The sequence below is a fragment of the Onychomys torridus genome, chromosome 5 (genome assembly GCF_903995425.1).
Source record: "Onychomys torridus chromosome 5, mOncTor1.1, whole genome shotgun sequence".
NCBI lineage: Eukaryota > Metazoa > Chordata > Mammalia > Rodentia > Cricetidae > Onychomys > Onychomys torridus.
This window is the reverse complement of record NC_050447.1, coordinates 119275849-119347937: the sequence shown is the minus strand read 5'-3', so window position 1 is coordinate 119347937 and position 72089 is coordinate 119275849.

Genomic DNA, 72089 nt, shown 5'->3' with positions numbered 1-72089 from the left:
TTAAGAAGACTTCCTTGATTGCATGAGCTCAAGTAGCCTGTGAATGAATGAATACACACACACACACACACACACACACACACACACACACACACACACACACACTGGGGGGAGAGAGAGAGAGAGAGAGAGAGAGAGAGAGAGAGAGAGAGAGAGAGATTGCCTAATGTTTGTTCTGAGTTCCAGGCATTTACCACAGCCTGGTTGGTAGTAAATGAATGTGGAATTCTACTTGAATGTGGAATGAGTCTACTTGCCTTTCTGACAGACAGGCCATAATGATTACATATCCATTAAAAAATGTTTTAGACCAAACCATCTTTTCTGCTGGTTCTCATAGCATGTCAATGTCTATCAACTCATACTTTCTTTTTTCTCTCTCTGAACATTTCTAGTTAATAACTGATATGAGTGCACAGTACTGTGTCTCAGCAAATAAATTACAGTCTTTCTTGCAAGGATATTAGAGGTAACTTTCTGGGTTTTTTTCTTTTAAATTTCAGATTTATTTATTTGGTGTGCATGACTATTTGCCTGCATATATGTATGTGTACCTTGAGCACTCAATGCCCATTGAGGTCAGAAGAAGGCATTGGGATCCCCTGAAACTGTATGGTTGTGAGCCCCAGTGTGGGTGTTGGGAATTGAACCCGGGTCCTCTGCAGGAAAAATGGAGACTCCTAACTGCCAAGCTATCTCTCCAGGCCTACCTACCTTGTAAGACTCTTAATCAAAGCCCAAATGCAGACTAAGAACAAGGTCCAAAGTCTAGCGTCTTTCCTTGTCTATAGCCCTGGTGGCACTGTCATGGACGAAAGGAACTGTGTCTGCTGTGGCTTGTTCTTGCAAACCAGGGCTAGTCCTGCTGCATCACCATTCTTTCCGTGATACTGATGGAGAAAGACCACCACTGGTGTGACACAAAGGAACACAAATGGAGTGAAACTATTTTACCAAGACAATTTTTATTTTTGCAGAGAGGCTCTGTGATGACCCAACCTGGACCAGCAAGCACACTAGGGCTCTAAGTTCATTGACTTTTATCCTAGTGCTGGGTGGTGACTGTCTTACCCCATTGGTGGAACCTTGACCTCACAATATGATGCAATTAGCCAATCCATAATCAGTGTGACTAGGAGAGAGTGGAATAGAGTCTGGTCTTGGGAATGTCTGGCACGCAGCTGTTGGGCAAACAGGCAAGAGACAGATGTCACAAGATGAGAGAGGTTTGGAGGAACTGGCCCTTGGTGGGCTAGCCCTTGTTGATAGGGCCTGAGGAAATGCTGAAGGGAGACCCCAGACCCAAATAGTATGTAAAGTCAAAGAGCATTTATTACACCAGCGTATGCAGGGTTATTCACCTGTACAAACTGTCGACAGCCCTGAGAGGAGCATGTAGGTTCCTTGTAAACATAGCTAAGGGGAGTTTTAGGGACAGTTAGGTCATCTCATTCATAACTGGTTAAGCAAGCAGCAGTTACATTAGTATACTTTTAATTGGCTGAGGTTAGTCTTATCATTGTTGGTCATACTTGCACAAGCTTGGGCAAGTCTGGACGTGACTCAGTAGGGGGTCGCAGGATTTGACCTTGAGAAACTATGAGACTGACCAAGGCCCTACATTTGTTCTCTCCCTCAACCCTAAAATGTAAGGGCCTTGTGGATAAATGGCCCTTTGTTGGGAGATACACCTGTTTTACCTTTCTCAGAAAACTGAAACGTAAATTCACTTGTGAGAGTGGGAGATTTTAGCCTGTTCAATAGAAAAGACTGTCCCTCACAGAAACAATTCATTCTAGCATCTGGATCAGACCTCAATTTCAGTTTTCTATGATAATCAGAATGATACCCCAGTGTTTGGACCTTCCTTATTCTCTACAGATTCCTAACAATGACTCTGCAATGTCTTCCCCAGGATTTCTCCTTTTTTCTCTTTCCTAATAAAGGATGAACCACCCCAATCAAAGTAAATGGGACATCAAGAGGACAGGAACCTACATGAAGTCTCTCAGCAGGAACTCCAGCCTGATTAACAACATTTCAGTGGCATTTGCCTGCATGGAGACAATGTTCTTTTTTTTTTTCTCTTTGAGAATCTCTTTGATTCAAATAAGAATGTTAAAACAGCAGTGAATGCCTAAGCCTAAGCGTGCATGGCCTTAATCTTTGCTCTGCTAGAAACCTGTGATTTCCTGGGAATCTCACAAACAATGCTTCATTTGCAGTCAACGAACTTCATCTAGGAAGGCTGTACCATCAAAAACCTCCCCAAACAGTGCCACTAACTGGAGTCCAAGCGTTCAAATGCTGGAGACTATGGGGGACATTTTTCACTCAAACCACTACAACAAAAAGAAGTTCATAAAAGAACTTCTCTGGCTGCTACAGATGGCAGTATGGAGCTGTGTCTATGGCCTGTACCTCTGCTTCTAGTAAAGCAGAAATCACTGAGCCAGGTGGCCAACACATGCAATTCCAACTCTTTGTGAGGCCAAGGCAGAAGCATGCTAGCTGGATGCCAGCCTGGGTATTCCAGACTTTGTTTCTTAATAAAAAGGGTAGGGGTGTACCTTGGTGGTAGACCCTCAATTCCATCTCCCAGCACCATGGTGGGGCATCTGTGTCTGGTGTGAACCCTCCTCTCTGTAAACCTGATATTTCTGAGGTCCCAGAATTCAGTTTGGCAGCAGTTTTATGATCTTGAAAATTCAATCTACTGTCTTCTTTTGGTCCAAATGATCAGGTATAGCGGAGTCCTAGAGCAAGAAAACTCCACAGCAGCCACCAGTAGACGCATAGACAATGGTATAGATGACAGTTGGAACCTGTTTGAATCCTTCCCAGCATGCATCACGTCACCCATAGGAAAGAAAGGGAACTATATTTATTTTCTGCACTCTGGCTGGATGTCATCAGCAGATCTCTCCTCTGAGAAGGAAGGCGATGTCTGCTGGTCTGGATTAAAACACATTAGCAGGGGAAGCATATGGTCATTTACACAGCGCCTGCTCCCACACTGAGCCAAGGTTAACAAATTAATGAAAAGGAAGAGTGTGGTATAAATGTTGAGCCTTATTAAACATGAGATCATCGCTCCCAGCTATCTTTATTAGAGAAGTTCTCCCTCCTCCTGTGTGTACACACTGAAAATTGTTCTTCTGAGAGCTAATTGTGTTTCTGAGGATGAAGGACAGTGGCTCACTGTGTGACTGTGAGCATGGACTCTGCTCCAGATGGGTTTTATTGAGATGATACGGGAAGAAATAGCGCTATTTATTTAAGGACGGCGCTGCATTTTCTTTTGTTCCTTCAACAGGTTACTAATTACAGGAGTAGTAATTAGCCTTGACAGAGAGTACACAAGAAACGATAAATGGATACTGCACGCACGGAGGGGCCTCTGCGATGCCAGGCTTATTATTTTCAGTCGCGCTAATTATCCTTATTATGCAGCGTGACTCTTTTTTGCTTGAATTATGAGTGAAAAAGTGCTGAATAGAATTATTTTTCCAAAGTGCCCTGAACTATAGAGGGAAATGAAAATCACAAACAATGAAAAGCTTGTTAAACAATGAGAGTGATCGTCTATAAAGGCATCCTGAGGGAACATCCCTTTTCCTGTGCCATAGAAATGTAAAGTGCTTCTCAGAAAATGAACAGGGTTTTGTTTTTTTGTTTTTTGCACAAGAATGATGGTAAGAAAAAACGCTGGTCCCAGCTCAGCCTGCAGGCAGTGATAAAAGCAGTTAGAAGGAAGAAGGAAGTCATGAATTTTTACAAAAGAACTGAAGCTGGGGCCACACTTATTTACTTGGCTTCATTCATTCATTCATTCATTCATTCATTCATTCAGCTTTGCTGGGAAATGGACTCTGGAACCTCCTGACTGTCAGGCAAATACTCTACCAGTGAGCTACATCCCCAGCCAGCCCCAATGCTTAGGTCTAACAAATACGTGATTATGAATCCACGTAATTAAAGCCTGCACGGGGAGACTCTTCTAAGTGAGGGAAGATGGCTGAGTGCCTGCCTGGCTCACACTACCTCCAGACTGACCTGAGTAGGGAGAGGTTTCAGTCTGGAAAGAGTAACAATATGATCCTTTCCTTGTCCACTCCTTCTCTGATGCCTCTTTTCAGTGAGGTCTAGAAACACCCCCTCACTGATGGGGTCTGCTTTTACGAACTCCATCCTGAAATTCGGTTTGAAATTTCTCCACTGTCCTCTATGCTTCTCTCTTTGCACCAGATGTGCTTAAATGTCAGCAATGTCTTTGCCACCTGGACTCCAACACAAGATGAAGAGGGGAGAAATGGTAACCTAATGCCGAGGATCCAAGCTACTGGGGACTGCAGACTATAGCAGGTGGGCCTGGCCTCTGGGCACAAGCCAGCTTCCCTTTCTCATGCAGCTCCAGTGTGTCCCATGAGTTGCAAGGATCATCGGGGAGGCGCTCTGCTTTCTTCAGCCTCCTGGGCTTCTTCCGCCAATACAGACACACACCATTATCAGTTGTCTCGATTTAGCAGCTGTCCAGATTCCAGAGGGACAGGATGGAGATGCTCCCAGGAGTTCAGGAAGAGGCAGATTCTTTTTAAGGACACCCAGGCCCTGAAGAGCAACACCAACTAAGAATACAGCCTTGGTTCCAGGGTAAAGAGTGACTCAGTACTGTCATTTAGTGTGTCAACAGTTACGTACTCAAGGAGTTGAACGGAAACATTCTTAAACTGCAAGTTGTGGGCTCTCTGCATAGGCTTAGAAATGTCAGCCTGGAAAAGCAGTCAACTAATGATTGCTCAGTGTTATCTCCCTCTGACCCTCCATCACACATGAGCTTAGGAAGACAGGTCACTCTCCAAATGAGAAGATGCTGTGGTAAAATCAGAAACATTCCTCAAAATTAGTTGGGAAGCATTTTCACCAGAATGATTGATTTAGTTTTCTGAGACTTTGTCTGCGTCAGCCAGGGCATTACAGAACAAGCTTGGTTGTGGACACTATGAGCCAATTTGTGTAAACAGAGCAAGTGGACATCAAGTTAGTCCCTGGTCAAATAGGTCAATGTCATATTTTGGTACAGTGGCTCCAAGAATTTCACATTCCACTCCAGGAAAATGCTGGGAAGACACTTAGAAACACTGGCACTGGAATGTCTTCATCTTAATGAGACTTGGAAAGAGTGAACCAAAGCTGCATGGGAGAGTGTGAGACACGGGGCACAATAATAATTTTCCAATATGTTTGGGCTGGGGTGGGCTCTAGACCACTGGACCATGGACATATCTCACCTATGTTACAATATCACAAGGAGAAGTGGAATTGTATCCTTGCTAAACAACCAAATTTGCTTCTGAAAGTGGCAAAGGGGCTGCAAGAGAATGGTGATATAGGTGAATTTCTCCATATAGACTGCAACCAGCTCTTTCCCACCAGCTGCTCCCCAAATAACCACACAGAGACTTAATGTTAATTATTAATGATATGCTGATAGCTTAGGCTTGTTTTTTAGCTAGCTCTTATAACTTAAATCAACTCATTTCTATTAATGTTTCTATAATCTATGTACTGCCCTGAGACTCATTTACCTCATGTACATACTTCCCGTATTGCTCGCTGCTCTGTGTCTCATGACATCCTCTCAGGCTCTGCCCTTCTTCTTCCCAGCATTCTTTCTGCCCCCAAAATCCTGTCTAGTCATTGGACAATCAACTTTTTATTAACAATGAGAGAAGCATGTCTTCACAGTATACAAAAGGATTATTCCACAACAGAATGGTCTAGAGAGGCAGTCTTCAGAGGAGGATCTGTGGTACAATGGATCACATATTATGTTTCTGGTGAGGAGAACAGTAGCTAAGACTGCAATTTTGAGACAACTTTTTCCTTCTTACAGGCCCAGGGAGAGTGATTTACACCTTTTGGGTGATGTAGAAATAATTTCAAAGGGGTTATGTTAGATCATTTTCTAAAAGTTTAGATAGTTTCTGGTCTCCAGTAAGTACTCCATTTATGAGTGTTTGTTATTATCATTATCATTTTGTATGTGTTGTAGTCACTTAAAACTGGACAGTATGTGTTGGCATATTAAAAAAATAATGGTATTCCTACAGTGAGAAAGACAGCAACGTACCCATTCAGAGTGGCCATGTTTTGCCAATAGAGGGTAATTCACATCTACTGGAAATTAGCTCCTAGTGTAGAATGGTTTAGAAATCCAGACTTAATCACTCACTGATCTTTTGAAAAAGTATTTCATTAATTCTTTGAGACTGTCTTATGATGTGTGAATACATATTATATTCATTATCAACTCCTCCCCCTGATTCTTCCCAGATCTACCCCATCTCCCTACCCATGCCAACTTTGTGTTCTCTTAAAACACACACACACACACACACACACACACACACACACACACACACACTTTTTTTTTTAAATTTAATAACTCATGGGCTTCAATTTGTGCTGCCCATACCCTTCTGGATGCAGGGTCATCCACTGGGTCAATGTGCAGGGATCCTCACCCTTTAAAGAAAACTGACTTTCCCTCCCCCAGAAGGCATCTACTGTCCAGAGCTCCTCAGTTAGTGATGGGGCTCATGATCCCCCTTCCCACTCCATACTGGAATGCTTACTGGCTTGATCTTATGCAGTGACCACAGCTGCTGTGAGTTCTTGCATACAGCAGTTCTGTCATGTCCAGAAGTCACTGTTCTCCATAGTCCTTCTGGGCCTCTGGCTATCACCATGTCTCTGTCCCTTCTTCTGAGATGGTCCCTGAGGCATGAGGAGCGGGTGTGATACAGATGTCCCATTTGGGACTGAATACCCCACTGTCACTCACTCTTGGCATTTTGACCAGCTGTGGGTCTGTCTTAACCACTGCACACTGTGCAAAGAATCTTCTCTGATGGGGTCTGAGAACTGCATTAACCTAAGGGTGCAGAAACATAAGAGGTCAGTTTAGCAGAATAATAGCAGTAGTTTCACCCTGGGGTCTCTCACTGATCTTGAATCTACACGGCCCTTAATGCTCTTTAGTATAAGGCCAAGTCCTGTGTTCTTGACTTGACTTTACAATGCCCTTTGAAGTTGTGGCTTGTATGACATTAACCTCCAAGTCCACACTTTCCTCTATCTGTTATATTTACCACACACCTAGTTCTCATTGACAGCACCTACACATGCTTCAGGATCTGGCTTCCAGAGGCTTCCCTGGATGTTCTCCCAGTCTCTGTATGCCTGGTACCCTGATATGCCTGACTGTGTCACCCTTGGGTCTGGTACTCTAACTTTATAAGTTCTTGCTTTTGACACAAAACACAGCTCTTGCTCAAAGTGAATAAAAGAGTTTATTCTGAGCCAAATATGAGTAACTGTGCCTGGGGCACACATATTCAGGTTGCCCCATGTGACAGGTTCTCCTGGGAAAGCTGTTACACAAGGTTGACAGTCATGGGACAAACAGAAGTTAGAAACCAAGGTGCTTGGCAGATGTGTTGGTAAGGATATTGAGTAGATGTCCAACAGAGCAGGGAAATTTCTGATGTTGGTTTCAGAAGCAAGCTGTTCCCACTCTGAGATTTGGGTTAGTCAAAGCCAACAGTCTCCTAAGTTAACACATTCCAAATGATGTCGGGTCAGTGGTTAGGTAGGTGATAAATGGCTATTAAGGAGACTGAAGAGAGGCCATGATAATCTTGGCTCTTGATCTGCACCATTCCTACTTCCCATAGTCAGAAAGTTTTAATCAGTCTGCATAATCCTCAATGCAGGTAATAAGGCTTTTTCCAGTAACTTCCCTTAACACTCCCAAATGATGCTTTAGAATTCCTTTCTTCTTCTCCCCTAGTATCATGGGAGCTCCTGGAGGATGAGTATGTGAGTGCTGAATTCACTACAGTTGCTCACAGCTTGTCCACATGCACAATTTGTTTATAGAATAAATTATAATTGAGCCTGTACAAAGGCAATGATGCTACATTCTCCATCATCCCGCATGCAAACTTCACAGCTCAGATGAATTAATCATTTAAAATTAGATTTCACCTCCTACTAATGCAGAGGATATGGCTGGGTATGGCTTATCATGTGGCTGTATGTCATTAGGAAATTCTAAGAGGACGTTAAGGTTTGGGTTATCTGCCAGTAGTTGCATATGTACCAGTCTTTCACCACAGAACACTTTTGTGGGTGGAGCTGTTGAACTGCAGAGCTGGGAAGGAGACCCGGACTCTTTATTAGCATAGCAAGCACATTGCTTGTTCACTCACCTGAGATACAGTGTCTGTGTGGGGGTGGGGGTTCACCCCTGCCCACCAAGCCAGGAAAGATGCTTTGCACATTCACAGGCAATCAGAAACATGCCCCCCACCATGACAGGTTGTGCTGCTACCAGGGCCTCCATGCCAGGCCCTCCAGTTAAATGTGGGAAGAAGTTACACAGAAATTCTAGAACACAGGGACGAGCACTGACATCCATGTCTATACTCTACGAGGCTAGCAGATGGAGTGGCTCCCTACCGAACTTGAACACCTGAAATTCAAATTTCCTGGCAAAGGGAGTAAGGTGCCATGTTATTTGTTGACAGTTATGAGCCATAATTGTGCTTAAATTGCCCTGCAAATTGTATCTGCTCTGCCCAAATAACTGTGCCTGGGTTTACAGCGCTTACCCTGAGAAGTCACTCCAATACTATTAGATTTCTAAACAGCCCAAATGCAGAGCTTAGCAATTTATGCCTGTGGAAATTTATAGATTTTTTTTTTGTTAAACATATCCTTCAACTATAAAAATGAGAGAGCAACCAATTTTGTTTGTGTATCTCGGTGTGTTGTTTGTGTGGCTAAAAGTCAGGTTGCCATCAACAGAGAGAATTAAACATGAGTCAATGGCTAAGAAAACTTTCAAAGATTCAGATACAGCTAGCTACTTTTAGCTTGCTGAGTGGTTGGTGCCTAGTTAAAGTGACAGATGCATTAATATCTCTCCAATGTCACACAAATACTGCCTCAGAAAGCTGACAGATTTCTTTAGAGGGTTGTGTGTGTGTGTGTGTGTGTGTGTGTGTGTGTGTGTGTGTATGAATACCAGAGGTCAACATTGGACATCTTACCTCAGGAGCCTTCCACATTATTATTATTGTTATTATTTATTACTATTATTATTATTATCATTATTTTGAGACCAGATTCCTCATTGGAACCTGGGACTTACTGATTAGGCTAGGGTGGCTGGCCAGGAAACCCCAGTACAAACATGTGCCATTTCATTGGCTGTTTTCTTGTGCATTGGAGATTAAACTCTGGTCCCCAAGCTTGTGAAGTCAGCACTTTACCAAAGGATCCCTGTCACCAGCCTTCCCAGTTCTGATTCAGTTATGACACACACCCCCAACACACACACACACACTGGGAATGCTAAGATTCACTGCCAGCTTTTTCCTACAATTATTTTCTACTGTGGTTGAGGGAGGTAAAGAGGGAGGCCTTCCTTTTTAATCTCAATATGAGGCATCTGTTCATTTCTCCACAAGGACAGCGTATCAACATGACTATGCCAAAGTCGAGATAAAGAAATGGGCAGCAGAAAACATCTTGCCTATGACACTGGAGGGTTCTGCCCTTGAGAGGAAAAGGCCTGATGTCTGTGCTTTTTAAATCTCCAACCATGGCAACGGTGAGGTGATATCAGGATACTAAGATACTGTTCGTGTTTATAAACAAACAGAGGGCATATGTGTACTTCAGAATGTCTCAGTCAAAGGAGATTTAGACAAAGCGAACACTGAGTCAGTATTCCTGTTCTGCAGGAAAGGTCAGAGATACTTTTGTAAAGTAGGAGGGCTACAAGGCTGTGAGCTTCTTGGGAATCCTTTTTGGTCTCTTATTCGTTCTCTAGGAGCATAGCTTGTGCCCCAGCCTGGAGCCACCACATAGAACATGGAGTATGGATGGATCCAGGAGCTGCTACCGTCAAACAGTAAACTCAGATGTCCTTCTTGCCAAGCACTATAGACAACGGCAAGTAGGTATCTCCATTCTGGAGACTCCAGCACTCACCTTGACCTCACTCAGGTGACTCCAGCCCTCTGAATGGAGGTACAAATGTTCAGGCAATTCTACAGTAGTGCAGTGAGTACCCACCTACCCTGTACATCCTTCCATACCTTTGTGATAAGACACATCACTCAATGACTTTCTCTGACATCTTTGCTATTCATGCTGTGTTTATCTTCCATGTGACTCAACAGCAGACTTAAAACCTCAGACCAGGATGGGCAGTAACCAATGGTAAGTTGAGTTCAGCAGACAATAGAGCTGTGATTTGATACCAGGGCTTGGGTTTTCCATGGCACCAGGGCACAAGGACACCACTTGCTGAAACAATTAAGCCTGAAAGCATGCAGATTCTCACTGACCCACAGTTCTGCCATGACTAAAGAATCTTTAGATCTTAAAAACGAGGTCTTCCATGAAATTATTAAAGGCCTCCAAAACTGAAACAGTATCTTTCATTCTTCAAAATTTTCTGCTTTATTAAAGATAAAATAGCTTAGAGATGAATCTCAGTGCTGGATCAAACACCTCTTCCAAGTAAACCAGAGATGCTGTTGACTTGGGGGCTTAGCTGCGTCTTTGAATAATTGGAAGGAGCAGGATAGTTTATGTTAGCTTTGTTTTTTAATGGAGCAAAAGCTTTTTCATGAAGTTCCAGGTTTTCAGGTACATTTTGACATTAAACAGCATAGATGTATGCATAATAAGGGTGGGGTTGCAATCAAGCTCATATTTTTTTGGCCAGTGCTTGCAACCTAAAACATATACGTGTTTCTAGCTATCAGGTGGTACTTCAGTTCATGAATAGGTTATACCGTGTTTAAATCCAGATAAACAGAGTTTTACCTTTGTCATTTTAAGTCACAGTGAATCTTCTTTAATGGCCATGGATAGGATAGCTTCAGGTCCCCATGGCTGTTGGCCTGTGTGTTGTAGGATATGGGTGGGAAGTTGTTTGACTTTTACTCTCTCTGTATCTTACTAAACACACAATAAGTAGCTAGAAACATACTGAAAGACGTGTGTGTGTGTGTGTGTGTGTGTGTGTGTGTGCACATAGAGGTGATGGGTAGTTGTGATCTGCCAGGCATGGATGGTGGGGTGGGATCCAAATTCTAGTCCTTATGATTAAATGCAAGTGCTGGTAACTGCTGATTCATTGCTCCAGCCCCAATGGAGAAACAGTGTTCTGAGAGTTCAAAGGATTTATATGTAAAGCACACATATTACCAAAAAATCAAACTAACTTTTTCTATAATCTGTGCAAACTGTTGACTATTACACGACACTAACTGCTGGAAGAACTAATCAATGCTTAGCATAAGAGGATTTACATAACATTATTTATGTATATTTTAAGCAGTCTAGTCCATAACCATAACAGAAAAGCAATGGAGTCCCTGAGGGAACCGCTACCACCATTTCCTCCTCACTTGGTACACCCTTGGACGTTAGCTTAGGGAACATCTCTAAAGGTCCTTAGAACTGACTAGCCATTTCTACAAAGACATTGGCCTGTGAATTACTTATAAGGGGGTTGAGTATCTCTTAAAAGGGTCCTAGGTGCTCATTAATGGCTCATCCAGAACCTTTGGCCACCTTTTAAAAATACATGTCACACACACACACACACACACACACACACACACACACACACACACACCAAATTGAAAACCACTAGGAACAGTAACAAAATTTTCTGAGAAATGAATGGACATTCCAGAAAATTCACTGTGTAAGTGTATTCATAGCTAAGGAAAAGGACTGAGAGCCAAGAGAAGTATGCTTGGATCTTTGTTCCTCCAGGCATTCTCTGTGTGTGACAAGTGGACCCAACCTTGAAGCCTTGTTTGCTTTACCTGGAATATGAGAGGGCATCTTCTGAGATCATTATAAAGATAAGGTGGGGGAGCTGACAAGAAGCATTTTAAATATGGGACTCATCTCTTATTATAGAAAAAACCTTAAATGTCAAGGTCACTGAAAAATAAATAAAGCTGGGTCTAAAACGGCCAGGTGCCATGTTCTCTGTCTGGACATGTTCTCTTTTTAAACCACTGGTTTCCTACTTACAGTATTGTAATGATTGTGGTGGCGCAGTGGTCTCCTGTTCGCTCCTGAATTTTCTGAGGTGAACTTTAGTCTGGTCTTTAACTTTGTACAGCATATTCATGTAGAGCCCAAACCAACCAACCAACCAAACAACCAAACAATCCTAACCTTTTCCTAGAAGTCCCACTTTATGGGGCACATTCTAATCCCAAAGTGGCTTTCTGGTCCTCTTTCTTTCTAGTTAATTTGCATTCAAATTACCTAAGCAACAAATAATGAGTTTAGAAATTTGAAGAACAGAAAGTCAGATTGAATGTAAAATGACATAATGTCATTATTTTCAACATGTATCTAATCAAAGTGGAAAAGACTCTTATGCCACTGGACAAAATTCTCAGAGACCATTCCTATTTTCTGTGGAGCAGGTGTGTATTCCTTTCTTACTTCTCCATCCTCATCTAGCTCATCCCAGAAAGCCCCATGTATGACTAATCATTACAGCCCATTGCTTAATAATCTTTCAATTTACCAACACATAAAGCCCATATAGCTTTGCACATTTTTTTCCAACTTGATCCATTTGAAGCTATATTTTCACTTATTGCTTATTGACTTGATTTACACCTGTTGTATATGTCAACCAATAGAAAGTGGCCTCGGTGCGTACTTTGGACTAGCTCTACTCTCCCTAGGAGCAGTTACAACAGATAGCCTGCTCCAGCACGTGCAGTTTCCAGACTCCCTCAGCTGACATTTTGTTCCCAACCTGGAGCTTTTCCTGGAAATTCTGATGTGGAGGAAGGAAAGGGACAGGGATAGAAGACATTAAAAAGTATCAAGCCACTGGTTCATTTTTCTTTTGCCATAATAGTTAGCATACTTGTTGATGAAGCCTTTATTGATGTTGTCCCTGCAATACACTCTAGCCTGGAGGGTACTGGGCCAATCACGTTCTAAGTCTGGAACAGACAAGCACTAGCCAGCTGTTGAGGGAACAGGATGAATGAACAGTCCTAGCACCCAGGCCATGTCATTTCAGAGGCATACTTCCTGGTACATGTATGAAAATAGTGTCCTCAGCTGACAATCAGGCGACAATTTAACCCTAAAGAGGACTTCTAAGATGGAGTGTCCTAGTGGAAATTGTGACTCACATTTTAAAAGCAATATACCTTGTATGTAGCTGAGACAAAGCATATTTTGACACATTGATGCAAAGCAGACCCCCTTCCCTATGTGGGATACTTCCCAAGTCCCCAGCTGAAGCCTGAAATAGACAGCTAGGGCTGACTCCTGTATCTACTATGTTTTATCCTATAAATACACAAAAACTCCTGATAAAGCTCAATTTAGAATTAGACACAGTAATAAGTTAACACTAGCTAGCATGTAGTGGGATACTGAACTATAATTATGCCTTCTCATTAAAGTATTCATAAGGCTACTTTAAAATAGCCATAAAGTCCTAAGATAAACAGGTCTCTGGACCAGCCATAAATTCCTGTACAATGTGGCCCTGAGATAAAGATTAACTGCCTGACCATTTAACTGCTGTCTTCCAGCTTCTGTAAACAATGTTATGCTTGCTGTAGATGTCCAGAGCTGCTTTTCTGTATACATCGCAATTGTGGTTTTTTTGCCCTTAAAAACTCAAACCAACTGGAAGTCAAGGCTACTTCCCATTAATCTGCTTGGTACAGTCTTGCCAGTAGTTATTAAGACTTCATTCTACTTATTCATGCATTTCTGAAGTTTTTCTCTTCAGGTACCCCCATAACAAGTAATACAATAGAGCAATGTGATCTCTCTTGCAAAATAGTTAACTGTACTATGTGCATATATAATGTTTTCTTTATTAAGTGTTGTTTTCACCTTCCCCCTAGAGGAAGAACATCAAGGTATCCAGATCATCATCTTTGATACTGGTGCACTTTGGGACCATATTAAACCAGATAAGGGTTAGTTGAATGCCATCATTGTGATACTATGATGGTTTGTCTTGACAGTTGAGGAGGCTACTAAGCAACTCAAAGCTGGCAACATATGCAGGACAAAGACAATGCCTCCTGTCCCAGGTAGGCTACAGCCAATGATGCATAATTTCATCTTGTTACTAAGAATGATTGAAAGTTGAAACATGAATCCTTAATTTCTGAAATTGTCCATATTTTGGATCTAAGATGACCAGGAATCACCAAGGGTATCAAACCAACTCTGTGATCAAACTCACTTTAGTTTGATTCTATATCATCCCCAAATTGTAATTCTGTCTCTGTGAAACAACAGTACAGTAAAGAGCTGAAAGACAGCAAATTTAAGATAAATGAAGATTTGCTTGTGCATCTTAGAGACAGGTGAGAATCTATTTCACTGTGTCTGCCCCCTACAAAGCAAGTTTCCTGGTGTTTACAAAATGGCAGCCAAAATCTGGGAAGACTTCCTGTTGCCAGACTCAAAGTGATGGATATTTTCTCTAGTGTAGATGTTTACATAATATAAAATCCCCTTACAATGAAATCACAAGCATTGCTGAAATACACTCCCTCAGTCACCTATCCTGGTAAGCCATGTCTATAATGTTGCCATTTCATTTCTGAGAGTGTTTCCTAAGAAAATCATCAGGGATATATACAAATAGTTAAAGACAACTACATTTATTCCAGCATTGTGCATATTAGTAGAACTCTGTAAACAATTCTAGCATCCTGTCCTAGGATACTGGACAAGTGCAATGTGGTGTAGCCACTGGACAGTACATTATGACACCATTAAAAAGCAGGTCACAGAAGGACTTCAAATTATGTAGGGAAAGAATCACAGGGAATCTCTCTGCATATTGTTTAACAAAAAAGAATAGTTTGTAAAAGAGTATAGCTGTAGATCTCACCCTCTCTAAAGGAAGATAAGTCTAATAAGACCCCATGGATACCAAAATGGACAGATGCTCAGATGCTTGATTCTCTTATATAAACTGACACAGTGGTTTGTTTGTTTGTTTGTTTGTTTGTTTAATATAGTGTAACCCACATTCATTATCTTGCTCAATACTCTATTGCTGTGAAGAGACATCGTGCCCAAGGCAACTCTTACAAAAGAAAGCATTTACTGGGGTCTTGCTTGCGAGTGTGCTTGTGTGCGTGTGTGTGTGTGTGTGTGTGTGTGTGTGTGTGTGTGTGTGTGTGTGTATGTGTAGTGCTGAGGATCAAACCCAGGGCCTCATGTGTGCTAGATAAGTGCTCTGCCCCTGAACTGTATCCCTAGCCCTTCCATGTATTTTAACTAATCTCTCAGTTTCTCACAACGGCTAATACAATGCAAATGCTATGCAAACACTTGTCATACTGCATTGTTTAGTGATGACAAGGTGGGAGAGGGAGGTCTGTGCATGCTCAGTGTGCAGACACAATTTCTTTCCCAGCATTTCCTTCCAGGGTTGGAAAATCTGTTGATGCTGAACCCACAGATTCTGAAACTGACTGCAGAAAGGGCTCCTGTTGTTTTTACACACATAGGGTGCTCAGAAACCACCTTCTGTGATAAAGAGCAACGGGTTACAGGGTATTGCTGGGTCACATCGAAGTGACATCAACATTCACCTTTGTACCAGTTTCGGCTTCATACTTACAACAATGAACACGTACTTTTTTTAAAGGTGTGTTATTCTAAGACAGCCAACCAAACCAACCAAACAAGCCAGCCAGTGCCTGCTATCAGCATTCTGATCTGGGCTGGGACTGACTGCCAGGTTTTCCACTCATGCCCCGCTCTGTGGAGACTGCCTGGTGCCCTCTCACCGTGCTGGATCATTTGGGTATTACTTGCTCTGCTGCCTGACACAGGCATGGTGTTCTCATGTGCACTCCTTTTTAACTTCCTCATCCCCAGCATGAAAGAGATAAAAGGTCGTGAAGCCATCCTACGTTTACCCAGAGATCTGGGAAAACATCAACCCAGACAGCCTGAAACTTATGCTTTCCCTGAGCACATTCCTTATCCTCCCATCTGGTCATGTATATTAAACAGCCATGATGGTCAAAATATCATAGTAAACCAGATGTGGTAGTACACATCTATAAACCCAGAGCTAAGGAGGCTGAGGCAGGAGGATCAACAGGCCATTCTTGCTATGTAGGGAACTATCTAAAAAACAAACAAACAACAACAATATAACCCCCCCTCCAAAAGTCACATTAAGTTCAATGTGACAGATCTCAAGTGGACCAGCCTGACTGACATACCCTTAGCAAATGTTGTCTTTCTCACTGTGTAAGCATGCCGTCTGGGTTTAAATAATTAGTTACTGGACATTTCAATCAATCATGAGATATGAGTCCTTTGTTAGAAGACTATCCTTAACATTACATTTCATCAAAAGGAAAAATCAAATAAAATGTTTTTCCAGGAAGTTTTCTCAGTTGATAAGTGAAGAAATTTCTCTCAGAAATGGGAAATTCCATCTCCTTCCATCAAAAGAAAGGAGAGTGTGGTCTTCATTTGACCTCTCTTTGAGACCTGGACTGGTCTTGCCTGTGAAGACATCATTGGTACATGCCTTCAGGGGATTTATGCCATCTAATTGGAGTTATGGTGATCGAGGGCGTTCCCTGAATGCCTGCTGCAGCATTAGACACCAGAGCATACAACCGCCTTCAGGTAATTAGGGGACAGTATGGACTAGTCCAGACTTCAGAATCATCTGGTTCCAGCACGCCCAGCCAATCAATAGGCATTAATCATCCCCTGCTTATTGCTAATGTGATTCAGCCTCCATGACTCATCAGCATCACACACAGGGAAGTCTGTTGTGACTGGAGATGGGCAAAAGAATTAGTCAAGAAACGAGCTTTGCCTGAAGGTGCAGAATATTCCAGTGGTGAGTGATGAAGAGAACCAAGGTGGGGTAGGAAACAAATGCAAGCCCATGAGGAGCCCTGAACAGCACATGGAAGGTGCCTACCTAGCATTATCTGCACAGCTGGACAGTGCAGAGCGTGCACTGTTTTGATTTCCAAACATTTTTCATTTATGGAGGCATTAATCCTTCCAACTCCCTCATATGCTCTAGAAGGGTAGGGGCCACGTGGTTTCCTTCTCAGCCCCTGGTGCCTAACTTGAGATAGAGAGAAGTGGCCACCTAGGAGTGGCGTCCTGTGCCGTTTGTCTCCTTGGTGATAGCTTTGCTGTGGCTTCCGGGGGGAAAAAAAAATCTCTTAGGCTGACCCAATAAAGATGAAGATTTCGGAGGTATTGTCAAGCTTGGGTGCCCAATAAAACTTCTTTGGCCTGCTAATCACTGCAAAACAGGCTCTCTCACTCAGAGAGAGTTCCCCTCCTTCCTGTTCTCAGCTAGAAATACCATGAGAACAGACTGTCTCACAGTGTTTTCAGGCTTCCACTCCCAGTCCCTGCCAAAAGCAGGAAGTGCAGAAGTGGGCGATGATTCTTCTTTTTCTTCTTCTTTTTTTCTTTTTAGAACACTTTATTAAAGAGTTTTGGTTGTTACTTGTTTTCCCTCCCCCTGAACCTCATTAGAATGAATCTGAGCAATACTTTCAGTTTATATGACGATTTGTCTAAGAAGGCACAGAAGGGATTTTATTTATCATTGTCACTTGCCTCTAAGGTAAAGTAGAAAGAGGCACCAAGGACTCAGGATGTTAGAGTGGGAGCACTCTGAGGCTTTTCTGAGCCCTACTTTTTAAGCTGATGAAAAACTTGGGATGGAGTGATATTGCATGGGGCATCTATTACTCTACATAGCGGGGTTCTAATCCAGTGGGGCAGATTCCCCACTCCGCCACAGTAGTGGAACACACCATGTCTCTTGTCCTGTAGAAACATGACCCACTGCTCCCTGCCAACACCCCTCCCCAGGTGAGTCTGCCCTCTTTGCTTCCCTGTTCTTAGTCCCTGTGTCAACCCTTTTTATTTGTGAAGATTGAATGGAGACAGTGTATCCAAAGGACCAGGGAAGCGCTGTGTCTAAATATACCATTGAGGTGGAGGGAGGGAAAAGTTTGGGGAGGAGAGGGGAGATGGGGGGGAGGGAGGGAGGGGAGGGGGAGAAGGATAGAGAGAGAAGGGGGAAGGAAATGTATGGAGGGAGGAGTGGGGAGAGGGGAGTGGGGGGTGAGAAAAGCAGGAAAGGAAGCAGAGAAGTAAAGTGGGGCTGAGAAAGGGAAGTAAGGAAAAGCTAGGAAGCAAAGCTGAATCTGAGGCCAAGGAAGCCACAGCCCTGCAGTAAACCTGCTTTCTAAGCCCGAGTGAAACTATCTGAACAGCAGGTCATTTGAATGTAAACCATATGAAATGGGGTCACAGAGTTGTTAGGGCCCTGACCCACCAGGCTGGTGGCCTTAAAAGAAGAGGGACAAAGAGTGACCTTACCCTTGTTGGGCACACAGAATAAAGGGTGCCTGAGGACACCAGGAGAAATTGGCCATAGATCTCAGACTTCCAAGCCTCAAGAATTCTGGGAAATGAGTAAATGTTTTTTAAGTCAGCCAGGCTGTGAAATTTAGTTATCACAGCCTCAGAAGGCTAGTGGATAGATAATCACTGATCAATCTCAGAGTCATAGGAAACTATGGTATGCAGAGTCTCCTGACAGACCTCTCCACACAGCCTGGACATACCTTGTGGGAGCAAGGGCTTCTTGGGGTGTTCAGTATGCCAAGTTGCAGATCTAAGGTACATTAGCATAGGACTCAAAGGACACAGGACTGAACCACAGGCTGAGCTAGTGTGACTCAAGGTCACTGTAAAAGGCAGGTTAATGTTCATTAGAAATGACTCAGGGTCCTGCTTGCTTCCCCAGATAAAGCTGTCTAGTCTAAAGCCCATGAAGTTTGGGCTTCAGGATGCCAATTGCCCCTGCTAAGATCTGTACAGAATTTTGTATTGAATTCTAAGAAAAGTTTACATAGAAACTACAAAATTATGTATGCCTCCTACCCCAAATCTCACTCTTGCACCCATTAAGTATGTATGATATTATCTAGTCTGTGGTAGCCACAAAGACATTAGGAGAAAAAAAGCCAAGACATTAGGACAAGTAATTGACTGACTAAATAGAAGAGGAACCATTCAAGCAAAGCCATCTAAGGGAGATGAGAGAAGAAAGGGTATTTGTGAATCCACAAAGACTCAGTGGACACATACCAAACCTAGTGAACCTCTCCAGTGTTCCCAAAGACTCTGGAAGGTGACATTTTTCACCTGCAGGAAAACCTGATTTGTCTAGGGACCTCTTGATCCTGGGCAGAGTACTCAGGGGCAAGTATGTATCTTCTCAATCATTTCCTGCAAGAGTCATGTGGTGTGAGCATGACGGTCTCTACTTTGTGACAGCATGGAAGTTCAGTGTCATTAATGTGAACTCTGACACCCAAGCCCACTTGAGTCCAAATCCTGAAGGCTGCCAGTTTGTTAGAGCTGCTGATGCTTACTGTGCTCCAGGCTGAGAGCAGCAGCAGGGGATGGCTGGAGAGGGGATGGGGACAGTGGCACTCTGCTGCCTGCAAAATAACTTCAGCGGTTTTCCAAATGGCATTCTGTCCTTGCTGCCTCTCCGCAGGCCCCAGTTTTGTCTTTAGCAGAGTACACAGTGTCCGTGAACGAGTACAGTAGTGCTGTAGGCAACACCAGGCACTTGGGTTCTTGGCTCTCCTGCTTTTCTGGTTCTTTAAAGGTTTTGAGCTCTGTAAAATTGGTAGTTTTGAATGCAAGAGCCATTAGTGATCAAGCCAAGCTTTGGACATGTAATTCCACGAGAGCGAGAAATCGTGAGGATTTTGAAAAACATGGAACTGAATTAATCTTACTTGGCTACAAAATTTTCATCCTGCCTAACTCTTATGTAATATCTTTGTGGCAGCACCAGTGTGTGTATGGTTTTCATATATATGTATATATATGTGTGTGTGTGTGTGTGTGTGTGTATAATATGTGTGTATGTGCATATATATATATATGGGTAAAATATATCATATGGGCAATATATGTAGGAAATATATAATATATCATATATGGGTAATGTATATGATATGATACACACACATATATATATGTAGATATATGTGCATGTCTGTGTTGGGGGCAATGAATGATCACAAGCCACCTTCTCCTTTGGCTGTGAGTGTAACAAGAACAACGATAAGACATGTTGTTTTTCTTCCTTTATCTTCCAAAAAGATCAACCAGAAACTCAATATGAAAAAAGCTAATGCGGTACTAAGTTTGTAAATTTAAATTGAGTCCTGCAGTCAAGGTATGCAACGTTTCCATAGCAACATTAGCTCTCATCTTGAGGATTTTCAGTCCTATTAAAGGCACTAAATTCATACAGATGTATATACCAGTGTGCATATAGTGTGGCTGAACTTAAGGTGGAGGCCTATTTTCCATATTTTAATCATAAGTAATTCCTCCTGCTGTGGGTGGGTATACCTGTGTTGTGGGGTCAGGGGGAGGGGCTTGGATAAATGGATGGTGTAAAGCACCAGGTTGATGTGTTTTGTTCTTGTCTTGATTTTTCTCCCTTTGTGTTACATTTTCTCAGTACCCTGGATTCTGAAAGTGAGAAAGGATAATGATGTGGCTGCTGTAAACCACCCTAGGAAGGTAACTTGCTATAATCCATGGTGCTACCTCCAAGACAATACAAAGTCAATTTCCCCAGGAGGCCATCTGGGAAAGGCAAGGATGGCCATATAGTGACACAGTTGGGTAGCTGGCTCCATACTGGGTTCCTGCATCACTTTTTAAGAAGTCTTGTGTATGTGTTTGATAATATGTATGTGGGGTGTGTGTGTGTGTAAGTATATGCCGACTTATATGCATGCATGCACATGTGATGTGTTTGCGGGTGTGCTCAGATGTCATAGCACGTGTATGGAGATCAAAGACCAACTCTAGGTCATAGTCCCACCTTGTTTGAGGCAGGGTCTCTTTTGCTAGACACCAGGCTAGCGGGCCTATGAGCTTTCAGGGAACCTCTGTCTCTTCCTCCCTTCTCCCCACAGGAGTACTAGGATTAGATTCATGTTACTGCATCTTGTTGTTTGTTTTTTTGTGTGTGTTGTTTGGTTGGTTGGTTTTTAAACAGGGCTTCTGGAGATTCAAACTCAGGTCCTCACATTTTCATGGCTAGTGTTTTAGACACTGAGCCATCTCCTCAGGCCCTGTATCACACTTAGTTGTTGGCATAGAAATAGGAATAGGCACTGGCCTCAAAGAAAGCCAACCCCTAGAGGAAAAAGACGCTGCATTTCTCCTTGGTGAAGTTGGAGTGGAAAATTTAGTAAAACCCCAAGTCAGCTGGAAAGGGGAGTTATGCTTGATTTTTTCAGTTGCCATCCATGAAAAAGAAAGAAAAGGACATGTGTAATGAACATTTCCCTGGTGGAAAAAAGAAGTAATAATTGCAGATCCTTGCTAGCAATGTAGATGATGCTCAAGTGATTGCAGCAGACGGAGATGGCAAAGATGCAGGAAAATTCACAGAGTCTCCCCAGCACACAACACTGTTGGACAGTCAGGAAGAGCTGGAGTGAGTGTTGGGGGAGGCAGGGAAACATGTCTTCCGTGCACTTTTAGTCTGAAATAGTACTAGGGTGTCACAGACATACAGAAACTCTGAATGAAACAGACAAATGGATGCGGCAGAAGGCTCACAGCGAAACCAGCCTGTGAGGATGCGGCTATTTTTAGGCGCCTAATGAAGAAAGCAGCTGTATTCAGAGAGGCTGTCACTCGCAGCTTGTGGGACCAATTTGTTCTGTTCCAGGGTTCCAGCATTGATCAGCAGTCGGCCTCCTCTCCGATGCCCAGGAAGGGGCTCCACATAGTAATTACTGCTGCTTTGGGGTTTTCTTTCAGAGTTTAGAGAAGATGTTTAGTTAATAGACCCATTAGAATCAGGGAATATAAGAGAAACAATGAGCTATTCCGGGGGCCTTCTGGAGCAAGCCTGGCCCCATAGAAACCAGTTTCAAAGCCTTAAGGCGCAAAGGACAAAACTCCAGCATGCTCGCTCTATGACCTAAGTAGCCAGGCTCTGTCTCTTTTGTTCTCTTTGACCTAAGCTGCTAAGCAAGAGTACAGAAGGCAGGCAACATTCTCCGGGAAAGAACTGCACGGCAAGCTGGAGAGTGACCCACTTTTGGAAACAAAAGCAAGCAAGAGAGAATGCCTTCAGGTCCCATGCAGAGCACGGAGGGGGTCTAGGTATGGAACAAAGAAAAGTTGCTCCCTCAGGTTCTGGGGAGGTGGAGTTGCATCATCCTAGGTGGGATAACAGTGTGTCTCCTGTTCTTGTCGCACAATGTGGTGTTGTTTGTGCCTCAACCCTTTCTGGGATTCTACAGAGAGCCACAGACTCCAGATGTCCCCTGCACTAGATTGCTCTGATTTTCAGTGGAGGGGCCCTTTGCACTTGTGGTCTCAGAACTTGGTTTTATTTGCTTATTGTATAGGGGTGGGTGGTGGTGGGCATGCCACTGTGCAAGTGTGGAGTTCCCAGGTCAACTTTATAGCATCAGTTCCTTCCTTCCACCTCTACATGGGCTCTGGGAATTGAACTCTTGTCAGGGGTATGCATCTGGCACCTTGACTGAGTATCTTGCTGACCCATTAGTTTTAAATATTTAACTTTTTGCCAGAAACTATGCATTGTATTGGCAAGAGCATGTGAGAACTCAAGAAAATACAATAGTCCTGCAATGAGGGCCAGAAATCCTGCCTGCAGATCTTAACCTTTCCCTACCTCAAAAAAATGGAAGAAGGGTCTCGAAAGATACTGAAAAGTAGCAATGAAATCAGGGTTGGCAGAGACCAGGACTCCCCATTCCAGGCACACCCTGACTCCTCACAGTGCAGAGTTACCCAGGTAGAGCTTGGGAGTCCTCAGCACCTTCTAAGTTCAACCCAGGTTGAGATATGTTTGCAGATCTCTTCTATGTTAAGAAGAGATGAACCAGAGGGAGTGGAAGCTTGTAGACAAACAGTATATCCCGACACAACAGCACACAGAGTTGCACACATGAGCTCAGTGGCTGGGGCCGAATGCACAAGATCAAGTCATCCAAAGCCCCAGCATGTACTGGGGAAGGGCTCCTGAAGTCCCACCCCACCCCTGTCTGATGGCAGTTGGTGGCTACTAGAGGAGGGTGAGTGAGTTCTCTTCATGTTTGTGGGTCTTGAGAGGCTACCCATGTTCCAGCAGATGGTCCTACACATGCGCACTTGCAGGCAACACTAAGTCACTTGGTGGTTATTAGAGAGGGGGAGAGGGGGGATGGAGGGCGGGAGGGAGGGAGAGAATATAAATAGAGGAAAGGGGAGAGAGGAGGACTGAGGACATAAACAAGAAAACTTTGTCTTCTGTGGTGCCAGGGTCCTCTTGGGAGCCCCCAATCCTGGACTTCCATGATCTATAAGGCAAATTAGATAGAGTCCACGATAAACAACTTTCTGTCTTCTTCTGACACTTGGACACAAGAGATGTCAGGGCCTTCCTAAAGCTTCTGGGGAGCTTCATGAAGACTCCAATGCCCAGGCCCATGCTCAGACGGCCATGGCAGGCTCTCAGGAGATGGGCAAGCCCTCATTGTTTTCTACCAGCCACTGTCACACCTCAACTTTGGTTACTTCTTGTGTCCCCTCCTGGTCCAATGTGAAATGTTCCTTCAGTAGAAAACGCACACGGACTTACTATGATTATAGTATAAATTTACAAATAAGATATGAAAGATTTAGTGTAAATGTAAGTGAAGAAGGAACAAAGGGCCAGGGAGACTATTCACCAGGTGAAGGCGCTTTTCTCCAAAAACGACAACTTAAGTTTGGTGCCTGGAACCCACATAGTAGAAAGAGACAGCTGACTCCCGTAAATTGTCTTCTGATGACCACTTGTACGTTGTCACAATCACAACACACACACACACACACACACACACACACACACACACACACACACTAAAATTGTTATTACAGAAGATGAAGAAAAAATCAGAACAAATGAATGTAAATTCTCATTAAAATCATTTTAGTTGACTTTATATTGAAATAGCATTTCAGAGCTGTTGAGTGAAATAAAATGTGTTGATAGAGTAGTTTTGCCTGTTGTCATGTGCTTGGCTCCTGTGGCTAATTTCTATCCAGATGTGACAATTTCTATTAGATGGATGTTGTACTGGACACGGTTCACACTACTGGAGCTCTTCACTCTCAGGCATTCCTTTCTACAGTCTGGGAGAGCTTGTTACATTTAACCTTTTCTTCTCAACTATATTCCAGTACTGGGGACACTGCTATTCTCTGCACCTCCTCCATGGTGGGGCTTAGAGTAGATCTAAAGTGTCTAGACAGAGAATCTGCTCAACTTAGAGCATAGCTTGGATCTTGGGTGGCCCCAAAAGATCTATACTAAATGCTTGGCCCCAGGATTTGTGATGCTGGAAGATGGTGAAGGCTTTAGGAGGTCAAACCTATTGGGAGACCTTGTAGTCATTAGGAGATCATTCTTGAGGGAAATTGTGGATTCCTAGCCCCCTCAAACACTCCCAGTTTGCTTCACCATGTGATCCCTCTGCCTCATTTATGGGTCTGAAATCTTGGGGCCAACCAGTCATTAGGGAATAGAAACTCCAAAATGGAGATCCCAAATAATCCTTTCCTTTTTATAAGTTCATTGTCTAAGGGTTGTTGTCATAGTAACAGAAAGCACATATGATTTTAAATTCCCCAATAGCTATGTAAGCCAAGTGCAAAGCGAGGCATTAAAGGGGTACCAAAAGTCTCAGAAAATATCTCAAACTAAAATTGCCTCCAACACTCTACTACACGACCAGTGGAAAGATTTTTGGGGGCCTGAAGATATTAGCTGGCCCCCAACCTTTGCCTAATGTTTGTTTTGTAAATTCTCAATCTTCTAAACACTCTTACTACTTGTGCAAAGATTGTGATGTGAGACGTCAGGATTTAGAATGGGAAATTCTTGTTTTTAGTTTGGGGTTTTATGTGCAAGATTTGCACAGACCAGGGTAGTGATGGTATGCCTCAGTTGGGAAACTGTTTACTGTGTACACACAAGGCCTTAGTTTGGATCCATAAAATCTAGACACAGAGGCATTCTCAGCAACCCAGTCCTTGTCAGGGAAGAGGTTGATGATCCCTAACGCTCACTGAGCAGCTCATTTAGCCAGTGGGTTAAGCTCCAGGTTCAAGGAAAGAATCTGGTTCAAAAACTAAGAGTAACTGAGGAAGACTCCAGAAATCAATCTCTAGCCTCTACAAGTGGGTATGCACACATACACCTGCATGCACATATACTCATGGACATGCAACACAACACACACACAAACTCTCTCTCACACACACACACACACACACACACACACACACACACACACACACCCTTAAAACACACACTTACTCATACACTGTGGTGGCTTGAAAGAAAATGGCCACCAAAGGGAGAGGCATTATTGGGAGGTGTGGCTTTGTTAGAGTAGGTGTGGTCTTGTTGGAGTAGATGTGGTCTTGTTGGAGTAGGTGTGGTCTTGTTGGAGTAGATGTGGTCTTGTTGGAGTAGGTGTGGTCTTGTTGTAGGAAGTGTTTCACAGTGGAAGCAGACTTTGAGGTTTCATATATGTTCAAGCTATGCCAGTGAGAGAGACTACTTCCTGTTGTCTGAAAGATGTAGGACTCTCAGTTACTTCTCTAGCACCATGTCTGCCTGCAGGTCACCATGACCCACCATGATGATAATGGACTGAACCTCTGAACTGTAAGTGAGCTACCCCGATTAAATGGTTTCCTTTATAAGAGTTGTCATGGTCATGGTGCCTCTTCACAGCAATAGAAACCCTAACTAAGACACACACATACTCACACACACTCACTCATGCACACACACACACACACACACACACACACACACACACATCCTTAAACATATAAACACATTCACATACACACTCATGCACTCACACACAGGTTTATAGACCAGGAAAGGCATATTGAGAGGAGAAGCCGGAAAGCGGAATGAAACTAGTTGAGGCACCCACAAATACATGTACTGGACAACTAGAAACTCAGAAGCATCTAGAGTTCTCCCAGGCAACTAGAGAAAGCTGGGACTCAAGAAAGATTGACTATTGAACAATTTTGACGAAAGAAAATGAGTTCTTTTAATCACTGTGTATTTTTGCCTTTAAATAATAAGTCCTCTGGGTATGTTTTAGAGAGAGTTCTATTTACATAAATTTGACTTAATTGCATCCACAGTATGGACTGAAGTATCTTGTTTCCCAGAAAGGGCTGAACATTTTGGGGATTAATGACAGGATTTCTTTGTTACGGCTCTCACTCCTAGTCTGCATGCCTTGGGAATTTCAACAGTTTTTCAACCTCTCTGTGGGTGCTGATGCCTTGTATCAATGAACTGTGTGGATGACCAGTACTTAACTCGGACCTGGGCACTTAGCGTGCTTTTCACCCAGGGCAATACCAGAAACTGATACATTCTGTGTGTTACTGACATTCCCTTTGCCGACAATAGCACCTCGAAGTTCTAGTACCCTTGTCTAAGGTTGACATGGTCACTCTGAGGGTCATTTTCTCCATGTGAGGCCAACTTAAGGGTTCTTGGATATTCTCTTTCCTCAATCCACATGACCTCAGAAAGCGAGCAGCAGTTTGGTTATAGTCAACCTTTTGTTGATGTGACCAAATACCCAAGGCAAACAAGGTAAAGGAAGAAATTTCAGCTCACACTTCCTTTTCATCTACAGCCAGCTGTCTCCATTGCTTTAGGACCCAAACTGAGACTGAAAGTGTTGGAGCTGCTTGATCATAGCAGCAGGAAGCAGAGAGTGAGATAGAGGCAAGAGACACCCTTCAAAATCTCACCCCCAGGGACTGACTTACTGGACCTCACATCCTGATTATCTATCCAGCTATGAACTCATCAGTGTGTGAGTTGAAGAGGTCAATGTTTTCAGGAACCAATCACCTGTCACTAGCCCTCAGCTGGAGCCAATCACCTGTCACTAGCCCTCAGCTGGAGCCAATCACCTGTCACTAGCCCTTGGCTGGCAATAAAGTCTTGTACACATGGCACAAAGGATATTTAAACCGTAACAGCAGGACACACATGTTCTGTAAAGTTATGGTAAATTTAGTCTACAACTTCTGGAAGGTCTCTCCCCATCTGGCTCTTTCCCCCCTGAAGCTAGTTCTGCTTACGCTGTGCTTAAACTTGAGAATGCCTCCCTCCCTCCCTCCCCTCTTCCTTCCTCTGTATCTCCCTCCCTCCCTATCTCCCTCCCTTCCTTCCTTTCTTCCCTTTCGTTTGCTTTTGTTTTCTATTTTTTGGGGAGTGGAGGGGACAAGGTCTCAGTCTGTAGTGCAGGTTGACCTGGAATTCACTATATAGCCCAGGCTGGCCTCAGACTCCTAAGTGCTAGAATTGCAGATGTATGCTATCATACTTTGATCTGCTACCTCATTTCACACTCAACATATGAAATTCCTTGTGTGTGTGCCTGCACACATACAGGTCCAAACAGGATGTTACCTTCCTCCCCTATAGCTCTTGACCTTATTGCCTTGAGACAGCAAGCCACTTGGCATTTTGGCTAGCCAACAAATTCTTGGGATGTAACCTTCTGCATACCCTAGTCACAGACTCACATAGTCAGGCCTGGGTTTTTATGTCAGCGCTTGGGATTCAGATTTGAATGGCCATGTTTTCACAGCAAGTGTTCTTAGCCACTGCACTGTTAACTCAGCCCTGAAGTGCCTAATGTCAAAGATACTCCATAAATGGCATGGAACTCATCTTCTAATTCTTTCCCCTCCCTTTCTTCTGCCTTCTTGTTCCTTTGTCCCTTGATTTCTAAAAACAAAATCAACCCCCACCCCCCCCCCCCCAAAAAAACTAATAGGGTAGTAGAAATCCGAGCTAGCACTACACAATACCAAGAGACACGTGAGATTTAATTAGATAGCCCTTTCAAAAGCATGCTAACATCGAGGCAATTTGGCATGCATCCAAACTAGAAAACTTGAATCATTTCTATCTGTTAGTTTGCTAATTTTGAGCTTTAAATATCAAAAATAAAAATTAAAAAAGGGAAGCCAGGAAGCCAGACAATATTCATGCCTCTAATCCCAACACTCTGGAGGCTGGGGCAAGAGAATCTGGAGTTCAGGGCTAGCTTGGGCTTCATAGTATTTCCAGACCAACCTGGAATACCTGTGTGAGACCCTGCCTCAAAAAAGTAGGGAGGAGATCAAAGGCAGATGACAAATCTATCATGTTTTTGAAAACTTCTTTGTAAATAGCTTAGATATATACATCCAAGCACCAAGTAAAATCTTGGGGGATAGTAAATCTCTCTCTCTCTCTCTCTCTCTCTCTCTCTCTCTCTCTCTCTCTCTGTGTGTGTGTGTGTGTGTGTGTGTGTGTGTATCTATATATCTATATCTATATCTATATCTATCTAACTAACTAACTAACTATATATATATATATATATATATATATATATATATATATGCATGTGTGTGTATAATTTTATTTTTAGGTGGGTGTGTATATGTGAATGCAGGTGACCTAGAGGGCAGAAGAGAGTGTTGGGTCCACTGCAGCTAGAGTTACAGGCATTATAAGATGTCAGAGGTGGGTACTGGGAACAGAACCTTAGTCCTCTGCAAGAGCAGTATGTGCTCTTAACTGGTGAACCATCTCTATCCTCAACTCTGTATTTTAATGTGAAAGTTACTAGTGAGATATGAGAGAATAAAGTCATTTCATGAAAGAGAAACTTGAACAAAGGGGCAGCTTGGAATGTGTCTTGGCATGAGACAGACAAGGCATGAAGAAAAAAAACTACACCTGGCACTCTCTCTCCTTGGAGCAAAGCTGCATTTTACGGGAGACATAATTAGCTTTGAAGTTCTCCAATCCTGTCTGTCTAGCTAATTCTATAGAGACAGGCTGTTTAGGTATTCCACAAATACCGTGCTGGTAGTGCTTGTGTATGAAAACCCAAAGCCTTCCAAAGATTTTCCAGGATGGCAGTGAGTACAGCATGGTACGGAGTGAGTAGCTTGTGTTTAGGCCTTTGTTGCAATCCCACACCTCATCCAGAGGTTACGAAGATTTGCTTCTGAGGCAAACGTTCTGTCAAGGTTACAGTAAGGGCTCAGGCTGACCTCTGAAATATACAATATACAGTAGAAAACTCATAGTGCTCATATACCTGTAGTGCAGGGCTTTAGTTACAAGGAATGATAGATAAAGCCATGTTCAGAGAAGCCTTTGGTAAGGCAGACACCCACAGGGAGGCAGCCTCTGTGCATGGCTCTGTGTTCACACATCATCCACCACCATGTGTCGTTTTCCAGCTGACCAGGTACATGGGAGGTGCAGACAAGAACCTTAGCACAATCTTACAGTAAAATTTAGGTCTACAAGTTCCTATGTAGAGCCAATGGTGCTGCATGGATAGCCACAGTGTGAGCCAATCTTCCCAGATAGTTGTAAACTAACAGCAGGTCCATAAGAAAGTCAGTGACCTGGGCTTCTGCCTTCATGGTAGGTGCAAAGCTTTCTGAGGCTTGTATCTCCTTGCTTTTAAATGCAGTAAACTACCAACCTGCTGAGACGTGAGACTTACTCAGGTACCATTTTCTGGTCCTAACATTATGTACCAAGAGTCCCAAGAGAAGGCAGAGGAGATAATTCAGTTGGTAAAGTTCTTGCCTTACAAGCATGAGAGCTTGAGTAGGATCACCCAGTATATAGCTATAAGATCTGGGTGTGTTGAACTTATAATATGAAAGCTAGGGAGGAGCAGCAAGGTGGGTCCCTGAGTTCGATGGCAAGCCAGCCTTGTCTACTTGGAGAACTCCAGGCCAGTAAGAGACCGTGTTGCCCCACCCCCACTCCCAAAAGGAATCAAGATGGACAGTCAGTCAGTCAGCACCCAACAACATCAAACACATGCAGACACAGCCAAGGGTTTCGTGAAAGGTCTCCAGTGTCCTAGAAAGAACTTGTTAGGGAAGTGCAGATGATGTGTGCTGGGTGTGGGGTTGAAAGGAGGATGTAGGGTGAGGGTTGGTTCAGACAGAGAGAAATACATACTTTTAGGATCTTGGGAATATCCGAAAAATGGTATGGGAATCAGCCCCCAGGAGGGTCCTTCTTCATGCCTGTTCTTTCTGACATAGGGAACCCATGCTTTTTCTTGTTATCCCCACTGAGTTCCAAAGCATCTGCCTCCACTCAGTATCAGTGGAGACACTGGATGCATCTGCCCCTGAGAAGCTCTTTAATTTCAGGGAGACCTAGGGAGCAACGTGTAGCAGTTCCATCCTCTTTTCATCAGAGATCTAACCTCCAGGATTTTCTCAGTGCTAAGAATAGACCCAGCAGACGCTAGGCCCACACTGCCTGGTCACTTCCTGGGTGGATTTCCCTCCCTCTCTCTCATCTGCTTGGGCACAGCCCAAAGCCTGCTGTCTTTTCCAGCTCAGAGTAGCAGAGAAGAACACATACCAGGTTACCAGGGCTGTGCAACCAGTCTTTCGCTGCAAAATAAGGATATCGGGAGTTGGGGGTATAGCTCACTTGTAGAGTGTGAGGCCCTGGGATCCAGCATCCCAAATCAATAAAACAAAGTAAGATGTAGAAAACAATACTGCTCACCACAAGCATGGTGATGGTATAAACTCTATTAATATGTGGACAGTGTGCAAACCACTATCTGGCAGGTAACAAACACCTAGTAAATGTTAATGGTGACTTTATTCTTATTAGGAAAACATCATGGCTGACCAGTTTGGGAATGGTCACATGTACTTTCTTTCTTTTAGACTGAATCCCAGGGGTTGGGGATTTAGCTCAGTGGTAGAGCATTTGTGTAGCAAGCGCAAGGCCCTGGGTTCGACCCTCAGCTCAAAAAAAAAAAAAAAAAAAAAGATTAGACTGAATCTCATATATCTCAGGATAGCATTGAAATCCCTACATATCTACAATGGCCTTGAACTCATGATCTTCCTGCTCTTCCAAGGTGCTGGGATCACAGGAGTGTACCACCACACTCTAGTTGTGCCATGCTAGGGATCAAACCCAGAGCTCTGTATGTTAAACATGCTCTCTACCACTGAGCCATATCTCCAGCCCAGCCTTAGAAAAGATGACTCCAGTTTGACCAATCATCTGGCTGGAGAATCCGTTGTACTATCAAGGTCGGAATTGCAAATGGGCAAAGCCTGGCTGAATCAGTGGGTGGTTCCAGGCTCATACATAGACTGGACTAATGGACCAGAGGCTTGTGGCTCTAGGTCCTGAACTGGACAATATGAGGCAGAGAGATTTACTGTTCTGGATGCTCTTTCAGGTGCTGATGGTTCGGTCCTGGATCTTAACTCTCAGTGGTCATGTTCTTGGTAACTATCAATCATACCTCTTTGTAGCCTCAGAAGGTATACTGCATGTAAAGACTCTTAGCTCCTAAAAGTGAAGCCATTACAGCCCCCACATCTTGGGTATCTTGACCATTGGTTCTTAGGTCTTGGCAGCTTCCTGAAACCCTTAAGTGGGCTTGAACCTACAGCTTCTAATCTGCAGCTCTTTAAAGCCTTCAACAGCTTTGGCTTCATGCCTCTTCCCACCTTATTCCATCATCTCAATCCTGTCTGCTCTCTGTTGGTGCTCTGTCCTTCTGCAGCCTTTTTATGACTACCAAGACTGCTTCACCATCTGGACAGCTGCTGCTGTTTCCTCTACTGACTCCACCACCGCCTCCTCTTTGTATTTCCAGCTTAGGTGGCTCTATTCATAATACAAGTCTCAAGCAGGCAAGGAAAGACCATTCTGGAAAAGCAGACTTTTGCAGGGCTTAATGTTGTACCACTGGAGGGCATCACATGAGAGTTATCGTCTAGCTGGCTTAGAAAGTGAACTCAACAGCCTGGTTGCATAATTGGGGGAGATGTTTGTGGCATGGGTGTGATGTGCCAAGGAAGGGCTGCACTTGCATCCATGATAGCACACTTGGAATTCCACCAATCACAGGCCCTGCAGAGGGACCAATAGCAAGCATTGCAGCAATCGTTGCCTTCCTGCTGAGTTACTGAGGAAGGAACAGAATGATTGAGAATATCTGTGGGTTCCACTGGAGTCTTGCCTAGAAGGCTGCCTTCCAAGGCTGAACTAGGCTGTCTGGAGTAGTCATGACTGTTGCAAGACCTCCTGAAACAGAAGTTGCAGCTTTGGCTGCAAAATTCCTTGTACTTGGAGTTTTATAAGGTGTCCATGGAGGAACAGCTGGACTGTGGTTGTGACAGTCCAGTCGGTCACTCCAAGGATTGCTGCTCAGATGGCAGCTGCCCTCTCAGGCCTTCCAGGCAGAAGAGTGATCTGTCAAAGGTTTATTCCAATGGCTTTATTCAAAGAAAAAGAATAGTAAATACCCAACTTGCATTCTCAACAACATTTACCAGTGATCAAGAATATTTAATAGTGCTTAAACCTCTGTCCCCATGACTCTGCTCTGTCTCACTAAGAGAGTGGTCAATGAACTTTTTCATGAAGGGTCAGATAGTAAATATTTTAGACATTACAAGCCATATGATCTCTATCAAAGCTACTCAACTCTGTTGCCTTAGGAAATATGCAAATGAAAAATATGGCCGTGTTCCAATAAAGTTTTATTTACAGAACAGTTAGAGGCTGTTTATCAGCCCCTGTCCTAGATGCCAAGTTATGAGAGACAAGGAGCATCATGTGCTAGTCTATGTCTACTGCTCAGCATTTTACCTAGCACAGAATTTGTGCTCTTGTGGTAATTGTTTGTAAGAGAATGAATAAAACTCAAGAGGAAGTGGTTTTTCACTCTTTTAAACACTAGGCTTTGACACTCTTTTCAGACCATGAAATTCGTAGTTCTATGTTCTGCCAAGAGACATGTCAAGACTTTCTAGGAATGATGCAGCATGCCCATCTAAGGCTTCAGGCTCTCTAGGCAAATAAGCATTCTGTCCTAAACAAAACAAAGACTCAAAACTACAGTGTCAGAGATGCCAATAGCTCAGACTTGACATTGGGATAGCCACTGTGAACGCAACCAGCTGGAATATAGCTCAGTGGTGAAGTGCCTGCCTCTAAAACATTATGGACTTGAGCATGTCAAGAGCAGTAGGACATGCTCTTGGGCTGGGAAGCTGAATCTCTTGCTGCATTGCTCCCAGGATCATGGGAGAGGCAGTTCAGAACACTGGTGGGACTCCCCTGGAGTCAGACAGTGCATGTGCCAAAGGGACTGATGACAGTGACTTCTGTCTTTCTAACTTCAATTCTTTCTCTACAGGAGTAATGTGATTGACCTCCATGGTTCATGTGAAGTTGAAAAGGGATGGTGCCCAGCCGTTGCCTATTAACAATCACACAAGAATTGGCTTTGTTATTTCTATACCGGCACTCCGCTCCACCAAGGTAATTGCCCAGTGCTGCATTGGTTTGCGTCTGAGTAGACAGTGAGGCATGTGTCTAAGGGCAGCACTTGCCAGTACTCTGTAGGAACAAGGGCATCAGACAATGCTTCCTCCTACATTTCACTTCCTCCATGCTCTCCCCCCCCCCCCCCCGCTTGGACTTTTACATGTCAACAGTAGGGGGCAGTGTTCTGGAAACTGGGGCATCTTCCAGAACCTAAGGAATGCACTACTAAGTTTTACACACAGGAGAGGCAGAAACTGTCTCTCAAGCCCCTGTAAGCAGGCAGTTTCAACAGGGGAAAGAGTCTGGGCACTTTTTCACATGAGCTACGTGGAGCAATTTCCATTCCCACTTTACAATGAGTAGCTGCGAAGCATCAGCCAATCAAAGCCTCATAATGCCTTTCTGGATAGCAGGAGGTCACCCTGTGAGGACCTTGGAGGGCATAATTCAAACAAGGGTCGGGGGACTTGGCAAAAATAAAGCATGATATAGGTAGGGTGGCATCGCTTAATAGGGATGATGATAGGGGTACAGGATAACAGACAGTATCAGCCACCGTGGGTCTAAAATGGTTTTAAGAACAGCTCTGCCCAGAGGCTAAATGACCTCAGAGCACCTTCCAACGCTCTGATTTTTCCATGACTACAGTACAGGCTCATCAATTTCAGAATAATAGGGCAGGAGTTAGTGGCAGAACCCATGTGAATTAAGGAGAGACGGGCTTTAATGCAACCAGAACACCAAAATCAGCCCTGTTAGCTAGGAAGAATTTAAATGATCTTAAATCTTTATAAGATATTTGCTTGAAAACATACAGGATGCTGTGGCAGCACACACATCCTATACTCAGGACTGAAACAGAGGGATCAGGAGTTTGAGGTAAATCTAAAAGGACCCTGTTACCACTCCCAGACACAAAGACACATGCCCAAATATAGGGGCCATGGAAAGGAAGAAAGAAAAGAAAGCCAGGTATAAGAAATGGAAATAAAGCTAGGCATGGTGGCACATGCCTGTACTCCCAGTTTTCAGGAGGCAGCAGAGGAAGGAGTACAGTCAGTGAATTCTAGGCCAGCCTGATCTACATACTGAGAGCTCCAAGGCATCTAGGGTAACATAGGGAGATTCTGCCCTAAAAGTCTGGGAAAGAAAAAGAAAAGGATGTAAGCAATTGTTCACTGTGTATAGTTGAGTAGGTATTGACAGAGGGTCCCAAGTTCTTGAAAGCCCATATTCTCTTCATCATTATGCATATTTTCAGCAATTTGGGCTTTCTCTTTGACTAGATAGACAAGGACAGCACTGCCTATTGTTTGGGCAGAAAATGCTATCTTCAAAGATATTTCAAATGCAAACTTCAGTACTATCCAAGTTACAGCAATTTCTGCTCCAGTTCCTCCATTCTACATTCCTATATGCTGTAGGTCCGCATGCTACACGCTCTCCAAGAATGCTGAGTCCTGGGACTTCCAGTCTGTTGAAGAGCCTATCCTTATCAGAGTACTGTGACCTCTCACTTACTACCCTTTCACCCTAATGAGGTGTAGCTGGCCACTGGGCTCCTAACAAAGCCCTGTAACCAAATTGACCAAAAGGAAAGCAAATAAAGTTGAATGAGCCACCAGCGCTGACTATGGAACCAGGCCTACAGGAACTTTAGCTGAGGTCAAGATCTTCCACTCCTGGTTGCTGGGTTGACAGCCAGTGGCTGTGAGCACAGGCACGTAGCTGGTATGGTCAATTGGGGTTACTCCAAAATGACCTTTGTATCGACTGGCCCAGTGCTTGCAGGTGGTACAGATAAGCACAGGGCAGAGGTTCAAGTGCCACCGTGTGACTCCTGATGACCCAGAAGAGTGTCCTGGAGTAGGGACATCGGGCTGAATGGTCTGGGCTCCAGCAACAGTTTGCTCACTCTCGTTCCTCTGTGTCTCTGGCTTCAAGCTCAGGAACTGTGTTTAGTAAAGTCTTTGATAACACGAGTGAATGAAAGAATGAGTACTGTCTTGTTGAACAAATAGAAAGTTCTGGACCACAGAAAGGCATGTATTGAGAAGTCTAGGCCAAAGAAAATTTGTAAAGGTAAAGTAGAGGAAGTAGAGTGCATTTGTTGTACAGGAAGTTTGCCTGAGTCCACACGCCACACACCCAGTGTCCACCCAAAAGGGGACCCATTATGCTCCCTCTGGGCCCCCACAGCCATTTCATGTGTACCAGGTACATTTATGTTGTGGTGGGAATGGTTGTTTTTCAGTTCTAGGACACTGGAAGAACAGCTCAGATTTGCTGAAAACCATCCACATTTTAAGGTCAGCTGAACCTGCGAGTCTGGTAGGTGACTCCTGGACAGCTCTTGGATGTCTCTTGGAGTTTCAGGGGGGATTTTAATTCATCTCAACCTCAAAAAGAGGAAGAACCATGCCACCATAGGCAGGCATGTGATTAAGAATGATCAGCAATTGGCTCTAAACAACACTCGAAATAGCCAGTCTCCTAATTCCATAACAAACTCGGGAAAAGATTTTCATGAACCCCTACAGCACCTGAGATCATTCTGCACTGGGAGAGGCCTGGGAGAAACAAGGTCACAGGGCCTTGTTTAGCATGAGGCTGGTATGCAGTAGCTTTTTTTCTCTCTCTTCTCTCTCTTCCCCATTAAACACACCATCTGGATGCAAGCTCACCATCTGGAAGAACCTCAAATGGGTTCCAGATGAATCTCCCTTTGATCCAATCGATTTGGACAGTAGAATACTAAGAACAGACTCTAGTCCAGGGTCTGAGCTGGCTGAGGGAGGGAATATTTCAGAACACGGGTTCAAACCCAGCACTGCACTGATGGCTGAGGAGCAGACTCTTTCATGAGGAAAAACTCAACCAGGAGAAAGAGAAAGGCACCCTGGGCGACATACTACAGAACTCAGGAGAACCTGGAACACTTACAACTCTACGGGTGACTGCCTGGGAGTGCTGTTGGTTCAGGTTTTACTCTGTTTTCACAAAGAGGTCACAGTCTGTTCTCATTGTCTAGCACATTTGGGAAGAGTAGGAGAAAAAGTTAAAGATTAGCATCATTTTTTTTTTTTTTTTTACCCCGTGGCTGCCAAGCCACTACGTGCACAGTGCCACCGAGATGGGAGAAAGCAAGCAGAGTGCAAAGGTGCCCGATGCGTTTCACAGTCACCTTAGCAGCCTTGAAGCTGAGATCTGAGGACTGGGGTGGCTTTACCAGGCATCAGGCCCGCTAAGGGAAGCTGGAGAAATGCAAGAGGGAGGTGCTATATATTACATGTGTACAGCAATAGAGTGGGGGTGGGGAATTGGCTCCAGGACACCAATGGATCCCCAAATTCACAGATGCTCAACTCTCTTATGCAAATGGCATATGTAATATTTGCATATTTTCTAGGCACATTCTCTCATAGACTTCACTTTATGTTTTATTTACTTTGGGTATTTGGGTGGGTGGGTGAGAATGTACCATAGTAAGTGTGGGGATGGCAGAGGACAACTTAGGGAAGTCAGTGTTTTCCTTCTACCAAGTGGGTCCTGGGAATCAAACTTGGGTGCTCAGGCTTGGGGACAGGCTCCTTTTTCCTTTGAACCAACTTGTCAAACCTACTCCCATGTACTTTAAATCATCTGTAGATTATAGGGCTAGAGAGACAGCTCATCAGATAACACCACTTGCTGAAGAAGCCTGAGGAACTGGTTTCAAATCCCCTGTACCCATGTAAAAGGTGGGGCACGGCCACACACACCTGTGATCCCAGTGCTATAGGAAGCTGAGAAAGGAGGATTTCTGGGGCTTGATGGTCACCAGCCTAGCTTCAAGCTCCCTGAAAGACCCTGTCTTAAAGGAATCCCGTGGAGGGAGTAGAACAGGATACCAGATAACATCCTCCTCCAGCCTTCATGGGCGAGGCAAAGATATAGCCACCAGCTCAAAACACACACACACACACACACACACACACACACACACACACACACACACACACACACTGTGGATTATCGCTAATACAACATAAATGCTGTGTAAACAAATTCTATTGTACAGCATTGCTCCAGGAACAATGATAAGAGATCTGTTACTGTTCCATACAGATGCAGTTGTTTTCCGAATGTTTTTAATCCATCATCCTTGAGTTTGCAAGTGTGGAACATCAGATGTGGGGAGCCTATACTGTATGAATCAGTGCTGTGAGGAGGGAGACATATGCAGAGCATTCAGAATGACCCCTGACACTCAGCAGATGTTCATAAACTGTTGAGTGGTGGTTTAATTTTTTAAAAGGCCTTCCTGTTATGGGATATTAAGCATTACAATAGTATTCACATACTTGGGTGTCACAGAACTCAGTGAGATAAGAGGGAACTATATCTTAATACTCCATTGTTCAAATAAAAATGGTGATTGGAGAGTTTCAGTGAGTTACACAAAATCTCATCTAAAAAGTTTGCCACCCTGGACTTGAAAGAGATGTCAATTGGCTTTAAGTTTCAGGAAATCTTTCCTCTGTTTGAACTACTTCATTCTTTTACAGCCTCAATGCCTTTCCTCCCTTTCTTCTGGAACCTACTATAATTCTCTCTCCATGTGCCTGGAATAGTGGTAAAATACTGAAATTCTGGAATTTTCTCTCAAAGAAATCATAGTTCTGATACACACTAATTCTCTGACAAAATCAACGTAAGGAAGAAAGTTTTCTTTTCTTTACACTCTTTCTTTTTTCTTTCTTCTTGTTCTTTTTTTTTGTGGGGGGGGGGTCGTGACAGGGTTTTGTTTCCCTGTGTAGTTTTGGCACCTGTCCTGGATCTCACTCTGTAGACCAGGCTGGCCTCGAACTCACAGAGATCCGATTGCCTCTGCCTCCCGAGGGCTGGGATTAAAGACCTGTGCCACCAGCACCCGGCAAATTTTATTTCTTTATTGTAGCTCACAGATGATGGAGTCTATCATGGTGGACGAGTCCTGGCAGCAGCGGTTTTCCACAGCTGGCCCAGTTGCGTTTGCAGTCAAGGGACAGAGAACAATGCTGCAATTTAGTTGGCTTTCCTCTTTCTATGAAGTCCAAGATCAAAGCCCAGGGAACAGCACTGCCCACCGTGGACCTGTCTTCCCACTCAATTACCTTAACCAGCAACCCCTCATGGGCATGCCCAGAGACTTGTCTTCCTGGGGACTGCAGATCTCAATGAGCTGACAAGTGAGATTAACCATCACACACACACACACACACACACACACACACACACACACACACACACATACACATATATATATATATATATATATATATATGCCATTCAGATTATTATGGGATAATATTAGGTTCAAATAGAATGTTTCTAGTCTTCAATAAACTTTTGGAAATAGCAAGAAACAGAGAATCATAATTTGTTGGCTATATATTTCATAAATTACACAAACACGCTCACAGTATTTCGTGTGACTACACAATGGTGTCATTGGATCCAAGTTAGAAAATGATACAGGGAACCCCCTGCAAAACAGAGGTCTTTCTTTTATGTGTGTTTAGAGATCATCAACTTCAAGTAAGAAGATTCCAGTGTGAAGTTGTAACTTCAGTTAAGGCCTCTAAAGATTGTCCCCCAAAGGCGCTGCTTAAGAACAGCCTTAATGGGAAGAGAGGGGGATCTGTGATTTGTATATGTAAAATGAACAAAAAATTTCTTAATTAAAAAAAAAAAGAACAGCCTTAACATTTTTTTTTTTAACTGAGCTCTTTGCAAGGGAAAATTTTCTGTAGTAGCTGTAGTCAAGTATTTGTCTAAAAGATGTTTCTTCTTCCCCCTTGGCCACTTTAGCTATTGGCACAAACCTGCATGCTTCATCCTTAGAGATTCATTCCATATCATAAAACATCATGGAGGTTGTATAACTTTCCCATGCCCAGAAAGTTTTCAATGATTGATTGACTCACTCATTCATTCACTCTATTTTTGTGTGTTTTCATGTTCTTGTGTGTGTGTGTGTGTGTGTGTGTGTGTGTGTGTGTGTGTGTGTGTACAGTTTAGCAAAGTTGGGGACCTCCTGGAGTAGGAGCCTGAGGCAGCTGCTCCCCTTGTATCTGCACTCAAAGGGAGGGAGAGGAATGCTAGATGAATGAATTTGCTTCTCTGCCTGTCTCCTTTTTATTCAGTCCAGACCTGAGCCCAGGCGATGCTGCTGCCCACACTCACATCTTCCCTCCTCTGCTAAAACTTTCTGGAAATACCCTTACAGTTATACCCAGAGGTGTATTTCCATGGTTATCTTAAAGCCAGTCAAGTTGATAGTGAGGATTGCATGTCCCAGCTGGCTATCCCAAGTTCAGGGGCCCCTGCTTCATCTGTGTGGGCTGCCAGAATCCTTGGCTAACAGGTGATGAGACACAACCCTTGGATCTGTTTTCACCTGAACTGGAGTGTGCCAAAGCATTCTAAGACAACTTTCAAATGCTAACCGAAACAAATTCACTGGTTGCTACCGATCCTTAATTCCATTACCTGAGAAAAAGACTAATTTAAATCAACAGCAGTCTTAATCACAGTTTGGAATTTCAAGTCTCTGATTTAATGAGAGGCTCCTGACTGGGATGAGAGTTCTGCTCTTCCCTTCATCCTCTGGTTGAGACCATCAACCTCCCAGTCTTCTTGGTCTGTAAAATGAAAGACTCTAGCGGTCCTTCTCCAGGGATCCTTCCTGCTCAGCATTTCCCTTGTTTAATAGGCCTATCTAGCCTGCAGTGAATGGATTGTTATTTTACCTGAAGTAGCTCAGTGGCAGTGCCCTGGTGAAACATCGTCACCGGCATTATACTGCTGGAAGTATGTAATGATAAGAACAATGACAAACAGTTCCACTCCTTAATCAGCACTGCAGTTTCCGGAATGCATAGAGCACCAACTGGGCTTGAATGAAGGGCAGGTCTTTAAATAGCAAGGATCCGGTCCATACTGTTTGCTTGTGTTTGGAGGGGAAAGGGAGTTGGGAGGATGAGGCCAGTGTGGTCTCTGCTCTCAGAGTCCAGACCTGAAAGGAGATGTGGTCTCAAGTACAGCTACTCTATAGTGAAGTTTGAAGTGGGTTATCATATGAGAACCTCATGAACAACAGAGGAAGGCTGGAGCAGTTAATTCTGCCTATGAAGGAAAGGGAAGAAGGTGTCCCAGCCAGAGAGGAAGTGATGTCAAAATCAGGCCTCCAAGAACAATGAAAATGACAGTAGGGCTAAGCTTGGAGTTGGGTGGTCTGGGAAGCTGGGGTGGGGTCCAGTTAAAGGGGAGATGTCCTGGGATGTGGCTTGATGGGAACAGAAATCAATGGGCTGTGAATAATATTCAAAACTCATTGTATGAATACGTTGGGGGGAATTGCACATGCCCATGTCTGTGCCTATGTAAGCTAGAGGTCAACATTCAGTGTTTCATTTATTTTCCTGTTTTTTAAAAAAAGTCTTTTATTAATTCTTTGTCAGTTTCATAGCTGTATATAACATAATGATCATATTGGGAGCCAGTTCCCCTTCCCCCTCCCCCAGATGCCCCTCAACATGACCCCTTCCACCTTCATGTCTTTGAGTGGGGGATGGAACTGAGTCCCATTAGTACCGCCTGTTGGGAGGCTGCCTGATCTTGTTGGTGTGATCTTGTGCAGGTCTCGTGAAGACAATCATCCATAGCTGCTATGACCCATGCACTTCACAACCATCCTCCGGCTCCACATTCTTTCTGTCTTCTCTTTAAGTATGGACAAACACATACCTCACACTGAAGGCCTGGATGCTTCAGTACCTTTCAGTTTTGTCCGCAGAAATTATAAGGCAGGGCAAAATACAGCATGCACTGTCTGAAGACACAAGGCCAACACAGAACCAGACTCAGAGGTAACAGAGGCTGGAAAATGACCAGACCCAACATTCAGAAATAACTCTGATATAGGAGAGAAGTGGAAACTTTAAGAAAGAATCAAAGGGAAATTTGGAAATCAAAAACCCCCGTGACAGAAGTGAAGAAGACCTTTGATGGGCTCATCAGCAAGCCAGACTCAGCTGTGGAAAGGACCAATCAGCTTGAAGAGACATCAATGAACACTTCCAAAACTTAAAACGCAAAGAAAAGAGCCTGTGGCTAGTTTAAACACTATAAGCATGGAACTACCCCTGACCCTCCTCCGTAAAAGAGAATGCACAAAATCTCACCTGTCACAGCTGGGAGGTATTTATTCTCCATCTACTTACTCATGGTCTCCAGCTGACAGTCTGAAACATAAAAACCAAATTAGAAGTTAACAACCAAACAAAATGGGCAGACCTGTAGTTAGATTGCCCAAGACGAAGAGAGGGGTTTGACCAGTCATCTATAGTCTTCTTTTTAGAATTTATTACATTTTTCATATATCGTATTTTGGTCATATTGTCTCCCCTTTCCCAACTCCTTCCAGATCCCTACCACTTCCCTACTCACCCAACTTGATATTCCTTCTCTCAAAAACCAAAATTAAAACAAACAAAAAACAAATAACACATGCACAGCTAAAAGAGAAAAAAAAAAAACTCACACAAAAAACATGGAGTCCATTTTGTGTTAGTCAGCTACTCTTTGGTATAGGGCCAGCCCCAGCATGTGGTTGACATGCATATTCACACCCCATTGAAGAAAACTGATATTTCTCTTTCCCAGCAGATACACATTTGAATTTTAGGGTTAGATTAAAAATATCTTTAGTTTCAATTGGAAATACCTTCTTGGTTAAGGGTGGACTTTGTGTCTGCCCACTTCCCTTTTTCAGTGCCGGGACCTCTTCTGCATAGGTCTTATGTGGGCTGTCATAGTCTCTGTGAGTTCATATGTGCATCAGTTCTGTTGTGTCTGGAAAACACTGTTTCCTTGGAGCAATCCACCACCTCTGGCTCTTACAGCTATCTATATTTGTAGATGTAACCATCTTGTTAAATAAGAAACACAGCCAATTGCAGAGTTAAAAGCCAAGAAGTCAGAGCAATAGTTAAGAGCTATGAACCTTACCCTTCACTGCTACTCCTGTCCTTCCCTCAGCAAGAGACCTACTTCTGTGTGTTTCTCCTTTTTATAGACTTTCTGCTCTGCCTTCTCATTGGTTGTAAACCCAACCACATGACCTCCTCGTCACTGCCTGTCTGTACAGACCTCCAGGTCTTCTATGGTTGGTATTGAGATTAAAGGTGTGTGCTGCCATGCTGGCTGTGTCCTTCAACTCACAGAGATCCCCCTAGCTCTGCCTTCCAAGTTCTGTGATTAAAGGCATGCACCACCACCGCCCAGCTTCTGCTATGGCTTACTCTGACCCCAAGGCAACTTTATTAACATACAAATAAAATCACATTTCAGTACAAATAAAATATCACCACATATATTCTTTATACAGATTAGAAGAAAGTGCAAAAAGAAGAATAACTGACTCTCTCTCTCTCTCTCTCTCTCTCTCTCTGTCTCTGTGTGTGTGTGTGTGTGTGTGTGTGTGTGTGTGTGTGTGTGTGCAGACATACACACATATCAAATGTCATAGAAAAAATTGTCAGGAAATCATAACCCCTAATATCTCTCAAAATGACCATGTTTGCTGTATAGGTGATATACAAAACTAATAAAGGAAAAATGAGGCCCTGGAGAACGAGACAATGCTCCCAGTCCAGCATCTGGCATCCTTGTAAAGAGAGAGGATTAAGGACAGTAGACACACACAGAGGGAGATAACAATAGCAGAGACCAGAGTGAGACATTTGCAAGCCAAGGAATGTCACCAGATTCTGAGACAGCTAGAGGAGGGCTGTTCCCTAGAGCCTGCAGGCCTGCCGAGGCTTTGATTTCAGATTCTTGTCCTCCTGGATTGTCACCAAATAATTTCTGTTGCTGTAAGGAAGTACAGGTTTCATTGTTTTATCTTTTTCCCCCCCCTTTCAGACTGTATAGAAATGAGAGGAAAGTGGCCTTCTTGAACTCTTTCTATGAATATGTTTACATGGAAGCTGAAAGCCACCTCCCAAAAGCCCCTCAGGTGGCAGGCAGCACATGAACAATTGGGGAAATGAATGGCTGAGTTTCTGTCTGTAGTAAAGATCAATATCCTTTGGGAAAAACAGAAGACCCTGTCCGTGATCAACCACGCTTCTTCAACATCTCAAATTGACGAACGCTTCTGGTGAATGGTCAATCCACTCTTCCTGTCCTTATTTGTTCTCCTAGTGGGAGAGGGATATGAAGTGGGGAAATGATGTTGGGGTGGAGATACAAGGTGAGAAAGATGCCATGGGAGCAGGGATACAGGAAAATAGATTCAGGAAGGAGGGATGCAGGAGGAGAGATGTCACAGGAGCAGGGATATGGGCAGAACAGAGATGTTCTTGGACCACTGAGCTTCCTGCTTTGGTTAAGCTTAATTTGGAGCCCATTTCACAAGAACCAAATTATGCTTCTAAATCACCTGATAATATATAGCTTCCTTGATAGCAATTGACTCCTCAAATATGCATTTTGTTTTTAAGCAAATGTTTAGCGGTCGTGATATTTAGAAATTTAGATGAAAATATTCAAATGAGTTCTAAGAATATTCCATTCTCTCTATGCCTTTGTTTGAATCACTTCTTTTCTTTCCCTTTTCTTTTCTTTTTCCTTTGGCTTTGACACACACACTTATATCAGTTAAGTCACAGTGGGACACCAGTGACACATGAAAATTAGGCTAACTTGAGGATTTGTGGAGGAAGAAAAACATGTACAGAATTCTGGGACCCACTACAACAGGGTCATCCCCACCCTGGAAGCTAGGACAGATGTTATATCAATATTGGAATGTATCTTAAAACAGATATTGGGATCCTGCTGTGTCGTAGAATAGCATGTGTTGGGTGCATAGAATAGTGTAAGAACCACTCTCCTTCCTCCCCTGGGATTTGGCGGACAGATGGGAGATACAGTTCTGGAACCCACGAGAGCACAAGTACGTATCAGGAGCAGGAAAATCGAAGTGGCTGTGAGGGATTCCACATCCCCCTGCCTCTGCCCACCAGGAAGGAAAGGATTTCCAGAGATACCGCTGCTTGGGCTGAGGCCACTACACTCATGCAGGGGAGTTTCCAATTGCAGCGAAGGCAGGCAGGGGGGACCATGTGTGAGACAACAGGAACGGTGCATGGGAAGACTTTGGTCTGCAAAGACCTGGAAGCGTATGCTTCTTCAGGAGAAGCTCATGAAGACCAAAGCTCACCTAACTGGAAGGGGGGGGGGGGGTCCCAGTCTACAGAGTGACCAAAATGTGTCTGTTCTCACCTTCAGGGAAGGGGACTTGGAACCGATTGCTGCCAGGATCTCATTCTGAATGCCCCTCATCTCTCCTGTACTTGTAATTGCTGTGGAAAGAATTTATAGGACACACTCAGAGCATGAGGTAGAAGACAGGTGGGTTTATTACAAAGGAAAGTGGAACACTCTTGAGAGGTAAGAAGACTAGAAAGGTCAAAGAGACCACTCAGTGCATCTACTTCCAGTAAGCTTTATGGCACTTCTGAACCTTCTCCCTGTCCGGTGACTGGCAGGCTCATTTGGACAACTCACACAAGAGGAGACAATGGCACATCCTTATTCTTTACCAGAAAGCCTCCAGCTCAGTAGTCACCTCATCAATTTAGATAGCTACCTATTAATGACCTTGGGATGGGAATACTTGTGGCCATCCAGGCCCAGAGGCTCAGATCTCATTCTTCTGTTTGCTAATCAAAGCCCTGCATTTTCAGTTCCTGGTTTTACAAGCTGCTGTTTATGAGGGAGGGGTCTGTCACCAACGATGTTCAAACCTGCTAATGTCTAACTAGCTACTAACAAGATGAAAGGAAGTCATGGCAGGATTTTCATGGCAATGCCAACTCCTGGCATTGTTTTCAGGTGTGTGTGTGTGTGTGTGTGTGTGTGTGTGTGTGTGTGTGTGTGTGTGTTCTTCTATGTGAGTATATGTGGAAGTCAGAGGGCAGACTTAAGCATCATTCCCCAGGCACCATCTGCCTCGTGAATTTGAGACAGGACCTCTCATTAGCCTGGAGCTCACTGAGTAGGCTAAGCTGGCTGGCCAGTGAGCTCCCAGGGATGCACTTTTCTCTTCCTCTCAAGTCCTAAGATTACAGGCAAACACCACCATGCTTGGGTTTTGTTGGTGTTGTTGTTGTTATAGAGTGTCTTGGGGCTTGAACTCAGGTCCTCATGCTTGCCCAGCCAGCAGTTTCCTGACATAGTAAACTCCCCTGCCCATCAAGATGAAAGTGGTTTTTCCATTTCCCAAGCCTGAGTGGCACACACAACTCAACTAATGTTTTCCATATTTGCTGTTCTGGATCCCACCAGACAGGCATTTCAGAAGTTGGATTTACTCACTGAAACTGAGGGAGGGGATGCAGAGTTAAAAGGGGGATGAAGTGATGGCTGCTTTCCCTCCAGAAATCCTGTTTTGTTTTGTTTTGTTTTTTTCTGATTGCCATCTGCCAGAGCATGCAAAATAAAAAGATGCAATCACTTAGAACAACATAACATCAGCACAGAGCAAATGATGTTTCTGCTTTCTCTTTAGAACATGAGCTGTGAAAGCAGCCTGCCTGAATTCCAGTCCCTACTACTTCCTGGCTGTGTGTCCTTAAGCAAGTCACTTGGTCCCTCTGTGCCCCACTTTGATATGTAAAGGGAGAACATAAACTAGCACCTAATTTGTGTCTTTGTTATGGTTTGGGGGAATGAAATGGGAATACAGAAAAAGAACGTCAAAGGTTTACCAGGCACAGGACTGAACACTCAGCGAATGTCACTATCTTTTAATTACATACAAATGTCATGGTGCTTATAAAAGGGGTCCCCCCCTTCATAAGTTTAAAATGATTTGCTCTTTAAAGCAATTCCATTTCTTGGTTCATAACAGTGGCTGCTGTTTATGGGTTCATAATAATTATGTAACGCCAACATGATTCTGAAGGAAACGACTCTTGCACGGGTTCTTGGTTGGGCTAATAACACAGAATAATAAGAACCTGTCTCATCAATATTAAACTGCTTTCTGATACAGTCAGGATAATGTACTTTTGAAAGCATTTAAAGCTAACAACACAAAAGCCCACCGTGCGTAATTGTCTTTGTTTTCCAGATCATTAGAAGCAAGACTAAACATATGTGAGGTGCATCTATAGGTGTTTTCCTTTTTCTTTCTTCCTTCCTTCCTTCCTTCCTTCCTTCCTTCCTTCCTTCCTTCCTCCCTCCCTCCCTCCCTCCCTCCCTCCCTCCCTTCCTTCCTTCCTTCCTTCCTTCCTTCCTTTTGTTCCTTCCTTTTGTTCCTTCCTCTTGCCCCTCTCTCAAAACTCTCAGAGAATTGCAGCCTCTCCTGTCCTCCTCCCTGCTCTCCTCCTGTCTCCATCATGGGACATGTTCACCACAGGTGTTCCAACATCCGCATGCATTTATCACTGAAGCTCTTGGAGGTTAGAAGATACCCCTTAGCTTGGTAGTCAGGATACTTGTTCTCTTCCCCCAAGCTGCAAAACAAGGTCCTCATCTACTAGTTTCATAAATCATTTCCCAAACAGCCCCTGACAGACACAAATCAAAGAACAAGCCGCCACAGAACCGATTAAGATCACGAGAGGCGACGGCAACCCTATTGTTTCCTCAGTAATGTATCTCCCAAAAGCCTGCACTGCTGTGCACGGCTGATGGTTCCCATCCTTGTTGATGGGATTATTTTTAGAAAGTGATGCTTTCCCGTTTATAAAGCTCAGAGAGAGGTGACACGGACACGGTGTAGGCGGGTGTTCTCAGCCCCGCTGCACAGTGTCACCTGTGCAGAGCTTTCAGTCCTGCAGATGCTGACTGACCTCACTCTGGACAGATGGTCCTGGCAGGGATTGCCCCTGTGCACAGCTGGGGGAGTTTCTGCAAGCTGGGCGGCCCATCAGGAAGCTCCACCCCCAAACCAACTGTATCAGAACCTTTGTGAGTAGGGGCAGAGAGAGACCCCGATGGCTTCATTGCCTGTCCAGGAGACGCTAACACACAGTCAAGCCTAAGAAACACTGCACTTAATGGACTGAAGTCATCGACTTGTTTCACAGATACTGGTGACTGCTCCATGCAGGGCCTGGTCCACAGCAGAGCAGTTAATATGATGAACACTTTTTTTGATCCTCTGAGCTTGGAAACTTGAATCAAAGTCTTCAAGGGTAAAGCGCAGTGTTAGACATGGTTTGTGTTGTCTTGTGTGGAGTCAAGATCTCAGTATGTAGCCCTGGCTAGTCTGGAACTTGATATGTAGACCAGGCTACCTCAAACTCATGCTAATCCTCCTGCATCTGCCTCTTGAATGCTGGGATTCCAGGCATGCACCATCACACCTGACTGGCATTGAACAGTATGTATGTATGTGTGTGTGGGGGTGCACATGCACATGTATGTTGTGTTCCTATATCTACTCATATGTGTAGGTATGCATGTATTTATATAAGCATGTGTGGAGGCCAAAGGTCAACATCAGGTGTGGTCCCTCCATCATTTCCATCTTTTTTAAAGACAGGTTTTAACTGAATCTGGAGCTTGCCAATTCAGCTAGACTGGCTGCCCAGCAAAGCTGAGGGAACCTCCTGTCTCAGCCTTCCCAGCGCTGGAATCACCGGCATATCATCGCATCTGGCATTTAAGTTAGTACTGGGGAGCCAAACTTGGCTCCTCATGCTTTTGTGGTAAGCCATTTACCCACTGAGCTATCTCCCCAGCCCTGCTCTGAACACTTTAAAACCTTCACCAGGCAGAGCTGACAGTAGGGGAGAGGCAGACACTGGCTGTTTGCTTTGGGGTGAGTTATGTAACTGTTCTAACCCCATTTCCTTATCTTTAAGACAGCAGAGAGCAAATCTTCTATCCCAGAGCCATTATGAGTTTTAAATTAAAAAAGAAAAAAAATCAATAGAAAACTCAGTGCGGTAGTTCACATCATACCTCCTAGGTATTCAGTAAAGGTTTATTTTCTTCCTTTTTTCTCTCCTTTGCTTCTCCCACTGTCCTTAAAGCAATATGTTGGGCTAACTATGTGTGATGGATAGTTGAAGTATGAGACATGAGACTGAGCCTGTGCTTTCCAGGAGCTATTGTACAACACCACCTAGGTAACCACTTCAGAAGAAAACTACTCCTGGGTGTGGGTGTGTGGCATTGGCTGCTCTTCCTGCTGCAGGGATCTGGCTGGAGGAATGATCGATGAGAATAGGAAGTCAGATGTAGTTTCCTAAAGAGAAGAACTAAGAGGACTCCTGGAAGGTGACTAGGTTGTACCAGAAGAGAAAGAGGCTGTAAGAGGCTGGGGGAAAAACAGTATAGCAAATGCAAAAATATATGTGACACTTATAAGTAGGTTATGTTTAAAGACGTGTCCTTCGCAAGTATTCATTTCACTGTGTTTTTTGTATCTCCTTCATCAATAAAGTGGAATTTCCTTTTTTGACTGACATCTGCATGAATAATAATAGTGTGAGTTCTGTGTTTGAGAGCAGGTAGGAGGTATGTAATTTGTTTTATATGTATCTTCTTCCTCCTTCTACTATTTAGGGCAATTTTGTATGCACCTAGGTATTTTTAATTGCATTCTTTGGGTGAGGGCAGAGAAACAGCATGCCTCACTAGAAAACCCTCATTAATGAAATGGGCTTTCTGAACACACAGAGCAAAAAGCTGAATAAAGATGACGTCAGCTTCCTTAGAGTGCATTTTCATTCAAGGTTATCATGAGTCCTGCTGGAGGCTTGTGCAGAGCAGTCGATCTACTGACCAGCTCTGAATGCCTCAGGACTGGCTCTGCTACAGCCTGTCACTTTAGGGGCCCCGGCATCAGTTGTCCCTTTCTGTATCCCCTTCCCAACACGGCAGGCGCTGGGCCTCCTCCATCTCTGTGGGTCCTTACTGACACCCTGCTCCCTCCTCTGCTTGACGTGACTTCCACTGACCTACTTTGCAAATGGTTTGAACTTGGCCAAACGCCAAGGAGATGAGGGTGCTCTGGTGCTTGCCTGTAGGGCTTCTGGTAGAAGACACCGGCTTCTCTGGGCGGGGTCGGGGGTCCCTGCAGAAGCTGTGTGCGTGGTTTTGTCACGGCAGTGCTTACACTGTGTTTATTTCTTTCTCCCCTTACCCATACCCTCAAGAGCCCTGCAAGTCTCAATTCATCTTTATGCTCTTGGAGTCCAGGCTATTGATTTGCTGGAGCTGGCCATTAGGTCAGAGAAAGGCAGCCAATCAGAGCAAGACTCTGCCCTGTCTCCCCGTGGAAACCTCTGAAGTAGTTATGAATGTGAAGGAGAGGTTTCAGGCTGCGCTCCCAGTGGCAGTCCTAGAGTGCTCTTTGCAGAGCAAAGTGAGGAGGACAACAGAGCCGAATTCCGGATCAGCCACCCGTGGTCACGCCTGTCCTTGGCTCCCACATGCAGCCTTAGTGAGCCTGGCTTCTGCCCAGCTCATGTGTCTCTCTATGTCTAGCTTTTACAACCCACATAGATGTCCACGGGAGTGAAGAGTTGGGAGGAGGGCAGAACTGTTGGAAATCATGTGACCTTGACACTGTAGGTCATTGTGAGCCTAGGTAATCCTTTTCTCCCTACCTTCAGGACTGCCTACCTGAAAAGGGAGCCAGCTTTGAATCTAGGGAAATATCTGAACTTGTAAATGGGCTTTTAAGTGACTCTGCCCTGGAGCAGCTGCTCTGAATTTAGAATAGGTACAATTCCCAGCATCCAGCATCCGGTTCTTCCCAGGGTGAAGCATTTGCTTGAACAAGCTCCAGGAGAAGAAAAGGGGGTGGACACTTGCTGTATGCTAATCCCTGCCAGCTGGATCTGTTTGGCTTGGGGTGAGGGTTGGTGGTAAAGTATATGCCTTAGCATGTACAGTCCACCAGCTCATCTCCAGCTCTATAATAATAATAATAGTAACAATAGTAGTAATTTGGCCTATTAACAAATGTGAAGGAAAAGGGCGATTATATTTTAACTCATATTTGAGTCTAAAATGGAACATTCAAGATTTGTCTGAAAGGCTCATTTAAAAAATAGACACTGAACCTGTGACTTAGCTCAGAGAACAGCTCATCATTCATTGGGATCTTTGAGACTTAAATGACATTTTCTTCATAAGTTTCCACCCCAGCTTCCTTTCTGCTGCCAAAGGACTCCTATGAAACCTACCTCTTGTTTCCAGTCCTGGGCTCTGGTCATCTTCAGTTCCTGGTTTATGGAATACAATCAATTTGAGGGCTATAGGAAGTTGTCTGAAAGAGGCAGAGACCCAACGGGATGTTGAGTATGTTCACCCTGAAATGTGATGCCGTGTTTCACATCAAGTCACAGTTGGTAGCATTAGTGAATGCTGGCAAAAATGTGTACCCAGGCACAAATCATGGTATCTGTGAAAAACTGTGTGGGACCTTGTACCTTCTCTCCAGCCTCCACCAAGCCCTGTTAGTCCAACAACCCACTTATAAAACAAACACACCGACACTTATATTATTTAAACTGCTTTGCCATTAGCTCAGGCCTACCATTGTCTGGCTCTTACTCTTATATTTAGCCCATTTCTGTTAGTCTACACTTTGCCATGTGGCTCGTGGCTTACCAGTACCTTACATCTTTCTTGTCATGGCTGGCATTGTCTCCCCTCCGCCTTCTTGTTCCCCAAATTCTCTTCTCTGCTTGTCTCGCTTATACTTTCTGCCTGGCTACTGGCCAATCAGAATTGTATTTACACAGAGCGATATCCACAGCAGGACCTTGTCCGTGGGACATCAGCTCAGTGTCATTGTCACCACCCTGCTGCTCTCTCTGGTGAATCGCGTGAGGAAAATGAGAGTTGCGAGGAGAGAGATGGTAGGCTTACAGCATGAGGTCCACGCACAGCAGTTCTTGGCTGGTCTCACGACACGGGCCGATCCAGACCTCTGTGTCATCTTTGGCAAACCAGCCTTTCTTTCTTGTTCAACCCAGAGTCCTGCAACTTTCTGGCTCACAGATGTCAGAATGGAGGCACCATTGGAGCCAATAATTTATATCAGCAGGATCACTTGCACATGTCTCCCCCTGGCAACAGGCTTTGGTTTAGAAAGCTGAATGAGGGCCTGAGAGGGTGGTTCCTTGGGTAAAGTGCTTGCTGAGCAAGTATAAGCAACAGAGTTCAGACCCTCAGCATCCACAATCAAGGCTCCTTGTGGTGGACCACATGTACAGCCCTGGAACTGGGTATGGTGGCGACAAGGAGATACTGGGAGCTAATTTGCTAGCCAATCTAACTGATATGGCTCTGGATTGGGTGAAAAATTCTGTCTCATAAGGTGGAGAGCAATCAAAGACAACATCCAGAAGTGATCCCTGACCTCCACATGCATGTGCACAGGTGAGTAAGTTAGTATGTACGCACACCAATGCATGCACACACACAACAACAACTGAGTGAAGGCTCTTGTATGAAAGACCCATGACCACCAACAAAAAGACCCAAATGCCTCTAAGGGAGCAACAAAAGAGAGGAAGACCAAGCCCAGGATGGGAATAGCCCTTTGGATGCAGGAGTACAACAACAATTAAGAAACCAGCTAATTTAGCAAAGAAAAGAGAAACTATCATGAATGATACCTAGGAGGGTGTGTGTCTGCCAGTGTACCATACTGGGCATTAGTCATCACGACAGACAAGGCTCTGAAGGATGCATAACTAGATGGGATAGGAAAGGGACTGTGGCTCTTTTGTTATCTCCAAAGAGCCTTCTGTGTCAATCATCTTTGTGTTGCTATGACAAATTACCTAAGAGAAAATAACTTAAAGGAGGCAAGATTTATCTTGGCTCATGGTTTTAGAGGGTTTGGTCCATGATGGGTAGGACCCATCATGGTGAACTTGTGGCAAAGCAAAACAACATAGGGGTGGAAGAGTGTGGTACAGCAGAGCTGCTTACTTCCTGGTGGCCAGGAAGCAGACGGACAGCAAAGGGGCTGAAGGCAAGACACATCTTTCAAGCACTCCCCAGTGACCTAGTTCCCTGGCCTAGATTTCATCTCCTAGTTTCCAAAACCTCTCAATCATGCCGTCTGATTATGTGCTATCAATGGATTAAGCCATTGGTTAGATCAGAACCCCCACGAGCTAGTCAGAGCTTACCAGAAGCCCTGCCTCTGAACATTGCATTGAAGATCATGCCTTGACCATGTGAGCCTTTTTAAGGCTCCTCCATATCCAAACCATGACACCTGCTGTCTCAATTCTCTAGGCAAAGCACGTGCTGTAGGCTTTGTGTGTTTGCTGATACTTACTCACTTCTGGATGCATAGGAAGCTGTACTGTGCTGTGTGCCACTCAAAACTGGTGGGCAACACTATTGAGATTTGCCAAAATCAATAAGAAGGAGAATGGCATGCCATTCATGGTGGAGCCACCTCCTGATCTCCAGTGAAGTCTGATATGCACATTTCCATTTAGAGGAGCTGCTTTCACAATTGCACAATTACCCAGGAGAATAATGAACGCAAAGGAGAGAAGGGCAAAGGAGGGAAAGATCCGGGGCTCTGCTTATAGCATCAGGCACCCACTCTTTTCCTGATGAAAAGGCAACCTCTGCCCCCTCCCCACTACTGTTGCCACACTCCTTCTGCTTTTCTTTCTGTCTCGGAATTTTCCAAAATGATGAAGAAAGACATCAGTGCTGGAGGGTCATTGACAATCTGTGGTGCAGTTACTCTGCCTCTCTGCTGCCTTCCCCGTCTCTGTCCTTCACACCACCTATTTAAAGAGCCATACTCAGGGCTGGAGAGAAGACTCAGTGGGCAAAGTGCTTCCCATGTAAGTGAAGATCTGCTTCTGGACCTCCAGCACTCACATAAAAAAGCCAGGCATGGCCGGGCAGTAGTGGCACACACCTTTAATCCCAGCACTTGGGAGGCAGAGGCAGATGTACCTCTTTGAGTGTGAGGCCAGCCTGGGCTACAGAGTGAGTTCCAGGAAAGGCTCCAAAGTTACACAGAGAAGCCCTGTCTCGAAAATAAAAAATAAAAAAATAAAAAAGGAAAAGAACAACAAAGATGCCAGGTGTGGAGCCTGGAGGAGCCTCCGGCTCACTGGCCAGCCAGCCAGGCTAATTGGCAGGTTCCAGGTTGAGGGAGAGACCCTGCCTCCGAAAACCAAGTGGTGTGCAATAGAGGGAGACATCTGTCAGCATCTGTGGCCTCCACATGTGTTCACATACCTGCTCATATACACGTGACACCCCCACACCAAAAAAGAAAAGAATCAATTCTCACGACAAGACAAACACGGGACAGCCACTATTACCATCAGGAATTGCAGTAATTGGACAAATGCAGAGCCCAGAAAGGATCACCTTGCCAACCCTCATGGCTGACTTCTACTCTGACAAAACCCCAGGATAAGGAAGAAAATGATTCTAATTTAATATCTGCAGCATAATCTCATGAAAGCCTCCCAGAGCAATAGGAGAACACTGAAGTGTGTTGAGATTCGATTTTGATTTGTGGCCTTCCATAGAAGGAAGTTCATTTGTGCAGAGAGCATAATGTTGTCAACTTTTTAGAGATGTACAGCAATAATACCGCATGATGCCTACCTCCCCAGGGCTATGAATAAGCTAAGGCAGGAAGCTCTAACCAGTGGATATTGGTGGGGAAACATGTCCACATTGGGAGGGCCCATTTACAGGAAGAGCCAGGGAATAGAGTTCAAATATCAACTAATGCTCAGTAGAGAGTTCATATTCACAGCCCACAGAGCCCTGGCTTAGCAAAGAATGAAGTTTGTTGGTGGCTTGGAGTAACAAAGATCTATACTGAGTGCATTATTAGGAAGAGGGATGTTCACACTTGGCCACCAGATACGAGAGCTGCATTCTGCTTTCCTTTAGATTTGTGCTGACTTCCGCCAGCACCCTGCATTAATGTGAAATTAACAACACACTACTCACAAGGAACTTCATGTCTAAAAAAAGCCCACATTATGCTTTAAGCCTTTTATTCCCAAATAATAGAAGTCATGAGGTTAAAGTTTGTTCACACAGTTTTCTCCGGAACAGCTGTACAATTTGATGTGGGGGATGAAAGTCGATACTGTATGGATCTTTGTCATTAGAACCCACTGTGAGAGAACTAGAAGTTAAGCTGCCCTCCCCGATCTCACCCAGTCACGTGAGGACGGTTGCCTACTTGCAAGCATTCCAGAGAAATGCTCCTGATATTTATATTCATTATTATTACTACTTACAGTGTATCAACAGAGTGACTCATCCCACTGAAAGGCTCAAGGAGAACCAGGGAGGGAGGCAGAGGAGCAAGCTCCATTTAATAAATTCCTAGTGAGCACTTACTATGCCTGGCATCATAAGCCCAGAGGCTCTAAAGCATCTAAAGCAAGGCAGATGCGCAAATATATGTAAATCATGGCATGTGGTGTGAGTGTCTTACCAAACTTGGTTGGAGTGTGGTGCAGTGGTGGATCAGGGTCTAGATACAGGGTGGAAGAGAGAGTCATGAGAGCAGAGGGAGATAACAGAGCAGTGGTTCTCAGTCTTCCTAATGCTGCAACCCCTTAATACAGCTCCTCACGTTGTCGTGACCCCCAATTATTTCATTGCTACTTCATAACTGTAATTTTGCTCCTGTAATGAATTGTAATGTAAATATCCGATATGCACGCTATCTGCCATGAGTGCCCTGTAGGGGGTCATGACCCACAGGTTGAGAACTGCTGTTCTAGAAGAACACTAGATCTTCCTGAAAATCCCATTTGTCATTTCACAGATAAAAAAGTGGAGGCACAGGTTTACTCACACATACATGAACAAGGTAGCAGAAGCTCTGCATGTGTGCGTGTCATGGTGTGCTTGTAGAGAGGGCAATCTGTGGGAATTGGTGCTCTCCTTCCAACATGTGGGTCCTAGGGACCAACTCAAGTCATCACGATCGGTGGTGTGCCCTTTTCTGACGAACCATGTTGAGGGCTCTAGTGCTTCCTGTCCTTTTTTGGTTTATCACATTGAGGGGGTTGTCACGATCAACTGCAATGGGAAAATAAGACAGTTATGGGAGTAAATCTTAATTGTCCACTTGATAGGGTTTGGAATCACTCAAGAAACAAACTCCTCAGTAGATCTTTGATGATGCTTCCAGGGAGCTTTGGCTGAGGCAGGAAGATTCACCCCAAGTGTGGGTGGCGCCATCGAATGGGTGGGGATGGGAAGGCAAAAGCCACATGAGCACCGGCATCTGCTGCTCTCTGCTTTTTGGCTGTGGATACAATGTGACCAGCCACCCTGTTCTCACACAAGCACTCCTTTGTAGATGAATTTCTAAACAGTGTTAGTAAATAAGAAACACAGAGCCAAATACAGAAGAAATAGCCAAAGAGATCAGAGCAATAGCCACAACTAGCTTTAGCTTACCACCAGCAGTAGCTTCCCCAGAGAGAGTTTTTTCCTGCCTGGCTTGTGTTTTTATTGCCTTCCTGTTCTGCCTTCTCATGGGCTCTAAGCCAAGCCACATGACTTCCTCGTCACTGACTGTCTATACAGACCTTCAGGTCTCTATGGTTGGTACTGGGATTAAAGGCATGTGTCTCCACACTTGGCTGTGTCCTTGACCACACAGAGACCCTGCTTGCCATGTGATCAGATTAATGGCATTTGCTACCACTGCTGGATTTCTGCTTAATGGCTATTTGACCCCTGATCTCCAGGCAACTTTATTTACTAATATATAAATAAAATATCACATTTCACCACAAATAAAATTCGCTACACTCCTTTCCTCCCATGACAGATGAGACCATGAGCCAGATAAACCCTACCTTTTCTTACATCGCTTAGAGGGTGTTTTGGCACAGTGGAGAGAGTAACTAGTACAGTGGAGTGTCACAGCAAATGTGTGGTTAAGGGCTGAGGTGTGAAAAGTAAGGCTGCTCTCTTTACTCCCTTACAAAAACTTACATGTCAAAGTTTAACTTTCTATCAGTGTGGAGTGACTCTGACTCCACAGACAAGCCTGAGTCATGTGGTAGGCTCAATGGATTCTCAGAGCGGGAGACAGCAAGCCTCTCTAGACCATCAGCAGTCTTCTGGAACTTGGTAAACCCAGATGGCTCTGTACATTGGCAGCCACCAAGGTATATTGAATTCAACCTTGCTTTTGGGAGGGTGATACAGTTATCGTCCTTGGAGGATATGATGCTGGCCACCATCTGTCCTCAGCCTTGACATCTCTACTATGGGGCTCCAGTGTCAGAATCAGTTAGTGGGCAGGACTTATATAGAATCCCAGCCATAACGGCCTCTTTGTCTCAGACTTAAGCCATGGGAACATTAGAAATATCCAGATAATAGAACAACTGCAAAGGACCTCAGGGTAAATGTGAAATTCCTTGGGTCACAGTGTCAGAGTGACTACAGGTATTTTAGAGAGTGTCATCCTTGAAATCGGTGGTCCATCCACCACATTGGAAAGTAGTGACAGCTTGCAGATGGTGGCCAAAAGTGTGTCACAGATAAATCCAACGTTTTGGCATCCTAGTACTCAATATATGTTGGAATGATTTATCAAGTCCCTATCTTTTCCTTTTGGTTCAATTTTTCTACTTTAATATATTTTTTACTTTTCTAAAAGTTATAATAAATAATATGCTATTTTGCCTGTTTCTCTAAGTGCTAATAGTTTACAAAAACAATAGGGCATTATCAAAACCAAGAGTTTCTTTACAATCAAACAGTATTTCCATCATGCCAGGATCCCTCATGTTGCTATTTCTATAGCATGGCAGCTTCTCTTCCTCCTTCAAACTCTCTCAATATTGATTGTCAACCTGGAAGACAATCTAGAGCCAACAAAGAAACAGGCCTTTGGGAGGGTCTGTGAGTGATTATGTTGATTATATTAATTAAAGTTGGAAGACCCACCCTAAATATAGATGGTACATTCCCTGTGATGGGGTCCTGACCTGTGTTTTTGAAAGTGAAAGCGGCTAAGAATTGGTGTTAATTTTCCTCTGCTTTGTATTGCAGATGTGATGTAACCAGCTGCCAATCAAATTCCTGTTACCAGGACTTCCCTACCATGATAGACTATGGGCCAAACTAACCTGCTCTCCCTTAAGTTACTTATGTTAGGGTCATTTATCAGAGCAACAGGAAACATAACTAAGACTTCAAATGGGTACCATGTGGTTATTAGGTTTTTGGAAGTGTTTGTGGCTGGAATGTAAAAGAGTTTGGCACACTAGATTATAATTCCCAGCATGGTGGAAACCGAGAGTAATGGGCCTTTCTGTGGAGCTTGGAAGATGGAATGCTGAGAAGTAGAGACAGTGGAGGCCTGACTCGCGAGGTTTCAGAGGAGAATAAGGACTCTGTCAGTGACTGAGTGAGGGACAGGCTATGTAATAGTTTGTCTGAGAATCTGGCTTCGTTCTGCCCATGTCCTGAGGACTTGAGTGAAGTTGAATTTAAAAATAATAGACTCCATTGGCAGGGGAAATTTCAAAAAAGAGGAATATTCCAGCTGTGACATAGCTAATTTATTGTACTTATCATGTCTATGGTGAAAATAATTGAGCAGAGAGTTATAAAAGATGCACAGTTTGTTGAGAAAGAGAACTTCTTGAGCAAGGTAGTTTGCACCCAAGGCACATGCTGAAAATGAGGCTGTGGTTGTGAAAGGGAAACATCCCACTCCGCACTGGAGTAATAGGGACCTGTCTCCACAGAAAGTCCCTATTCATTGAAGTGTCCGGCTTGAGAGAACGCAAACTTGTTTGAGAGGAGTTAACACTACAACGGAAAGGCTCTCAGTCTTGTGTAATTGTCTTTATTCTGAACTCCAGAATATCTGATGTCAATATACCATTTCTTCTTTCATTTGATTAATGTTCCTATCTTTTACTTCCATTTTGAAGTAAGTTTCTTATAGATAGAATATAGTTGGGTTATAGTTTTAATCTACTATACCAATTGATATTTATTCCATTTACATTTAGTGTAGTTACTGATACATTAGAGCCTTATTTTGTTTTGTTTTCTAATTGACTTATCTATTAATTTTCTTTTTCTGCCCTTCTATTGGCTATGCAACACTCTTTTAGAATTATTATTTTATTCATTTATAGAATTTTTGAAAAATCTACAAATTTTTTATGATTACTATACTATCATAACTTCTCACAGTCTTTAGTGCAGTTGTTTTTGACAGTTCAATTACAGTAGACTATGAAAGCCCTATACCGACTAATTTTATGTCAACTTAACACAAACTAGACACATTTGGGGAGAGAAAACCTCAACTAAAGAAATTCTCCTACCATATTGGATCCTATGGTATGTTTTCTTGATTAATGATGGATGTGGAAAGGCCCAGCTCACTGTGAGTAGTACCAGCCCTGGGCTCCTGATCCTGGGTGCTATAAGAAAGCAGGCTGAGAACGTCATGAATAGCAAGTCAGTAAGCAGTGTTCTGCCATGGCCTCTGCTTAAGTTCCTGCCTCCAGGTCCCTTCCTTGAGTTCCAGGCCTGGCTTCACTGGATGATAGACTACAAGTTGTAAGGTGAATTAAGTCCTTTCCTCCCTAAGTTGATTTTAGAATTTTATCACAGCAATACAAACCCTGAGACAAAGCCTTTAACATTTCTCTACCTTCTCCTTGCTAACTATAATTGTCTTACTTATTTCCTCTATGTTATCCAGCACCATACCAGGCCATGCTACAAGTTTTACTGAAAGTCTATTATTCTTATCCAAGTTATTGTTTGCCTTTTTTTTTTTCATTTATAGAGCTCCCCCCCACCCCCCACCCCAGACATCTGCTTTGTTGGTGAAAACTTTTTAAGTTTCCTTCCATCTATGAATGTCTATGGATCAAATTCAGATTGGAGGTTTTGAATAGCAAACACTTTTATCTACCCACCATTTCAACCACCCTCATTAAAATGTATTTATCATACCTTGAAATCGTGGTCAAGTACTTCTGACATGTCAGTTACATTTGTCTTCTCTGATTGTTGTCTTTCATTCAGTTTGAGATGGTTTTTATGACGGGGTTAGTATTAGTCATCAATTTAACACAGTCTAGACTCACCTGTGGAGATTGTCTTAAGTAAGAATTTGTCTAGATCAGTTGGCTTGTGGACATGTCTGTGGCAGATCATCTTGATGACATGAATTGATGTGGGGAAGACCCAGCCCATGAAGTGTAGCAGCATTTCCAAGATTTGACTCATAGACTTTTAAGAGTGGCAAGTAAGCTGGGTAGGAAACACTGTTCATTCATTCTCTCTGCTCTTGACTATAGATGTGATTAGCTGCTTAAACAATTGGCCCTTGTGACTTCCCTGCCATGATGGAGCATAACTTGGAACTGTGAGCTGGAATAAATTCCTTTCTTTCCCAAGTGGTTCTTTCAGAGTATTTTGTCACACTATCTGGAATGGAAATGAGGACATGATGGAACAGTATCCCTGACTAATGCACCTAGATATACATTTAAACCTTGACGCCTCCTTCAGTTTACTCCCTCTAACAGACACCACATTCCCACTCCACTTTCACTGTTTCTTAGTGTATGCTTCCATAGCAAAGCAGCACAGTTAGCTAGTTTAAAAGCCATTTATTTCCTCATGTTTCTGGTGCTAGGAGCACAAGTTAAAGGAACCAGAGTGGTTGGTTTCTGCTGCAGGCTTTCCTCCTAGCTTGTAGATGGATGACTTGTGGTCATATCCTGGCATAACAAGAAAACAAAGAGATGATGGGATTTTGTTTTTGTTTCCCAGACAAAAACAACTTGAGAGAAACAGAGTTTATTTGACTCATGGTATCATATCACAGTCCATCTCTGTGGGGAAGTCAAGGGTCCAGGAACTTGGAGCAACTGGTTGCAACACACAGCCATAGTCATGAGGATAGGGCAGTGAGTGAGTAAATTCATGTTAGTGCTCATTTTGCTTTCTGCATACTTACACAATCCACGATCTCCTTCCCAGGGGACGGTGCCACCTGCGGTTCCATGGGCCTCAGTTCTTCCCATCTCAATGGAAGGCAATTCCCCACAGACATGATGGTGGGCCCACCTAGTCTAGACATTCCTTCATTGAGACTTCCCAAGTGATTGTGGACTGTGTCAAATTGACAATGAAAACTGTCCCAGAAGGTAAGCCCTCTGACGTCTCTTCTTAGAACAATAATGTCATCATGAGAGCACCTACTCTCATCCAGATCTAATCGTCTCCAAAGACCCATTGGAGATACATTCATGATTAAGACTTGAATATGAGTCTATAGCATGAAATAATTCAGTAGTCTATAATACTCTCCTCTGAAATTGTCAGGGCTTTTTCACCTCCACTGCCACTTTTTCTTAACATGAATTAATTCAATACTTTCCCAACTGGACTCTTTACCTACAATGTCCCCAGCACAGCCATAATCCACAAAGTAGGAGGACTTGCTATCACAGAAGATACTTCAGGAGTTCCCGACTGACATTGAGTCAGGTCATTATTCTGTATTCTGACTGACCATAGTAAGTCTAGATGCCTGAGCACAGAAAAACAGCTCCTGCTTGTCTGGGCTTCAAGACTGATCTCTTTTCCTGCCCACCCTGGGGGGGGTGGGGTTCAGTGATGCTTCCATAGTTTATCCTTTAGACTTTGTTGAGTCCAAAATGCTTATTAAATGTTCCTCATTCTTGGGATTCAACTGAGACTTCACCTCTGCTAACAAGTTCTCCAGGGCCCTTGAGGCTGTATCAGGCATCTTTTCTAAATGTCTCCAACTGCCTTTGTCTACTATGTAGCCTTATTGTAGCTTCATTTATTTATTTTTTCCTTTCTGTTGTCTGTTCCTGAACCTCTTTGAGAGCAATAGCTGGTCCTAACTCTTCCCTTTCTTTAAATGCAGCTTCATTCTTAGCATGGGAAAGTTCTTTGTGATTGCTAGGTGTAGTCAACTTTTTCAGCTTCTTTACTTAGCAATGGGAAAATGATTAAGGAGAACTTAAACTGTCACTCAAAGCCAAGCCAGTGAGGAGCCCAGAAAGCAGAACATGTCCCTAATGGTGAGTCAGGCACTGTTTTCCAGGCCCCAAAGTAAAAGAAGAGAACTTAGTCAAATGACTAAGCTCCTATGGTCTCTGTGATGACTCCTGTTGGTATCTGGATACGATCTAGCCCTGTCTAAGAGGCAAACATCTGAGCATGTCGGTGAAGGGATTTCTAGGTAGGGGTAATTGAGGTGGGAAAACCTACCCTGAGATGGGTGACATCTTTCCACAGAGTTCTAGATAAAGGAGGAAAAGTGAGCTGAGTGCCACCATTCCATGTCCTCTTCCCTCTGAACGTGGCCTGCCTCCTCAGTTGCTGCTATGCCCTCCCACCATGACAGACACTGTCCACTGGAATGGGGCCAAAATAAACCTTCCACAAGGGAACTTCTGCCAGGCATTTTGTTACAGCGACAATAAGTCATGAATACAGCCTTTCTAAATGAAATTAAGAGACTGTTCTAAATCACTCCCTACATATATGATACAAAGATTTTATAGTTTCATACAAGTCAAGGCTCTGGTACATTGTTTCTTATTCTAGCAGAGAAGGATTTGGGTATTGTCCAGGTTTATGAAGAGTTTATGCAATTTGTATTTCGTTGACTGGTCAGTTATTTGCTGATTAGTTCAACAATTATTGATCGTCTGCTGTTCTGCAAGCACCACATGGGGTCATTTTAGGTGTATCCTAAGTGTTGATGAACAGGAAGCAAAGGGACAAAGTTCTCTTCAATTTGACAAAATTCCCCAGAGCTCAGACAGAAACAGTGTATTCATAAAGAAAAATATATAGAAGGGAAGAAGAACTGTTCCGTCCAAGTGCATTTAGATGTAGTTATGTAACTACCCCATTGAAGAAGCATGACTCATAGGATGCAGTCAATCACAAAGCAGCCGGTCAGATTTATTCTATGGACTCGATACTTGCCCAGCTCTTAAAGGAAATTTAGAATAATTTTTGTTCTTCCGGTCACTTCGAGGTAATGAGATGACCTAAGAAAATGGCGGAGGCTGAAGTGAAAGCCCTATGGAACGTACAGCATCAGCTTGGTTTTGAAGAGAAGTGGCTTCTCTCTCCTCCCTATCTCTTGTCCTTTAGCTCTTGGGGTGGGGGACTTCATACTCCCCTGTGGAGGAAGTACTGGGGGAAAGAGGAGGAGAGGGAAGCAGGGCACTTCTAACTTTCCTGGTATGCCTATGGAGATCTTTGCTGCTCTCTGGCCCTGGTTGCTATTTAAAAGCACATCTCTCATTGGTGTTGTAGGTGATCCTTGGAAGCACTTGACGCTGGGCTATTTTTCATCTGTGTTTTCCTATGAGGGAGCAAAAGTATCTTCCTGTGGTTGGTTATTTACTTTTCCCTCAGCCTTCTGGAATCTCTATTACCTCCAACTTCTCTGTCTTTAGAGTTCTGTTCCATCTGTCCAGGTGACCCTTGTCTGATCCAAGCAGTCTGTTCATGTTCTTTTTGCCCCTAATGATCTTGAAAAGAGAAATAGCCCACTATGTGCTATTTCTAGAAATCAAAGCTACCCTCTCATCTCTACTTCCCACATTTTCACGCAAGTTTGATTTATATAAGGGCTGTAAATGCCACGGAATCAGACTTTGACAACCTCCTTTGCATTTGCTGGGAGCATGCTGGGGATTGAACCTAGAACTCACGGAAGCTAAGCACACTTTCTACCATTAAGCTATACTTCCAGCCCCAACTTGCTCCTCTGTAAACTTTGTAGAGTGTGTATCTTATATGTCACTTTAAAATGTGATACCTAAGGTCAGGTATGGTGATTCATGCCTACAATCCCACCACCTGGGAAGCCTTAGGCAAAGGGAGCATGGGTCCAGGCCAGCCTGGGTTACACAGTAAGACCCTATCTCAGACAAACAAATAAATAGGTGAAACAAAGAGAGGGTGAATATTTACACTTTGGCTGAAGTTTTCCCTCTTTTTTACCTGGCTTCTCAGAGTAGAATGACCCATTTCTAATCTGCTTTGGCAGATGATTGACATGTCATTGTGGCAAATAGACTTTTCCTTCTTGTGTTTTATAGTCTGTTATAAGGTGTCTGGGATTTTTGTTTTAGCTTGGTTTCAGCAGTGCTGGAGGCTGAATCTAGGATCTTTCACATATTAGGCAAGCCCTCCAAAACTGAGCTGTGTCCCCAACTCTCTATTCAATTTTTAATTGAGACACGGTCCCATTAAGTTATCCTTTCTGTCATTGACCTTCCTTTCTCTGTGACCCTCTGATCTTAAGCTTGCTATCTTCCTGCTTCAGTTTCCCAAATAGTTTTCAATACAGGCCTGCACCACCCACCAAGCAGTAGTTACTTTCATGTCTGGATACTGGACATTGAATTTGTTTCCAGAACTGGTATAACATATTACAAACCAACAAACTGAAGGCAACAAGGACGTATTTTTTTTCCAAATTCTAGAAACAAGAGTCTGGAATTAGGGCCACACTTCTATAGGGGACACAAATTGGCACTGTTTCACACTGTCCTAGCCTCAGGTATCGATTCTGTACAGAATACCATAGGCCAGGCGGCTTAGGCAACAAACCCTGTTTCTCAAGTTTCTGGAAGCTCAGGGTCTAACGGTCTAACAGGCCAGGGGTCTAGTGGATGCCTGCTTCCTGGTTTCCAACAGGCCATCTTCTTATACCATTACATGAAGAAGATAAAAATAATCTCTCGGGTCACTTCTAACAGGGGAACTGATTTTACTTGTGAGACCCACCCTCTCATGATGCAAATACCTACTAATGGCCTCCCATCCTAATATCATTCCATTGGGAAGGTTAGGATTTTAACAGATTAATCTTAGGGAAATTAACACTAGCATAAGCTATGGACAATCATTATCACCCATTGAATTGTTTGTGTTTGCTATCAGTCCAATTTTTTTCTTTTAGTGTGTGTATATAAATGTTCACATGTTCATAGTACAAGTATATGCATGTAGAAGCCAGAGGTCGACATCAGGGTTATCAGTATTTTCTTCACTTGCTCTTCACTTTATTTTTTGAGACAGGGTCTCTCCTTGAACCTAGAGCTCACTGACTTGCCTAGGCTAGTGGGCCAGCAAGGTCTAACAATCTGCCTGTTTCTGCCTCCCAAGTGCTAGAATTATAGGCATGTGCTACCAAACAAACAAACAATGCCACCACCAAAAAAAAAAAGTCAAACATAAATGTTGGGTATCCAATCTCAGGCCCTCCTGATTGCATCTGAAGTACTTTCCCAATAATCTCCCCAGGCTCTCTACCACTCTAACTTCTGTCTCTCTCTACCTGCCAGCCTTCTCCTGTGTGTTTCTACATGGTCGTAATATAAATACATCACTATATTTGTAATATTGATTTAGGTCTCACCCTAATTCAGTATGACATCACCTTAGTTACATAGGTACAAAGACCCTCTTTCCAAATAAGGACATAAGTGCCAGTTCTCATTTGGATTGAATTTTGGTGGGGGTAAGGGAAGTCATTTTTTAATCCAGTTTAGGTTTTACAATATTTTCTGTATATTAAGGTTTGATATCTTTGCAAACATGAAAACACACATCATTTTACCCAAATAATGTCTTATGGCCTCTGTCACTTTAATTTTGGGAAGGCTTGTGGCTATGGGCACCTGCAGGTTTCACTGGAGCAACTGCATAGCAGTAGTCATTCTGGGACAGATGTGACAAAGGGAGTGTGCAGTTTAATAAGCACAGCTACGAAGCCTATGAGGGAATCAGAGACAGCTAATAATAGCTGCTCTTCAGCTGATGCTTTTTCCACTGCTGAATCCTCAGAGCGGTGATGTGCTGATTGTATCATGTGACTTGTGAAGCAAGGAAGACAAATGACATCATAATTCTGAGTATTTTGACTACTGCTGAAAGTTGTAGTGGCTTGGTACTTAAGAATACTGTCTGCTCTTCCCGGAGACCCAGGTTCAGTTCCCAGCACCCACATAAGGCAGCTCACAACAGCTTATAACTCCAATACCAAAGGATCTGACACTCTCTCCTAGCCTCTGCAGGCATTCGGCATGCATGTGATGCACACACATACGTGCAGGAACTCACACATGAATATAAAATAAATCTTTAATTTTTTTAGTAGCATACATAATAATAATCTACAAAATTGTAATGTCCTAAGATTCTTTAACATTTTTTTTTTTAATTTTCCTATGAGCATCTCATAGTAGGACTCCTTTTTCCTAAGAGCCTGCATGGGTCAGATGGAAGTGATGGCGGAAGACCACACTGAGAACTGAAAGCATCTGAGGGGAGCCGTCACGATAACCTTCCCCACTGGGACTTTTACCCAGACTTCAAAAGTAGTTTCTTCCTAATTTATCAGCCACTGTCTGTCCTGAATTTAGACCTGAAGAAAAAAAAATGCAACAAAAATGACACTCGAATAAAGACAAGGTGCTGGTTTTCCATTTTGTGCTTCCAGTCTGACACTAATTCTTTGCAGAGTCTTTGATTTTGCTTAGCCAAGAGTATCTTTTGGAAATTCTATGTATGTCAGATATAAGCACTTGCACAAGAGTGAGTACACACACACACATACACACACACACACACACACACACACACACACACACACACACACACACCCTTGCTAATTTTCTATTAAGTGAACTTGTTTCCAACTTTAGCAACTGAAGCAGCATCATCACACACCATCTATCTCTTGTTCAAAGAACTTTAGACATGGGTAAGCTAGTTACTACATTTTACCTCTGTCTTGACATAGTATTATACTCAGTCCTTGGTATCCATGGGGCATTGGTTCTAAGACCCTACCCATAGCAAATCTGCAGGTGTTCATGTCCCTTATGTACCATTACTTAGCACTTGCATGGAATCATGTACTTCCTCCCAGATACGCTAAACCATTTCTTGTGTCTTACAACCCCCACACAATGTAAATGCTATGCAAGCTGTTCCACTATGTTGTTTAAGGAGTAACAAGAAGACAAAAGTCTGAACATGTTCAACACAGGTGCAACTGTGGCTTTGTTTGGCTGAATACAGAAATGCAGAACTCACAGAAACCGAGGGCTGACTGACTGTACTTCTTCTCCAAACGCGCCAGTGCTGCCCCATGAATACCTTTGGACACACAGACTGAATCCATGGACACTTACCCATTCTTTCTATGGAAATGATTTATACCAGATTTAAATTTCCTTGGGTAATTGTTTTCTTTGTAGCTCACTGTGTTGCCGCGTCTTTATTGGAATTTGTGTTGTGTTTTCTTTTGTAAGACATTTGGATTCTGTGAAAAGCGTTATGTATGTAAGTAATGGAAACAACACCCACACCATTGCTTTGCTACTGGGGTGCCGCCACACTTCTGTTTGCTTTCTCTTCCTTTTTTTTTTTTTTTCAAATCACCAGAATAGTTCCTAGGAATAGAAATGATAAAACATTCTTAAAGACACAGCAAGTCAGATCAGGGAAGACAGCTCAGTAGTAAGAGTGCTTGGCATGCATGCAGAAGGACCAGAGTTTGCATCTTTAAGGCCTGTATAAATGCAGGGTCACCATGCTAGCCCATAATTCTAGCCTCAAAAGGCAGAGACAGAGAATCCCTGGGACAGGCTGGCCAGACAGGCTTGTCAGATCATCAAGCACTGGGTTTGATTAAGAGATCCTGCCTCAGAGAATAAGGTGGAAGAGTCATCGGGCTCAGGGGAGATGCCTGATATAAATGTCAGGCTTCCACAGCCATTTGCACACAACTGTACACATGCCCACACACATGTGAAAGGAAGAAAAAAATAAAAATAACAATACAGTAAATATTATTTTTACTTATTATTATTACTTATTAGCCGGGAGCCGTGGTCATTTGAAACTTGACCCTTCCTTAACTGACAGCCAGCCTTCCTGAGCCTCTCATGCCGTTTTGTCCAGGCTTAAACTGCAGTGGCAGATGCACTATACTTGAAGTAATTTACTGACTGCTATAAATTGAGCATGGCGGGAGGTAAATATCAGAGGCAGAGTGAAATAGATGTATAGCAACCAGAGAAATGATGGAGCTTCTGTGCGAATTGGACTGCTTTTATAAAATACATCAGGCAACAAAGTCCTCTGTGGGGGGGGGGGGGGAGCCATACAGCAGTTATGCAAAATGATCGAGCTGGTTTTATGCAATCTTTTATTTTAAGCTGCTTTTAACTTAAAGGGCAGAAAAGACAATCTTTGGAAAGTCATGGCCTTGCAGAAACAGGCACACGGGGTCCTGGAGTCACTGATGCTAAGAGAGAGAAGGTGCTGTGGAACTGCTTGTATTGGTTTCCACTAGACTCTTCCTCTTTTATAGGAGACCCTGAGTACAGAGCCTGCAGGGTCAAGAGCAGCACCTGCCAGTGGGAAGAGAACAAAGCTAATTAATATTCAGCAACCAAAAGGGACCCTGACAGTTCTGGTGTGATTGTGAAATGTACTGCCCACAGGACCAGTGTTTGAACACTTGCCCTCAGCTGGCTGTGTTGCTTAGGGACACTGTAGAATGTTTGGGATCTTGGGCCGGTCAAAGTTATTCTTGTTTCTGGTTCAGTCCTGCAATTTGTCTTCTGAACTCCAACCACTACCTCACGCTCTAGCCTCTATAAACAGAGCTGCTTCTGCTACCACGTGTCCCTCACCATGGTGGGTTAAAATCCCTCTGAAATTGTGAGTCCGTAGAAACCTTTCTTTCCCTATACTTATCTGTCAAGCACCCTGTCACAGTGACCCAAGGAACCTGATACACTGACCATCCCCCAGGGGCAGTTGGGCAGGCCAGTGTGCGGTGATCCGAAACCTGCTTAAGTCGGGGAGGACCTGGTGACTTGGCAATTTGGAAGCCTATCTGTAGACATGCACAGTGCTGAATGAAGTCCAGAGACAACAGTCACAGTCAGGCATTGCTTCAGGTTATCAGTTCAGACCTGGCTGGCCTCTCTCTAAAGGAGGAGGATGACGACGAGGAGGAGGTCTCATTTGCTTTCTACAGGAATCTCAGCAGTTTGGAGAGAAGCAAGTCTCAGGCCAAGGTTGCAGAGGTCCACAGGGTCTCTCCAGAGAACAGAGAACTAAGACAGATAGACTACAGGCTTTCTCCAGGGTGCTAGAAGAACACCAAAAGTAGGAGTCATCTACCGTAATGGGATTGCCAGGTCCCTCAGCAGCCAAACAAGTTTCCTCTATGAACATGCCCAAGGCTAGTGATACCAATCGGTTCTGGCCCTGGCACAACCATGCACAAGAATTCCTGGACCGCTTGTTGAAATGTGGGCTCCGATTGGGTATATTTGAGTCCTGGGACAAGGTTCCGAAGTTCTCATGGGATTCCCCACCCATGCTGATTCCGTAGTTTCCAAAATGGCGGGGCTCTGAGAGTCGCCAGTTGCCTCATTTCGTCGGCCCCACACCTCTGTTCTCTGTCCAGTTCCCCCGTCCAGTCCTGCCAGCGTCACATCTGACCACCTTCTATTCTTTTTCTCCTCTTCCAGTGCCGTTATGTGACTCCTTTTTTTCTCTTCCAGAATGAGCACCAGGAAAAAAAAGAGCTTAGATTCAGAGACGAGACAGAGCAAGATGGCCAAACCCAAAAGTGCTCTCCTTTGTCACGTGCCTTTGTCAAGTTCAGGGCAGAAGGAAGCGCCATGGCGTGACATCCTGGGGCCAAGGAAAAGCAACAGAACTACTTTAGGATTGTCTTGGTTACTGTTTGTTGTGGCTACTTCTCTTGTTGTGGTGGAACATTCGACAAACGTCACTTGAGGAAGGGAGGGCTCATGCAGACGCACCCTGTGAGAGGGCAGTTTATCATCCTCCGGAGGTCATGGCAGCAGGAACGTGAGCTAGCTGGCCGTGCCATGTCCACAGCCAGGACGCTTAACAGATGACTGCTAGCTGTCAGCTCACTCTCTCCTTTTTATTCAGCCCATGATGCCAGTCCAGAAACAGTGCTGTCCACATTCAGGGGAGTCTCCTCACTGTGTTAATGCAGACCCACTCACAGTCATGCCCCAGAAGTTTTTCTCCTATCAAATTAACAATCAACATTAATCATTTAAGGAATAATAATAATAATAAAATCCCCGAATCAGTTTGGAAATCTGTTCTGCAGTGTTTGCTGGAAGAGGCTGGGTCTGGCATCAAGGTGGCATGAATCAGGCACGTGGGAACACCACTCTAAGCTGTGCCTTTGCCTCAAGTCGCCAGGTCACTACCCTGCCAGGCTCCCACACTCACTGCCTGGCCTTTCCTTTTGAAGCTACTTTTTTTTTTTCTGCCTGATGAGGTGGAAAGGAGACTCCCTCCCAGCCTTTTATCTTTAAGCAGCTGCATTATTAACCGAGAAGAAAAAGGTCTCCCATGAGCTATGGCAAAATCCTGCAGATTGGTTTGTGAATCAAGGTAGCTTAGGCTAGAGCAACCTAATTTCCTGAAAGCCATTCTATGGCTTTGGACTTCCAGAGAGGCATAAAGCTTGCATGGTATTTACTCTTAGTTAAAATTAAATGGAAATTGGGAAGAAACAAACAAACAAAAAAAAAAAACTCAAAGAGGAAGTCTTCTGGGACCACATGTCATTAATGGGGGAACAATTAAAGGCTAGAAAGAAATGTGGGCAGACTATACATACTGCACCAAAGGACATCTGGCAGTGTGGATATAGCAATGTGTTACAATGATAACTGCCTCTATGTCATGGAGTTTCATGTGTTCTTTTTTTAAACATACTTATTTTTTTGTGAAGTGCACATTTGATAAAGCAGGTGATACACACAAACAGTCCAACTTAGTAAATTATATATGCTATACATCTGGGTGAGTACAGAGTAAATAAAACCAACCCCAAAGCCTTCCACCCAACTGTTTTTGATAATGACCCACCTTCCCTTATTTTTAAAAAACCTTTAATTGATTCTTTCTGGATTTCATATCATGCACCCTGATCCCACTCATCTCCCCATACTTCATATCTGCCCTTGGAACCTCCCCACCTCAAAAAAAATAAATAAATAAAATTTAAAAGAAAAACACACCTCAGCGTGGAAGCTGTAGTGTGTCACAATGAGTCACACGGTGTACTCTTTAGTCCATACATTTTTTTTTTTTTTTTTTTGAGCTGAGGACTGAACCCAGTGCCTTGTGCTTGCTAGGCAAGCGCTCTACCACTGAGCTAAATCCCCAACCCCATAGTCCATACATCTTTACTTACAACTGTTCATTGCAATGAGTCATTGGTCTGGTTTGAGGCCTCTGGCTTCTGCTACGCTATCAATATTGGACCCTCAGTGGGGGTCCTCTTGAATATCTTGTTGTCCTGTGTCATGGAACTCCTGTGACTTCACATGTTCCACAGTTCATAGACAAGGTAGATATTGGGGTGGGCCAACTCACAACTCTGGTTCTGGGCCTAGGTGGTAGCTGGGTTGGTCAGCCTGCCAGTTCTCCCTCACCCTCACCACCAGGGTGAGCTCTCCAGCACTGCCCACCCCCCTACACCTCAGCTCACCCAGTGCCTCAGGCAGTGAGGGGTGGAGCTAGTTCCCCTGCTCTTATGCTCCTAGGGCCAGCTCATCTGCACCCATACCACCAGGGCCAGCTCTACTGTCTGCCTAGGTGGTGCAGGGCCACTTTCCTGAGTGCTACAATTGGTGAGAGACAGGGCCAGCTCTCCCACTCTTATGACTTGGGGGCAATCTTCTCTATTTTTAAGCTAATCTTTCTACCTCCTTTTTTTTTTTTCTTTTTACATTATAGTTTCACTACTCAGGTATGCACTGGTAAAGAATATTTTCCTGTTTTTTAAATTTTATATGTGTTTATGAGTGTGTGCATGCCAATCTTCCTATGTAGCGGTCAGAGGGCAAGCCTAGCTGTCACTCCTTACCTACCTTGTTTGAAACAGGCTCTCTTACTGTCTTCCACTGTGCCGTGTGCACTGAATTAGCTGCCCTCAAGCTTCTCAGGAGTCTCTGGTCTCTGTCTTCCATTTCCCCACAGGAGTGTGAAGATGGTAGATGGCTATGGATCTAGGATTTATGTGAGTTCTGGGAATGTGAACTCACATCCTCATGATTGAGTGGCAAGTGCTGTAACCACTGCACCAGGTTCCTATCTCCCTCTTTATATGGGAGCCTATGGATTTCCTTTTCCTCCCATTCATTTACAGTGCTGTATGGTATTCCTAAACTGGGTAAACAATGTTTCATAATATCTACAGTTGGAGGATGTTTTCACTTGTTTCCTGTGTCGGGCTGTTACAAATGGAAGCACTATTCCTGTGGTAGATATGCACCCTGGGGTTCAT